The sequence below is a fragment of the Tachysurus fulvidraco genome, chromosome 1 (genome assembly GCF_022655615.1).
Source record: "Tachysurus fulvidraco isolate hzauxx_2018 chromosome 1, HZAU_PFXX_2.0, whole genome shotgun sequence".
NCBI lineage: Eukaryota > Metazoa > Chordata > Actinopteri > Siluriformes > Bagridae > Tachysurus > Tachysurus fulvidraco.
Window position 1 is genome coordinate 20,773,367 of NC_062518.1, and position 72,089 is coordinate 20,845,455.

Consider the following 72,089-nt stretch of genomic DNA (forward strand, 5'->3'; position numbering starts at 1 on the left):
CCACAATTTATGGTATGATTTAGATTTTTTTTTTTTTTGTACCTACTTAAGCTAAATTGGACAAAATGAGAGAATTCATTAAACATCTAGTTCATGACACAGATTATGACATGAAAAACAGATTTTTTGAGTTTTATATATTTTAATTTTTTAAACTTTTTAAAAATTTTTAAACTTTTGTTCCCTTTTCATTCATTGTATACATTTTCATTCATTGTATACGTTGCTAATGTTCAGATATACTGTTTTATTCATTTTCTTCACAGTAATTTTAAAAACAATTAAACAAACAAACAAAAAAATTATTTATTAATTAATGCCCACCAAACAGGATCAAGATCGAATTAATCTGCTGTAAAGCAGAAGGTAAAAACCAACCGAGACAAACAACTGGCACAGTTGTGCTGAAGGCTGTTTTCTTCACTCAAAGCTCAACAGAGCCAAGAGGAGAAATGTTTTTTTCTTTCTTGTGTGTGTGTGTGTGTGTGTGTGTGTGTGTGTGTGTGTGTGTGTGTGTGTGTGTGTGTGTGTGTGTGTGTGTGTGTGTGTGTTGTAGCCCTAATGGTTTAGCAAGTTCTCAGCATTTGGATGGAGCTACACACATAAGATGCTTCCGAGGCAGAAAATGAATAATACATTCCAAATATGAAAGTGTGTAGAGTTCCAAAGGAAAAACATGAGATCACATCACGTAACACAAATAAGTAGCAGGTGCTGTGTGTGCACCCTCTGCTGTTCAGAAAGGGCGTCCTCGTTCCTTACAGGGTACGGAGTAGCGTAGCGTAGTAATAGAGGCAAAGTGATGAGAAAGGTTCCTAAGGAGATGAGAACCTCTCCTGTCCTCACCACGGTAGGTTTAAATTCTTTCCCGAAACATCCAGTACAGGTAATGCAAAATTTTAAATGGGGCATTGAATTAATCACACAGCTACTTTACAGGGACAAATCCAGGTTGGAAGGTTAGTTTGTTAGAAATTCAACAAGAAGATCTGGGTATTAGATGAGAAAATTATAGTTCTAGACACGCTAGTGTCACTTGTAACAGAAACGGGGCTTGCGGGACTTTAGGTGTTTTGCAAATACACTGTCTTTTATAAGGCACAAAACAAATAGGTTTGTTCTTATTTCGGAGAAAGAGTTTCAAGCACACACACACACACACACACACACACACACACACACACACACACACACACACACACACACACACACACACACACACAATTTCACAGATTTTTCTATGAGTCGGTTTCCGTGTCCCCAAATGCCAGGATTCTCCCAGTAAAGTGAACCGATCTGGAAAGAAAAGGTCAACTCCGAGCTGTCTGAGCCCCACAGGAAGCACAGGAACATTTATCTACATCATTATGCTCATTTAGGTTCTGTCATTTGGTTAAAATCGTTTGCAGACGTTGCCAAAAAATGCTTTCTCTCTCTCTCTCTCTCTCTCTCTCTCTCTCTCTCTCTCTCTCTCTCTCTCTCTCGTTCTCTCTCTCTCGTTCTTTCTCTCTCTCTCTCTGGCTGTGTGCGTGTGTGTTACTGATTAGATAAACAAATCCAAATGTACTTGAAAACCAGGAAAATATCTCAAAGAAAATAAATTCTGGGCCTGGGAAACTTTGTTTAAAGCCATGAGATTCTCACTCAAGAAAATGAGTTACAGGTTAAATGTGCGGGACATTTCAGATCACGATGCGTGTATATAAAGATATAAAGACATTGCAAAACAAACAAATAAACAAATAAACAAACTTTCTTGAGTTTTTTTTTAAATAAGGCATTGCTTTAGCAGAATAAATAAGAACTTGAGTATCTGCCCCAGATGCACATCTGGACCTTAAAACACAGCACAACACTGTACTTAAAAGGAAAGAAAGAAAGAAAGAAAGAAAGAAAGAAAGAAAGAAAGAAAGAAAGAAAGAAAGAAAGAAAGAAAGAAAGAAAAGAGGGTGGAAAAACTCCTAGAAATGTCCAAACAGGTTTGTACGCTCACATGATTATTAAAAAGCCTGAAATCCTAATTCCATCATTCCAAACTCTATTTTGCTCTCACGCGCACTTGCATCAAACGATCGCACGCGCGTGTCTCTTACCTTCATTATCAGGATAGTTCCTCGCGCACCGACCCGGTCCGGGGCAGGAAAAGAAAAGCAGCAGGAAAATGAGGAACGGGTAAATCCGACAAAGTGCCATGCTCAGGCTGCGCGCATCAGGGAGCGCCCTGCATCCCTGATCTTCCTTCCTCTAGCTCACACACATACACACACACACACACACACATATAGACACACATACATACACACACACACCCGCGCGCGCGCACACACACCCAAACACACCCCTCGCGCACTCTCTGGTTGTGGCTGCTGAGAGCTGCTTCTGCTGCTGCTGAGCGGAATGAGAAGGCGCGCGAGCGGAGCGGGAGGCGGAGCCAAGGAAAAGTGGAAAGGGGGCGTGTCAATCAGCCGCGCGCTGTCAGGAGAACTGACGGAGGAAACCAATAAGACCGGGAAGCGCTCGTGCGGCTTTAATTCACCTATAACACCTGAAAGCGTTAATTAGTTTTGCTGGCACTGTAAATTACCTTCCATCACACCATAACCTCTGGTGCAATACACAAAAGTCCTCATTTATAACACCTAGTGGTTAAGGTGTAGGACTACTGACCAGAAGGACATGAGTTCGAATTCCAGGTCCACCAAGCTGCCAGCACTTGGGCACTTGGGTTAAGGTGTTGGACTACTGACCAGAAGGTCATGAGTCTAGTGGTTAAGGTGTTGGACTACTGACCAGAAGGTCATGAGTTCAAATCCCAGGTCCACCAAGCTGCCAGCACAAACAAAGGCTCTTAATTAACACTCAATTGCTCAGTTGTATAACCTGAAATAATTTGTAAATCACTCTGGATAAGATTGTCTGCTTAAATGCCAGAAATGTAAATGTAATTACCTCCACCGGGGCAGGTATCACGCTGTAGCAGGAAGTGTATCATGTTGGCCCATGCTAAAATAAAATAAAAGTAGTTTTAAGATCTATTTTTTTTCTTAAGCAAAAGACCAGTATTAATGGATGACATTGTATCTCTGATATGTTTAGAATGATTTCTATTGTTAGATATATTACGAAAGGGAAAGAGGAGTGGACAATGTCCATACATCAGAAAATCAGGGAACATTGTTCGGGTTAGGGTTAGGTGTTTTGTGTGGTGTTTAAAATTCAGTTAGGTTAGAAAGTCAGCTGGAACTCATAGCTCTTTGGTGCGATGGAAAGCATACCTGTTATGTAGAACGCAGATGCACGAAGGAACATTTAAAAACGGAAGCGTGTTAAGAAACTTCAACTGCTGGTTCGACTCGTCATAAGATAACTGGGAGAAAGTGAATTAGCGGGGGATAAATAAAGCAAAAAACAAACAAAAACACAAATTCATTCATAAATTAATTTCTATATTATTATTTATTTCAAATTCTATAAATGGAATTTACTATTTTTTAGTAAATTTTACTTTATTTCTAATTTATTAAACACTTTCTATAACATTTCTACATAGTAAATCTGAATATTATTAGATATTTTGTCATCCAAGTTTTCTTTTGGTAACTTTGATAAACAGGGAGAAGGGAAAACTTTTTTTAATGTAAAATTTGAATGTAACATTATGAAATCATTTTTGAAAAAAAAAAAATGTTTCCGATTTTAGCGCTGAAAAAAACTTACCGAATATATAACTAATCAATTAATGAGCTCCGAATAATATGAAAAGAGACAGACAGCTAATAATCACAACCCATCAATATCCAACTGAATGAGTTGCAGCTCAGTCGAACTAAAAAAATGTATAGATTTATAAATGCTAATAAATTCTGTTGATATTTTTTTCAAAACTGAAAGCTAATGTTGAAATTATACACGTATAAAATGATGTTCGTGAAATTTCCACCAGACAGAACATATCAGCTCCAAGATTACCTTATTGTCATTGAGTTACTGAGATTTAAACCAAGATTTAAAAAAAATTGTTGTATAGGTTTAAATGTACAATGTTTTATTGAACAAGAAAACTAAATATCTACAATTTTAGCGATCCTCAGGGCAAAATCTCTCACTTGGATGCATTGCTCTCAATGATAATTCTTCATATGAGGAATAATGACGAGTACATAATGCACAATGTACTAAACTAATAAGGAAACTTTTTTTTTTCATTATGTATTATTGACACTTGCATAGTGATAATTAAATTACGATCGAATACGGATCCACTTAAAGTACTTCCCTTATGGTCCTCCTTATAGTGTGTCTGTTTCCCCTCTACAACAAATACAAGTTTTGTCTGTTTTAGCTTTATTAATTCTAAATGTCTACCTACTCATTAAAAACAGTGTTGTTCAGGACTTCCATCCGAACGCTGAGCAGAATCAAAGTAACCTTATAGTTGCTGTGGCAATTAATTTTTACCCTGGAGTACTTTCACTTGGCATCTTTATTTCCTCCAGACTATTAGCAACTCAAGCAAATATATACGCTTATTTAGCAAAGATGCACTTCCTCAGCTTGGGATTTGCTAAAGTGTCTAGTTAAAGTAGAGATTCAGAGTAGATGCAAGCTGCACACATGCTGGTGACCTAATTTGCCGAGTGAGTGGGAGAAAAAAAAATTGACCAAAAAAAAAAAAGGTTGCTTTGCATTATTTGATGATATATTTCATACATCAATGCCTAAACCCGAGCAGAATGTTTTACACTCCTAATACGTCCGTTTCTTATTTTGTTATCATTTGTTTCTTATTAATGCTTTAAACACGCAGATAGATTCCATTGACCCAATTCGGTCCCCGTTAGCTCTTCCTTAGGGAAAGAGGAAGGGGAAAAAAAGAGGCAGAAGAAACTTGTAATATAAGAACATAATCATGGAATTCTTAGGCATCACTGTTAGAAAACAGCAAGGAGCTTTAAACACAGAGTATGATCTTTTGTGCTAATTATGTAGATGGCCATTAGAGGAGGATATTGAGCTGCTTTAATGTAAAGTAGAGTTTCATCATGATTGGTGCAGGGGCTTGATATTTCAGACACACACACACACACACACACACACACACACACACACACACACACACACACACACACACACACACACACACACACACACATAAGCGTGTTCTCTTTGGAAAATGCTAGAACATGACCATCAGCACTGGATGGTTGACCCCTTCTTTCACCATTTTTTGAAAAGGAACTGAACCCTGGTCACCTTCTTTTCCCCCCTCCGAGGCATAAAAGGTCAGTTCAGTTTCTTCAGCTCTGACACTGGGCCAAATCCTACAGATTCTCCTCTGTGAAGCCACAGGAGTCACGAGAAACCAAAGCAACCCGACGCAACCTTGAAGAACAACGTCAGATAAGATTGCTGACATGCTTTCAGATGTATTCTGCTGCACTATATATGTATATATATATATATATATATATATATATATATATATATATATATATATATAAACTCCTTTCGAAAGAGACCGCTAAGCCCTTCCTTTCCCCTTCCCTTCCCTTCCCTTTTTTTTTTTCCAGAGCCACTCGTTCATGTGCTAATGTCTTCATATTGGCAGGCATCTTGCCTGGTTCTAGCTTTAAAATTTGAAAAAAAAAAAAAAGAACAGAAAGGAAAAGAAAAGCGAAGCCGTGAAAGGAGCTGTTATTTTACAGTGCTTTTTCGGTGATTGGAACATCTCTATGACGTTTAGATTATAAAGTTTTAATGAGCGTTGCTTTTGTATGATGCTAACACGCTAAGAATGCTTGAAAAAGGCAGGAAGAGGAGGAGGAGGTGACGTTAGGGCAGATTGAAAGAAAAGTGAAAGAGAGGAAGTAGGGTAAAAAAGACTAAATAATAACGTACTCTGCATTTCTAGTATCGGATATTTTTTCCTCTTCCTGTTTCTTCTTCTTTGTCTCTTTTGCTTGAATCTTTTTTGTTTCCGTTTTTGACAGTTTTCTGCCTTTCCTTCTCTCTTTCTTTCTTTTTTTAGTACTCATGCTGTTATAGCTCGACCTGCCCGAGTCTCCTCTTGCACTTTGATAACAGTGTACACCCTTTTAAACCACTGTTCTCTCTCTATGTATGTGTGTGTGTGTGTGTGTGAGATCCTGATACGCTTCTACTACCGTGGTTCCTCTCGCCCCCGGACCTGCCTTATTCATCCTGATAGAATACTTCTGCTGGGAGCTTTCTGCTCTTGTGACTCTATTTCTTCTACCAAACATGAACAGATTTAAACACTCTGCTGCGGTTCATTTCACCTCTGGAAAGATCTCAACTTACGATCTGCTGCTGTAAACATGAAGACTACGTCCTAGTCTATTAGCACCAAAGAACTGTATACTGTATATTATATTCATTCATTCATTTTCTACCGCTTATCCGAACTACCTCGGGTCACGGGGAGCCTGTGCCTATCTCAGGCTCATCGGGCATCAAGGCAGGATACACCCTGGACGGAGTGCCAACCCATCGCAGGGCAAACACACTCTCACACTCACACAATAAGGACAATTTTCCAGAGATGCCAATCAACCTACCATGCATGTCTTTGGACCGGGGGAGGAAACCGGAGTACCCGGAGGAAACCCCCGAGGCACGGGGAGAACATGCAAACTCCACACACACAAGGCGGAGGCGGGAATCGAACCCACAACCCTGGAGGTGTGAGGCAAACGTGCTAACCATTAAGCCATCGTGCCCCCTATATATTATATTGGTATAAGAAATATAATATATATAAGGAACTCATCTTTTACAGCTTATAAACACCAGTATTTTATTAATTCAGTCAGAAAACATGGCTACGGTTGGAAGAATTAGCTGACGGAGCGCTCACAATGTCTAATGGACGCTTCAATAAATGAATGGCGTCGTATTGAAACGTAAATGATCGATGTACCAAAATGCAAATATTAAATAGATTTTAAAGGATTCTCTAGTACGTCATATTTTGCTAGTTACTGGAAGTAAAATTCCATGTTATAAATGTAATGTTATAAATGTAAATGTTATAAAATGTTATAAATGTAAATTTCAGCATGTAATATATTAAACTTCGATTTAACATCGAAAAAAATATTCGCATTAATCAAACTATTTCAGACAAAGGGTACAAATGTATTTTTGTTCCTCTTAAAATTCAATTTTTTTTTGTGAAGTTTTCATTTTTACGAATACAGAATGTTAACATTTCCGATTTCCAACGAAAGCTCTATTTCTAGATTTTTTTTTTTACTTATACAGAAATCTAGGCTGTTATATTGTTGTTTGGAGGAGCTCTACATTCAGGTACAAGGAGAAGTGCTTTAGCTTGATGTAATCTCTTTACGCAAATGTCCTTCGACACCTCGTCGCTTCTGCCAGTGTGTCTAGTTTCAATTACCGTCCGCTGCTCTGTTTCTTAGAAAAGTACGGTGTCAGGAAACGACTGAGTTCTGAGAAACTGTGCACTTCAGGGCGTGTTAACACTTTCGCACGTCTGTTTAGTATCACTTTTAATATCTGTGAGGTACACCTTCATCTCCTGTATCAACACACAGGATATTTGCACTTGTGTCAGTGTTTACGTCAATAGCCCTAGCAATAGCTCTGTAGCTTTAGTGAAACAAGGTCGAGTTCAGGAAAGCGCCGTAATTTCCTGTGCGGTTAGTGGTCTCTGTCTACAATGCCACTTGTCCCAGGGACAAGATGCATCTCAGCGCTTTTGACAGTCTTGCTTTTTGGTTATTTTTTGCTTTTAATAGACTGTTCTGGAAGATATAAATCTTGGCGACAGCGGAGAGTAGGTAGATAGGAAAGTAGGGATAATTCAATGTTGTCACATAAACATTCTCTTAATATATGAAATATATCCATTTTGGTTCTGGTATTTATTAAAAATAATACATTTTCGTCTCTGTTAATAAGCTGTTAACAATCCGTTAATAATCTTAGTTAAAGCTTTATTAAGGAAAAGAATGTTTCGACAAATAGACCAAAATTATTTATTTATTTGTTTGTTTGTTTGTTTATTTATAATTGTCCAACCAAAAATAACATTTCAAAGGAGAATGTTGTAAGACATGAATTATTAAGTTAGTTTGTTGAAAAAAATCCTGATTTAATATAATTGAACAATCGGATAGCATGCGTTAAACTTACGTTAGTTTAGAGCTAGCGACATTCTGACAAGACTGATGTTTTATTTCGCAGTTGTCATTGTATTGTTGACAAAGGAGCCATTCCAAAAATACAAACAAACAAAAAACCTAGCTAACCTTATGATAGAATCTTTATCATGTTTTCTATACAGCTTATAAAGCAGACCCTGTATTGTATTTTTTACCAATCGGAGGTCATCTGGACAGTGACTAGCTTGTCCGTCATAATTTTTTAATTATATTTATGTAATTTGTTGTGATGAATATACTGAAGACTCGTCTTCTTTGAAAAAAAGGTTGATATCGATGTCAAAGTCCATAGTCCAATGATGCTAAAGGTATTAAAAGATAACATGTCAGTCAGCTAGACCATCGTTAACATGGAAATGTATGCAACATTCATACATTATTCATTCATCCCTTCTTGCTAGTGGACTCTGATTCCTGGATTCTACTACTACCAGGAAGAAATCACCTTTCGTCCATCCAGTCAGGAAGGAAACGTAACCAAGCTTGGCTTCCTCCCTAGATAGTCATTATGGTGTCTGTATGGTAATGGCGAAGTATAGCTAGCATCAGTAATGTAATAACGAAGCAAGACGCTGAACTCTTTCACATCAGGGTTCATTTACACCTATTACTCTCACTAAAGTGAACGCAAGAAGGCTAGGAAACCTGCTGCTTTCTTTCTCTCTCTCTCTCTCTCTCTCTCTCTCTCTCTCTCTCTCTTTCTCTCTCTCTCTCACTCATTCTCACTTTCTCTATACTCGATCTCAGCACTCAACCAGCTGATGGAGAGACAGAAGAAGAAGAAGCCGATGTGCGATTTGTCACAGTTTTCCATCCCTAATGGACGTGCCGCACGCACTAAGCAAATTAGCCTCACGCATTACGCCTCAGGCTCCAGACAGAGAGAGATAAAGATGCCTCGCGTAATGGCTACCAGCACTTCTTTCTAATGGCATGATGGATGCCAAAACTAACACGTTTACCTAACTTCCCTCGGAGGTGCCTTTCCACAGCCAGACGGCTGAACGCCTGCTAGATTTCCCTAAATGAGTGTTATGATCCATCAACATGCACCTTTAAGCGCTATTATGGAGACACTTTCACTTAGTAGGGCCTAGACCTGAGGAAAACAATCCCGTTATTGCCAACAATGTGGTTAAATTTGGCCTCACAGCAGAACCTTGTTCTTTTTGAAAAAGAATATTGTGTGGAGCTTTGAAACTATACATATATTCACCAGAGGATGAAAGAAGAAAACACAACACCACTGTATCTTAAAGTGGGTGTGGTCTAAACCAAAAGGGGTGTGGATAAAGACACATTGTTTTGTTTCTACCTACCCACAATGTTTTATACTGTAGCTATTTTTCTTCTGTTCAATTTCCACAAATACTGTAAAAATAATAAACAAACTAGTAGCTAAATTTAAACTCACCCCTGACCAGGCAGTTACTAAGGATGAGTGAATAAAAGCTGTAAATGCATCTTAATGTTAAAGCTTAATGTGAAATACAGTCTTTCTCTTTTGTCATCTAAGCTTCATATATTCTGTCTTGCATCCACCAGGATTTCAGTCCTGATGTTTCCGTCTTTATATTTATGTCAGTATTTCAAACACGTTGTAGGTTTATTTTTCGAACGATGCAGTTACACTCGAGGATGCTTTATATATTTGTTGAATATTTAATATGACGTTGTTAGGATCCTGGAAATGACACCTATTTAAAATGATTCACTGCCTCAAATCAATATCCTACTTGTGTTCACTGGATCTTAGAGTAAAGTCATGTGTTTTAGAGTTTCGTGATTCGTTTTGGCAGATAAGGGCTTCAAATTCGGGAAATGGGGTTAGCAGAGATAGAGGTGTAGAGCCATTAGGGCTCAGTGTGAGTGAGTGAAGCTCCCCTACATTATCAAACCCTTAATTAGATCAGAGCAAGGTCTGATGTAGCACCTCAACTATTCTATTCTCTTTCTCTTTCTCTCTCTCTCGGTAGGTGTCTGCTCACTACATTTGCTCCCTAATTTATAAACACATCCATCTTGCTGCATGCTTATTGCATTATCTGTGGCAGCAGGACTGATCATCATAACCGTCACACGCCTCTTGTTTTATGAAGTTCTGCATACATGGGAATAAAAATAAAGAATAGAAAATAATACCAAAAACCTTAATAAGAGTTATGCTGAAATGATCAAAATAGTTTTATTCCATTGATTAAATGGATAACGCAACACTGTGTTCAGTGTATTCATGTGTTACCATTTAAATAAAACGCACACAAAAAAAGTAGAAATCATATACATACATACGTTGTCATATATGCATATATTCAAATATTTTGTGAAATAATTTGAAAATCAATATGCTTAACAAGAAGATAAAAGAGAAAGTCATACAAGTGATCTCATGCTCAGGGAAAAAAAAAAAAAGAAAAAAAAAAAAACGCCTTTTGTTTAGCCCTAGGTTAACTGGGCGATACCTAATCCTGACCTGACTGGAGAGAAAGTATTCCAAGACCTCTTGGATCTCCTGCAGTGCCTACAGGACACAATTATGTCCAATGTTTCCAAACACACTGGGGCCTCTCTTTTAAAGGAGCCGCCTTTGATTCGGACCCCGTTTGACCCTTTGAAGTCTGGCAAGAGGGAGCGAAAACGACAGATTTTTAAATAAAAGTATTTTAAAGTGGGTGTGGCCAAAACCAAAAGGGGTGTGGGTAGAGACACTTTTTTTTTTTTTAATGTTTTATAGCTTTTTCAGTTGTTCAATTTCCACAAATAATAATAATAATCAACAAACTAGTAGCTAAATTCAAACTCACCCCTGACCAGGCAGTTACTAAGGATGAGTGAATAAAAGCTGTAAATGCATCTTAATGTTAAAGCTTAATGTGAAATACAGTCTTTCTCTTGTCATGTATTCTGTCTTGCATCCATCAGTATTTATTTCATTTTTTTAAACACATTGTGGGTTTATTTTTCGAATTATGCAGTTACTCTCTTTGATGAATGTTTAATATGATGTTATTAGGATCCTGGAAATGACACCTATTAAAAAGATTTTTTTTTATTTCTCCAATTCACACTATTTTTGTTTGTACCTACCTACAACATTGACTAATTAATTTGCTTGCATTCTATTTACCAAAACAGAAATAAAGTACTAACAAAATTTAATCTCAAACCTAACCAGGCAGTAACTCAGGATGAAAAAATAAAAATAATAAAAACTTCTAAAAAAAAAAAAATCTAACCAATCACTGTTATGTAAGTTAAAACCTCCCACTCATGTGACTTCTACCAAGATTGTGAAGGATCACTCTGACCTGGCAGTTACTAAGGATGAACGCTGTAACCGCATCTTCATGTTGAAGCTAATAAATATGAACATTCTTTGTACCTCACGGTTCTTAAGCTAACCAATCATCTCTGGTTTTACACAAAGTTCTGCACAAAACATTCACACATTTTTTTTAGCAGATGAACACAACCCTTGAAAAGATTCTGTACCAGAGCCAATAAAGACAGGAACAAAACCCGAACCTAGCTATTTTTATTTTGAATTTTCTGTAAGGATTCATCTGAAAGTCGCTAATCGGCCCAAAGTCTAATAAAACAGAGTCTGGTAACACTACATGTAACTGTTGTCGCTAGTTAATCATGCTTATCAGTGAGCTTATGAGGAAGGAGGGATTTTTATGGCAACAATTGCAAAATTTGGGACAAAATATCTAGCTTGAATTTACAAAAAGGTACCAAAGATATTTCTTGATCCTAAGAGGCAAGATTTCTATTAAGCTGTTTGAGCTCTGACAGATTTTTCCAGTAAAAGAAAAAACAAAAACAAAAACGTGCCCCAGCTGTTTTAGCTATTCTGCATTTCCTCTAGCGATATGCAGTCGTGATTGAAAATGCAAATCTGCTCGTAGCATGAATAGTAAGCTAAAATGAAAGAAGCAGATTTCTTTCTACACGGGTTAAATCTCTCAGCATGTATGACCAATGAAACCTTGAGCAACCTTACAGACACTTTATTGATCGCACGTCTTTCAGTCTTCATGGTTTCCGCTGCATGTTTAAGGATGACTGATCCTAAGAGCTGCACTGGTTCTGTTCTCGAAAATGGTGTATATTTGGAAAGAAAGATCTCTTGACAGAAAATGTCACCATATCAGTGATAAAGTGCTTGTTTAAGTTAAGAAAAGAGTTAATCATTAGCTATCTTTGCATTAAAGTTTTCCCACAGATAATCTACAGAAAATTGATCTTGTTATGTCGCTTTGTAGAAGCTAAACATTCTGTTTTCCTATTTAAGCGTAGACAAAAATTTATCAAGAGTAACTCCTCCTAGGGCTTTCGAGCCACATGAACCAAATTCGGATATGTTGTAGAGCCTGGTCTGAAGTTTGTTGCCAAACTCACCAAACTCGGCCAGCCCCTTTAAGGTGATACTCTGAACAAAGGTTTAAATTGGAGTATCGACTGGCCTTTTGGTTGTCCCGCAGCGCCGCCCCCAATATATGCAAAATCAAAAAAACTTTTACAACATGGACATGTGGCATATCAAAACACTCAGCCCAAGGAGTGGAATTGCGTCACAGGTTTTCGGATGACGTCACATGCTCGTCTCCACTTCCCTCCAAATGTTTTGGCACCCTAGCGCTCCACTAGATTTCACAAGTTTTATGTCCACTTGCCTCCAAAAGTAACACTGACCCTTATGTCCACTCGCCTCCAAAAAGCAAATACTTGCCTCGTCAAAGCCAACATCAAAGTTTGTTGCGACAAACTTTATAAATCTAGTTTAACTTGTATTCATCTGATTTCACAGTCATTGCATCTCACACCTAAAAGCTAACTTTGTCTTGTCCAAACTATAAACATTTGCTATTGTGGCTCAGACCTAATCTTATTGCAGCCTTCAGTGTCCTGAAGCTTGTGACCAAAGCCTAAGACTAGATGATGCTAAAATTCTTAATCCTATCTCCGAAGGATGCCACTCTCATTGACCAAAGCAGGACAGATTGACCCTAACACTAACCCTAGGACTAGGTAACTATTCATCCAAGAATAGTCAATTATTTATTATGTACGTACTGTATATGTCTGTATTTCAAAAGCAGGATCCGGTTTCATCGCTTTTGTGATACAAACAAAAACCTGAATAAATGATCTGGGGGAAACAGTGTTATTGAGCAGTCAGAGAATTTTGAGGAGAGAGGAGTGTAGGATGTCAGGTAGGAAAATAGAGAGAAACCGACTTAACAGGTGGTTTAAGGTCCCATGTGGTTGACCACTCAGATATCTTGATAAGGGAATGAAAAAGAAGAAGGAATGGAATCTGGGGATTAGGGGGTAAAAGAACCCCACAAAGCTTTACAGATCAGTGGATGGGAAAAGGTCTGGGTATTGATTTTTCAAGAGGTGCTATTGTGGCATATGGAAACAAGGTAGGTATTTTTGTGGTTTGTGATAGCAAAGATGACCTTCTTTGGCTCCTATGAGATGAGGTGACTGGCTCGGTAGGCTTGGAAAGCAGAGCATGGAGCTTGGCACTATCAAACACAAAAAAAAAGAGTCGAGGTGGACCCTGTACTGAATTTAATAAAGAATCAAAAATGGAGAACGAGCATTTGTGATATAAGACAGGATTTGCAAGCCTCATTTGTACAGAGTTGCTTGCTCAGTGTGCAATTAAATATGTTTGTTGTCATCTTGATATCCAGCTCAGATGGACAGAATAATGACTAATACCATTGTGTTGCTTTAAAACACACACACACACACACACACACACACACACACACACACACACACACACACACACACACACACACACACACACACACACATGCGTAGCTGGAGATCAGTTAATGTTTATACACCTTGCTGCAATTGTGATGGATTCATATGCTTGATGATTACCGGTGCTAAAAGTCACTTCATAGATACTTTGTTAACACACTGGATATCAAATGTAGTACTTCAGCTTCTTAAAGGTCAAAGTTTTAAATTACTAGTAGTATGAAATGTCTAGACAGGATAGGTCTAACAAACTTTTCAGAATCTTTGTATAAATCTCATACGCCTCTTCTTAGAAGGGTCCTGAATTTGTTAGCGAATTTAATAAAACAAGCAGCATCATTAAGACAAAGAAGCCTTCAAGCCAGGGCAAAATTCTGAAAAAAAAAATCTAATAGCTATTCAGGGATTGAGGCTAAGTGTAATGCTCAACATGACGCTCCCAACAACATGCTTCACAGCGAAGTCAATTCCAGGATGTGGTTCAAGAAATTGTGGAAATGTTCAAGGGGAATCAATAATTATGCAACATTCCATTTTGATTCCATTATCCAGGGCTTCATAAGAACGTGAGAATTGGTTAGCTGTAGATTAGACAACTGTTTGATGATAATAAACATGGTTTGTACTTTGAAGTCCTATGAGAATGCACTGGAATGTTTCATAAAAAAAAGTTTCCAGCTGTCAGCAAAGACAAGATTTCTTTAGCTTATTGAGCCTTCTGTTTGCACGCATCGGTTGCATGCATTTAATGAATGTTGCTTATCCAATTCTATGTCCATCACTCTTAAGAACAGATGTGGTTTTTAGGCAGTGAGCCATTTATTACACATTAGTGACACTAGCAAGTTGGTGGCATGGTAGTACGTTTAGGGTATCATGCTTTCAGCATTGTTTTTATGACTCATTCCTACTCAGACCGTTCATTCATTTCATCAAAATGTATTGCAAAATACAGCCTGAACGCCATGTGAGCAAATGCTCAATTTACCAGAGCAGACAGGACGTGGTATTGATTAGGAGAGGGGAAAATCCATTATCCTGGGCTATTCTTAATCCCTTCTCCGAAGGATGCCACTCTCATTGACCAAAGCAGGACAGATTGACTAGAGGAAGTAAAGTCATGCAAAAGAAATTTCCAGAGCTAGCTCCATACCCTGGCTGAAAGTAAGAGGTCATCATAAATGATCACAGAAGGATGCCCTATCAATAAGAAGCTTAGTTTCATTTATCCTCATTTGACAGGACGTCTTCAACACCACCACCACCCTGACATCTCACTCTCACTCATTTTCTACCGCTTATCTGAACTAACTCAGGTCACGGGGAGCCTGTGCCTATCCCAGGCGTCATCGGGCATCAAGGCAGGATACACCCTGGACGGAGTGCCAACCCATCACAGGGCACACACACACTCTCATTCACTCACGCACTCTCATTCACTACGGACAATTTTCCAGAGATGCCAATCAACCTACCATGCATGTCTTTGGACCGGGGGAGGAAACCGGAGTACCCGGAGGAAACCCCGAGGCACGGGGAGAACATGCAAACTCCGCACACACAAGGCGGAGGCGGGAATCGAACCCCGACCCTGGAGGTGTGAGGCGAATGTGCTACCCACTAAGCCACCGTGCCCCCCACCCTGACATATTTTACAAAATTATTTTGCCCCTAATTTGGAATGGAATGTCTGGACTTTGCCAGAGTTTGACATTTAAAATGGCAGTGAATTAGAGAGGCAGTTTGTACTTAGACACTTTAATTATGTTAATAACCTGAGCCCCAGGAGTAACCTTACGCTCCAAAAACCCAGTAGAGTGGTATAATGAAAGACACACTCCAAATAAATGTAGCTTCTAAATGAACAGGGAGTTATGATATCTTGTCATAATAGGACTGCCATTATGAAATGCAGACTTTTGAGGAAATATGATTTAGGAAAGCACCCACACCAATTGTCCTAGAATCAGGGTTACTCTCAAACACTGTAAGTAAACATCAAATATGGGAAACTGGCAGACTTTAACATCAAATTGTCACCCAAATGAGGATGAGGTTCCCCTTTGAGTCTGGTTCCTCTCAAGGTTTCTTTCTTTACCATCCAAGTTGGTTTTTCCTCACCACAGTCACCTGAGTCACCTCAGGCTTGCTCATTGGGGATACATACAAATACATTTTAATATATATTATAACATTTTGTTGTATGTTTATGTTCTGTAAAGCTGCTTTGGAACAAAGTCCATCGTTAAAAGCGCTATAGAAATAAATTTGAATTTGAATCAAGAAGGTGCAGTTCGTGCAGTTTATAAATGCATACTGTTACCTTATTTTTCTGTAATAATGTAATACAAACTCTAGTACATTAAAGGTGCGGCGCACGATGTTTGAAAGCCAATGTTGACATTTGAAATCACCAAAACAAACATGTCCCTAACTCAAATGGGCGTCACCCCTGTTTTGGTAGCTCCGCCCACACATACATACGCAACCCAGGCAACTATTATGGTGGAACCTGCTGGGGCAGCTGGCTGAGGGGATATTTTTATCAATAAATGATAAATTTGTTGATGAGTAATATTATCAATGAGTATTATTATGAATATTATCAATGAGTAATGCTATGGTAATAAAGGTCAAATGTGTTTTTGTAGTACTGTGTGTTGTACCGTTAAAGGTTTAGCTCCATTTCACGCGGAAGACAACGTTCAACACCTAGAACCCGAGACAGAGGTAAAGGCAGGTATCTGCCATGTCAATGTTTCAATTGCTTTCTGCTAATGTCAGACATGTGCACTGAACACTCTCTCCACAGCATATTGACAAGACACGCCCCTTTCTGTTCATTGGCAGTTTTCTGAAGCATTTTCCAAACATTGTGTACCCCACCTTTAATTCTAGTAAAATTCTGCCATGTACTGTGTTGTGAACATCTATCCTTCATAGCCATATGTGGGTATTCTCCCAAATTTGGAAGTACAGGAAATTTGTACAGGAAGTCACTGTCTTTGGAACTAATAGGCCCAAACCTGTAATATGAACTGGAATTCAGCACCCAAGTTTTCATCGGTGCCTGACCCGGCTAATGCTCTTGTGATTAAATTTCCACAGTCCCACTCCAAAATGTAGTAGAAAGCTTTCCCAGAAGAGTGGAGATCATTATAACAACAAAGCCAGGGACTAAATCTGAAATCAGATGTTCAACAAGCTCATATAAATATCTATTCTTCTCGTTTCTTACATGTGAAAGACATTTCACACCTTTCATCCAGGTGTAAGGTTGCCTCGGCAGGTGCCAAGACCTCCATATGGATTACCGAGAAGGAACAAAGGCCAGTTCGCTCAGCATACAGCTCACGTCCTCGATCTGGAGCCTCCATGCAAATGAGATTGGCCTTTTCGCTAATCATAAGTCCCATTAGTAGCCGAGCTCGCCATTATTATTGCATTTGCGCATTACTTTCGGCAGCTGCCCGAGTGCAAACTGGGTCTCCTGGCTCTCTCCTGTCAATCAAATTTGACCTATTCTGATAGGACTTTTGACCCTGGAGCTGGATTTGGGCTTAGATATTTTGAGAAAAATGCCTGTTCCATTAACATGGCTCAAAAAAATTATGTGAAAATACCAGACACAACTGTAGAGTTAAATCGTATGGATGAATTGTTGTACTAGAGAAATGTCATTAGTCATTGGGCTGCTGCAGCTATTCGACTGTCCTTGTCTGATGCAGGTGGTTCACTGAATGTAATCTGCCAGTGTCACACATTATCGATTCCCTCACAGCTTCTCTGGCTAAGAAGAGAGCTCACTATGATATCTCTGTTCATATGCAGTAAATGTATATAGTTTGTTACTGAAAACATTCTGATATGAATAATATGGTATGTTTTTTTCCCTCAGTGATAAATCACTTTTTATTATGTAAGAGATCATTAACGATTCCTGGAATATACTGATTACAGATACAGATGCACAGGCCAGGAGGGGGCGATCTGATACAACCTTGACTATTTGCAACGACTGACTAGTGTGAAATTGCTTTTCAAGTCAGCCATAAAATGACATTGTGAGCACTTATCCTATAAATAACATGCGATTACCGACCATTAATGGGCAGAAGACATGGTTCTTGATCAAAGCTCAAGAGTGACTGAGTTGGAATCAGATTCTGGAAGCTGATTCTCAAATTAGGTTCATGAAGAGTAATGACTATGTAAGATAAGCAAAGACCAGGAATACGCATGACATCCCAGATCTCCTGTCATCTTCTTGTTTTTAACCCATTAAACACTGTAGTGGTATCATATTTTGTTAACCAAGCCACAGACCCCTAACTCTTATTTATATGTATTTCGTGCTCTGTTTGTTTTGACTTGTGCACCTCCATCTCCTGGAGCAGAAGCGGGATTGGGAGCTGAGCTGCTCAGGTCTTTCTTATCAATAATGTGTTATATTATCATATTTCACAGACGAGCAGGCAAGAAAAGGTAATTACCAGCTCTGTGCTATTAAGCCTGGTTTTTATTTTCCTCGTTTTCGCCTGGCCAGCTCGGGTAGAGGGCGGTCGGCATTTATTTCCCTTCTGGAGATTTATGAATGGCCTAGCCTCGCTCAGCCAAGCCATAAAAAAATAGAAAAGAAAAAAGAAATTGCAGAAGGGGGCAATGGCATCGTGTGTCAGAGCACGCACGAGACAGAATTACTGCCGAAGCCAGTAAACATTCATGCGTTTCTGTGGGAAAATTTAACAGAGGTGACAGAAAGGAATAATAACTTCACGGCCTTTTTAGTTCATGGAAAAAATACAGCCAAGGTTTTCGCTCACCCGTGGATTATAGAGTTCTGTACATGAAAAGTGGTAAGATCTTGACACGGGAATAGATATCGTGTAAATCAGTGAAACTATATTTTTTATAGGCCCATTTGTTCTAAATCTAAATGAAAGTAATTTTCTTACTTACTTATCGAAGCCAGTGCTGAGTTTGTTTGCTTATCTGGGGGAGGGGTTTTTGCGAATGGTGCTTGGACCCCACACATTGCTTCTTGCAGCCTAATTATTATTTTTAGTAGAATTAGTAGTGGGTGTAGTAGTATTTTATCTCATTTTCTTTTCTTTTCTTTTCTTTTATTGTATGCTGGGTTTTACAATGTGTTCTATAGCTAAAAAAACAAAACAACAACAACAACAAAAAAAAACACCCACCAGCAACAACAATGGGGTCGATATTGCAGGATACGAGGCCAGAGTATTGATTACCGTTTCCTGCAATGTTGCCTCCAATCACAAACTTTATTAAGAATCTAATCTCGATCTGCCATGGAATTAGTGACCTGGCTGATGTGAAGGAAAGATTCCTAACGAACAAAAATCAAAGCCTCTTGTGCTGCGCAGTCTGACTTTTCCATGCTGCTTTAGCGCTGACGCTCTGGGTTTGGCAAAGTATCATGCTTCAGAAGCTTGGAAGGATTCCTTAGTATAATAACATTCAAAAATATGTTTATTTAATAACAAATGTTTATTTAATTTTAAGAGATCATCATGTTAATCAGAGCGAATTCACTGTTCCGTAGACGCGATGAGACTTGCTAAGATTTACAATTAACTACATTGTGACATCATTATCACTGAATCTAGCTAGTTTTTTTTTAAATAATAATAATAATAATAATAATAATAATAATAATAATTTCTAATAATATCTAGAGTTACTATGTTGAAAAGATATTTCCAAAATGTTGTACATTTTTAGGCTATTCATCCATCTATTCTTTGAACCAATTACACTCATATGCAGGATCACATGGAACCTGAAACCTGTCCCATGGGACTCAAAACAGGGGACACCCTGGACAGGCCGTCTCACATACACACCCATTATGGACAATGTAGAGATGCCAGTCAGGTCTTTGGACTGGGGTAGGAAACCAGAGTACCTGGAAGCACAGTGAGAATCGCTGGAAATCTCAGTGTGGATGTGGGAATCAGACCCACAACCCCGGCGGTAGGTGAGCTTAAGAGGACTGTGTAAACTGCCACAGTTGACACAATCTTTAGCTGGTAGCATCCACAGAGGTCTTCTGCATAATCAGACCTCATAAAATTTATACAGGGCCCCTGTATAATAAGACGATGTATGAGATTAGTAGTGCCAGGAGCGAAAGGGCAGGATGATGGTTCTTCCTTTGGCTCATTGTGCCCCCTTGTGGTAAAGAAACTCCTCTGCGACTAAAAACAATAGTGATATAAGATAACATATATTTCCAATATATTTCCTTTAATGAGATACACTGAGACATGACACAAAATGAAGCATAAATATTGTAATCCTTGTAATAAATAGCATAGCGTATATACATCATTGTAAATCATAAAGTAAATTTATGTTACAGCATTATTGCACATCAGAGCAATGTTTCAACAGAGATAGTCTTGGACAACATAAATCTGGGATTGATAGAATTATGTCCAGTTCAGATACTCTTAAGAATCTTCAAAGATATAAGATTATATATATATGTTACTTCTTGGCATCTCTATAATGGCACCCGAGTGGTAGAACGAGCTTTCCTTGGCTATCTTTACTAAGCACCCAAATGAGAACAAAATAATAAAAACATGGCAAATTAAAATTCACTCCTAATAGTCCTAATAGTAAGTTTTAGGTTTTATTCTTCAACCCTGGCCTTAAAGGCTACAAAGCATTTCATAATGACATCTGACAAATTTTGTACAGTTTGAAACCTAGCATGAACATCACTGTGGAATATAGATCATGCCCAACCATCCTAGTGGTACCAATCTGACACAGAATGAGTCAAAGTGGAAAGAAAGTGCATAGATGGTAGTGGGTGAAGAATAACCGCAAGGATTTTCTCACGACGTTTGCGGTCATCTTCAAGTGCAAAAGATTCTTAATCTTTAAATTAACAGCATTGTGGTCAACCTTCTATACATCCTGGGTTCATCTGTACTCTCCTCAGTCCTTGCTTACGTTTCTTTTTCAAACGTCTGACCGTCCATGGAATGCTCTTGTTCTTGTATTTGTCTAGCTTGTGGGTCACATTTTTTGGGCAGCTTGGTCTCCCTTGTATAACATTCATTGTGGATTTTTTCTGGACTTGTCTTTTTGTCGTTGATGTTCTTTTAGGTGTTTTCATGGTCACTCTGGAGTCTTGCTTTGTTGTAATGTATGCTGTTGGTTTCCATGTGGTTGATGTTCCTTCAGGAGTTTTCGTGGTCACTCTGGTTTCTTGCTTTGTTGTAATGTATGCTGTTGGTTTCCATGTGGTTGATGTTCCTTCAGGTGTTGTCGTGGTCACTCTGGTTTCTTGCTTTGTTGTAATGTATGCTGTTGGTTTCCATGTGGTTGATGTTCCTTTAGATGTAGTCATGGTCATGGAAGTCAACTTTCTTTCAGGTGTAACTGTCGGCCTTTCCATAATGGTTGTACTTTGCTTCGTTGATGTCCAGTGTTGTGGTATTCTGGTAATCCTAGGCAATTTTTTGGTCGAGGCTGTATGAGTGATGGATGTTTCTTTAGGTGTTGTCGTGGTCACTGGGCTTTCTGTGGTCATGGTCGTGGTCATGTCAGTCGTCTTGATGTCCGTTATCAATGGTGTACTGTCCATTACAGTCGTCAACTTCATTGTCTTCTTCATTGTTGTAATTTGCGTTGTTGTCTGTTGTCCACTTGTCTTCCCAAGTGGCTGTTTGGCCAAAAACCTATGGGTGTATGTTGTTGGCTTCCATGTGCTTGATGTGACTTTGGGTGTTGTCATGGTCACTGTGCTTTCTGTAGTTATTCCAGGTGAAGATATTCTTTTAGTGGTATCTTTCGCGCTTGGTTGTATTGTGGTTCTATCCAGAATCGTTATGATACGCTTGGCCCAAGGATCCTTTGGATCAGAGCATATGGTTATGCCGTTGATTAAAAGGAATCTGTAAAATAACATTTTAGTGGTTAGAGATCGCTTTTAATAGTAACATAGCAAAGTGCCTTCATAGTCATTTAAATATTCATATATGAAAAAAGATGAATGAGTTTTACCTTACAGCGCTGACGGGGCATAGTGCGTTGTTTTGATGCACGTAACTCAAAATCTCTGTAACTTTGGCCTTGTCTTTGCCGGTTTTCGTACAACATTCTGCTGGCCGTCCAATTCCTGCTGGAAAAAAATATATATTTCATTTGAAGCATAATTATTGGTAAATGTATGAAAAAAGAATTCATCATTTCTATCACATTACTATTGAAAGTTGCAATATTACACACTTTCTCTCTCTAAAACCACTATACACTTTCTACATCACACAGCGTAAAGGAAACTGAGGCTCAGACCACAGTGCTCACTGTTGAACTAAATGTTAAAAGAGAAACGCATAAAAAACTCACTCGCAAAAACACCAACGATACACAGCATGACCAAAAGACTGCTGAGAAAGTAATTCAGCTTCATCTTCTCCTCTTGCACTGTCTTACACTTACTGTAGAAACTTCTTTAGATCCAGAAAAGTACATAATGAAGAGAGGGAGGTCTCTCAACCCACTAGCCTTGCAGCCCCCACCCTCATTGTCACCTAGACCCACTTACCCCGGAATAAATGAGTGTTCAGTGGAAACTAACGTTTATAATCTTGCTATGAGAAAGACCCTCGAAATGGAATATTAGGGGTGATTTATTGTATTTAGTCATCTAAATTTGAATGAAAACTAGGTGCTATTGTCATGATTAAATATGATTTATACTATGACATTCTATTTAACTCCTAGTAAAATCCCTAAGCAAGGGTATAAGTTGAAATACTAGATTAAAATCAATATTTAAATCAATCCATTGAATATGGTTCACAATAAAGGTTTTTTCTTCGAATTATTCTTATTTTATTGTCTTTCAAAGTGTCTTGCTTACAAGTTGCTTGTTGGTGAGATTATCATTCTGTACTTTCAGTTCGAATGATAGTCATATATATATATATATATATATATATATATATATATATATATATATATATATATATATATATATATATATATATATATAATACGCAGTTCTGTGGCTGGACAAACCATGTTGATAAATGAAATAAGAGGATAAAAGAGTGACCCGATCGAGCGGACGTGTTGGGGGTCTTGAAATGCTTTTCTTTTCACCACAGAAATCGACGTTTCTAGGGCTGCTGAATGTCACACCCCAATTAAAGCAGCCATATCCAAAAACCTCTGGCACAATCAACAACACCAAGCATAAATACAGTGAGATTAGATTTGTTTTTTTCTCATTCTAGTGTTACATTTATGCATTGATCTGCCTCTACATGATTGGATGACGTTCTAATTGCCTACATGATTGGATACTAATTGCTAGATACATTCTAATTGGATACCTAATATCTAATGACCTTCTTTTATTGTATGGTACTTTACATTTTCTAATTTTAATCTAAAAGTTCAACAGTGTAGTAATTTTAACAGTGTCTATTTTTTTTATTTTTATGGAAGCTTACACACTACAATAGCTGTATGTAGTAAAACCTGTAGTATGATGTTACTTGTATCTGGAAACTCCAGCCGCATGTTTAAGCTACAATTCACGCCTACAACATGAGTGCTATGTTCCACCTCAATGCTAAGACAATGAGGCTGAAGCTTGATACATTATGGCTTTTTTAAATAACTAATAAAGATGTAATTTAATGAAGAAGACAAACAAATAAACAAGTTCAACAATGTCATATGTAAGGGCGGAAAACTGGAAAGCTGATATAATGTAATTTCCCAAACTGACTTTTTGCTGAAACACAGGGAAATATTACTAAACAATAACAAGGTGTTATTTTATTTAGCAAACACACAAGAATAAATGGATGTCCACATACGCAAAGAAAGTAAACCACAGTGACTAGCGTCTGCACTTATCTTAAACGGAAGCCACATTATGGTTGCAAGCAGCATTGTAGCCCCTAGCAAGACACTTATCTGGAAACTGAAGGTGATGGTTTTTTTCCCCCTAGCATGGTTACTAGGCAGCATTTTCACCTCACAGGGACATGAAATTTAATTTAATTCAATGAAATCGTATAGCGCATTAAACGATTCATATTGTTTCAAAGCAGCTTTAGAGAAGTACAGTATAGAAACAGAATGAAAATCTCTATTTTATTATCTCTTAATCTGATTCAATCTCAGTTCATTTCTTATCTGTTGAACTTGGTTTGGAAATGAATTGGCTTTAAGAAACAAATGTGAATATAGAGGAAATTCCCTGAATAATGAATTTATGTAAAGGTGAAGCAGCCAAAGAAAGTACATTAGCCCCCAAGTAATTGAGGGTTAAGGGCCTTGCTCAAGGAGCCAGCAGTGGAAGCTTGGCAGACATGGGATTCAAACTCACAACCAATCAGTAGACCAACACCTTAAGCACTAAGATACCACAACAAAAAATGACTAGGTATATTTACTAAGTGTTGTTACACATTTGGTTTGATTTGTTACACAGTGTGTAACTACATTAGTAACATTCATGCTAGTCAGGCTATGCAAACATTAGCATGCCTATAAATGTAGCTAATCGAAATGTAGATTTTTCTGTAGAACTTTATATATGCTCACATCACTAGGGTTTATAACTTTCTTTTTTTCTTTGTTCCACTTTATTCCATGTTTCTTTACTTCATATTATTAGTCATGACCATGGTTGACATTCAGATTTTGCTAGTTTTGAAAGCATGTCATTTTCTGTGGGTATCTTCGAAGGTTAATTTAATTTTCATAAAATTAGTACTTAGTACAAATTAGAGATTTGTTTTGATTTAGTTCTGAATTAACTAAGCTAATTAATGCTTTGGTCAGCATGGTCTTTACCAATACACATCCATGGCCAGTAGGATGTTCATGTTCATATACTGTAGGTACAGGTTCATTTTGAGCAGCACTGGACAAGATCCATGGAGTGTTTTTGACTACCAGTTGGATATCCACACTAATGGAACCCAATTTGCTTCTTAAAATGACAGAGTACAATCCAATAAATCCTATTCTAGTTTGAAAGGAAAGCATTATAACAATAAAGGTACCTAAATATAAAGTTTTGTAATCTTAGAACAAAAGTGAATCCTTGAGGATACGCAGAGAAAAGTACATGATATCAAAATCTGAATTTGGTCAATCACAACGGACTCTTATTATGAACCATTTAAAGTGGATTTATTTACATATTTATTTTAGTCTTGTATTTTGGATAACGGAGTTAAATATTATGGGGCTAAACCATATTTAATCATAATAGCACCTAGTTTCATTATTAAAAATGTCTACGTTACATGTACATCACCCCTAATGTTCCACTTCAAGGGTCTTTCTCAGAGCAGAATTGTAAATGTTGGTGTTCAAGGTACACTCATTAATTCCTGTGCCTGAGTGTGGTGTAAGTGAGTCTAGGGTAAGGGGTGGGGTGTGTGGGGGGTGTATGTGGTGTTGGTTATTGGGTTGAGAGCCCTCCCTCTTTTTATCATATATATTTCTGTATACTTTTTGGTCTAAAGAAGTTTCTAGAGTAAATGTAAGAAAGTGCAAGAGAAGAAGATGAAGCTGAATTACTTTCTCAGCAGTCTTTTGGTCATGCTGTGTATCTTTGGTGTTTTTGCGAGTGAGTTTTTAATGCGTTTCTCTTTTAACATTTAGTTCAACAGTGAGCACTGTCGTTTGAGCCTCAGTTTTCTTTACACTGTGTGACGTAGAGAGTATATAGTATTTTTAGAGTGATTAATGTGTAATATTGCAACTTTCAATAGTAATGTGATAGAAATGATGAATTCTTTTTTCATACATTTACCAATAATTATGCTTCAAATGAAATATATATTATATATTATAATATATATATATATTATATACAGCAGAATGTTGTACGAAAACCGGCAAAGACAAGGCCAAAGTTACAGAGATTTTGAGTTACGTGCATCAAAACAACGCACTATGCCCCGTCAGCGCTGTAAGGTAAAACTCATTCATCTTTTTTCATATATGAATATTTAAATGACTATGAAGGCACTTTGCTATGTTACTATTAAAAGCGATCTCTAACCACTAAAATGTTATTTTACAGATTCCTTTTAATCAACGGCATAACCATATGCTCTGATCCAAAGGATCCTTGGGCCAAGCGTATCATAACGATTCTGGATAGAACCACAATACAACCAAGCGCGAAAGATACCACTAAAAGAATATCTTCACCTGGAATAACTACAGAAAGCACAGTGACCATGACAACACCCAAAGTCACATCAAGCACATGGAAGCCAACAACATACACCCATAGGTTTTTGGCCAAACAGCCACTTGGGAAGACAAGTGGACAACAGACAACAACGCAAATTACAACAATGAAGAAGACAATGAAGTTGACGACTGTAATGGACAGTACACCATTGATAACGGACATCAAGACGACTGACATGACCACGACCATGACCACAGAAAGCCCAGTGACCACGACAACACCTAAAGAAACATCCATCACTCATACAGCCTCGACCAAAAAATTGCCTAGGATTACCAGAATACCACAACACTGGACATCAACGAAGCAAAGTACAACCATTATGGAAAGGCCGACAGTTACACCTGAAAGAAAGTTGACTTCCATGACCATGACTACATCTAAAGGAACATCAACCACATGGAAACCAACAGCATACATTACAACAAAGCAAGAAACCAGAGTGACCATGAAAACACCTAAAGATACATCAGCTCTCGACTGGACTGAACATTTTTGTCTTCAGTCAGATACACAAGAAACATGGTACTGTTACGATGGTTAGCTTAAATATATTTGTTATTTTCTATTCACATGGTTTTGTATCTTTACTGAAAACTATGTACATTTGTAAATGCACAATATGCTCAACATGGCATGAAGGTATAGGATATAATAACAATCAGAAAAACCCTCATTACTCCAGTAGCATTTTTACTTACAGACGTAATGTCTAGAAAGGAGACACACCATACATCAATTATACATCACTGATGACAGGCTCTTCTTAAAAAATCAACACACTTTCACAGAACACCAAAAAACAGACTCTAATGAGGACAGGAAGCAGATGACATCACTAGTACGTCCAAATGGAAGCCGATGACTGGACAGAACTTTTTTGTCACTGGACTTAAATACAAGAAACATGATATTAGTACTTCTATTACTCTGATTACGCAGAACTTAATACATTTTTCTTAGTAGTTTGTGGAATATTGATATATTTGTTTTTCTACTTGTAAGAATAGTATTTTTGTGCATCAGCCTTAGAAAATAAAACATGACCTATATTAATCTTACTGACAGTATCAATATTGCTACGGTTAACACATTGTGATGAATAATATGTGGTTAACAAACAGACATGACAGGTATGTAGTACGCAAACCTTTGTGTCGTATTTTCATTAGCTGCCCTTGCAATTTTATGGTAAAATAAACATAAGGACTCACTAAAATTTTGTGGCAATTCACTGGCTTCATGTGTTGCATCATTCGGGCTCTAGGAAGCATCTTCACATGTAATGGTGGAGGAAGACTGAAAATGGCTTCCCTGTAAATGTCACTTATGCTATCAATCGAACATGCTCGAAGTTTCCTGGACATATGAGCAGTAAACGATGATTTAACAGTAAACATTTTTTTACAACCTGTCACAGGACACACCTCAGGTCTTCCCTCACTATATGCTCTTTTAAGTAGTGCAAAAGTTCTTTAACTGTGTGAAACTGACGGTCACACAACGACATGGCACATTTCAAATCTGAAACAAAGGTTCTGGGAGCAACAGAGGGTTCAGACTCATTGTGATGCCGATAGAAATGAGCTTTAAAAGCCGCGTAAATGCAAAATGTCCGCTTACAAAATGTCATCACTAACACACTTAAAGAAACAATGGGGTTCGTTCCTATGAACTCTACAATGCAGCACATAACCCCTCGACGTGTCTAGTAGATTGCTGCAAAATCGACAGGTAATCATTTTTTAATCATACGAAAAAATAACGTTGTTTCCACTCTCCTCGGGAGGCGCCACAATTCAGCATTAAAGGAAAAAAATGAATGATTTGATCGTTACATATAAAACCCCCAATCTAAGTCGACATATTTATTATGAGTTTTCTAAGAAAAATATTGAGTGACTTCCTCTAATCTTGTCTTGTCGTTATTGTAGCGTTTTGTACCAGTCATTTTAGATTTCATGTCCCAGGCACCCTAAATTTCAACATCTACTCCTCAATTAACCGATGAGCAACCCAGTTTTACACCCACACCTGGCTCCCAAATGTCTGGAGTCTCCACAAAGACCAGATAACCCCATGTGGCTCATTGGGGCCTGCAAACAGAACTCTCTCACACACACACACACACACACACACACACACACACACACACACACACACACACACACACACACACAGCACAATGAGACATTCCGTTTACTAATAAAACCCAAGATAAGGTACTCTAAGGTTCTCATTCTTATAACCCTTTTTGTAATGTGTTTCTTCTTTTAAGGCTTGCCTGACTTAAAATTATTTGCTCCTTAATTTCCTGACAAGGGTGTATTTTATTCATGTGTCAGAAAACAACATTGTATTTTAAAATCCGTTATACTCTATCATCATATCTTACTGATCATGGCATGTTAATATATATCTGTTCTAATGCCGTATGACCCTTTAAGGTCTGATGTCAGAATGTATACGAAGCTATCGTTTTCTTTTTACTTTCCTAATGAAAGTGCATCTTGTTTATGTTTCATTTTTGTTTCTTTGCCTTTATCTTTGCCTTGATTAATGATCTATGTATGTAATGTACCGCTGCCTTCATACCGTCATTACCCTTCATGTTTAGTATCCAAATGACCACAAAATTATCGGTTACTCATTTTTCAAGCACTGGTGTATTTTATTTGAGCACGAAAGGCGCCATACCGTCTTAATACACCCTGGATAAAACTTTAAAGTCATCTAAAAGTTTGATAGCTAAACCACGCCCACAGACACCTGAAACAAAGGGAGTTTTTCCCTTCAAAATACTGACCAAAGTATTGGTCATCTTCCCAAAGATGGGTGGAGTTCGTGACCTTTAAATTGTCAGAAACACCACTAATCCGTGGTCAGACTTTCGGATCAGCTTCAAGACGACTCCATCTTCCTTCAACGAAGTTCCAGCAAGCTTCACTTCCAAGAACGACAACTGCTCTGATCTTCAGGAGAACTTGGAAGAACGTCTGACCCCACCCTAACTGACTTTTCAGAGATTTCTCTGTTGCATCCGGACTCTTGTGCAGTAAGCCAATGCAAGTAACCGTTTCCTCTACCAACCAATTTAGATGCGTAATTTTAAGTAGGAATCTTTCATTGAATCTTAAGGTGAATTTAAGTTTCTGTGACGATTTCCCAGTTAGGGTGTGATTAATTTTGAAGTTTAAGCTTGCCATTCCTTTCCTTCCTTTCTCTAGTTTCTTCTTTCCAGTCTCTTCCTCCCTTTCCCCAATTTTAATTTCTTTTGTTTTATTTTATTTTCATTTCCGTTTTCCCTATTTCTTTTGTTTGATTGTGTAGTTAGTTTTATGTTGTGTTTGTCTCATTCATTAAATGTCATAATTTTGAGCCACAGGTGATTTGTCTCTGAGTATCGCTCACAAATTAAGGTACCTGCAATATCTGGTCTGAACTACATGCTCTATTAAGTTAATTTAATTTAAATTACGGTATACAGTAAAAGAAGAGCGAATCTTTCTTGGCCGGGAAGATACCGCCTTCATAGAATTAATAAAGGTTACACGGCCTATTCGCCGGACGAACAGACCAAATAAGCGTAACGTTAATTTCAACTTAGGTTAAAATATTTGGAAGTCACTATAACACGTTTTAGTTGCTTATAAATATTTACCTTGCTTCGCGAGCCAAAATCGCTACATTATTTTCTATAAATCAGCAATGTTCCTATCTTTTAAGCTTAGTTTGCAATTGGAAAAAGGTTCAAATCCCCTTTGTTATATTTGCTGTTCCTAGTTTCGGGTGTGTGAGTGTATTTATACAGATTGTTCAATGTTCATTTTTGTCACAACATTTTGCTACTACAAAGTTTCTACAGTAACTATAAGACAGTGCAAGAGGAGAAGATGAAGCTGAATTACTTTCTCGGCAGTCTTTTGGTCATGCTGTGTATCTTTGGTGTATTTTCAAGTGAGTTTTTAATGCGTTTCTCTTTCAACATTTAGTTTAACAGAGAGCACTGTGGTCTGAGCCTCAGTTTCCTTTACGCTGTGTGATGTAGAGAGTGTTTAGTGTTTTAGAGTGAGTAAGTGTGTAATATTGCAATTTTCAAGGGTAATTATTTTTTCATACATTTACCAAAAATTATTCTTTAAATTAAATATATATATTTTTTCAGCACCACTTGGACAGCCAGTACAATGCCAAATCAGAGCTGTAAGGTAAAACTCATTCATCTTTTTTCATATTTGTATATTTAAATGACTATGAAGAACATTGCGATGTGACTATTAAAAGCGATCACTAACCACTAAAGTGTTATGCTACAGATTCCTTTTAATCAACGGCAGGACCATATGCTCTGATCCAGAGTATCCTTGGGCCAAGCGTGCCATAAGGATTCTGGATAGTAGAACAAATATAAACCCCTCAAATTCTCCAAGATAAATCAGCTCTTGACTGGACTGAACATTTTTGTCAGCAGTCAGATACACAAGAAACATGGTACTGTTGCAATGCATAGCTTAGATATATTTGTTATTTTCCATGGTTGTGTATCTTTACTGAAAACTATGTACATTATAATTAAAAGTATTATACATTAAATGCACAATATGCTCTGATACACATGATGTTTTGGGCTAAACATGGCACGAAGGTATAGGAATATAATAACAATCCAACAAGAAAACCCCTCATTACTCCAGTAGCATTTGTACTTACAGACATGTCATGTGATGTATGTCTACATCACTGATGAAAGGCACTTCTTAGAAAATCAACACACTTTCACAGAACACCCAAAACAGACTGTAATGAGGACAGGAAGCAGATGACATCAGTAGTACATCCAAATGGAAGCCCATGACTGGGCAGAACTTTGTTGTCACTGAATGATTCTTCAAATGTTCTTTTGTTTAATGTATATATATTAATCTGGATCTAAAGTGGTTATAAAATATCAGTAATTAGAATATTATATTAGAATATAATTAGAATAGTTTGCTTAAGACACATTAAAAAAATAATATCACAAAAAAAATAGTCATTTTACACAATAGAACATTTAATGTAAAAAAAAAATTCTATTTTAAAAATGAAAGTGCTGAATCCTTAAACAAATACTGCTTTGAATGCTGCAAAATTCAGTTACCACTAGAAAAGGGTTGAATTGTTTTTTTTACCATGCTTTACAAATTGGTGTGAAAACTATTAAGCATTTGTGAAATACGAATGATTAAACCCCATGTTTTTCCAATGCACAACACAATACCTCCACGAAGACTACAAATTATTCAAGGACTCACGTTGGCAGGTAATGCTGATTTGTCAACAAGAATAGCTAAATGTTTTAATGATCATTATGCAAAATCACATACATTGGGCTTTGTATGTAGAAAACAGTAGCTGTTTCCTTTCTTGTTGACGGTGTAGTGCTCAATCGTTGGTTTGATCTTCAACCACTTGATCGCATTGATATTGCACTGACTTTGTTCTTTCTGTTTGTTTTTGGTTCCCAATGGGTTTGTGCATCGGCAAGACAAGAAGAAATGCATCAAGGCATTTCTGTTTCTTTTCTGAAGTGCAACATGCCAACTCAATGCAGCTTCCTCTCTTTATAATGTTGACGCTCCCTGCGTGTGGTTTTCTTCTTCTAAGTGTAAAAATAGCACCAACCATTTTCACAGGTGGCAAGCTGACGTTCTTCTGTAGAACATTTGATCAGACCTTCTTGCAGAGAGTGACTTACATAACTGTTTCAAATATGTTGATTGTTGTTACGAATACCATCAAGTTCATCACCAAAACTTAATTCGATCAACAAAAACCTGATCAATTTATTAAATATTTTAAAATCAGTGCTCATAAAAGTGCTTTTTGTAAAAAGTCTTCAGGGTCTTCAGCTTTCATTTGGTAGAGCCAGTGACTCAGATGTTCAGGCATACGAGAGAAGTTCATTCGACTACCGAGAAGAGCCTTGACTCATGTCTTCCTTGTATCTGAATGGACATAGGGTTGAGTCATAAGCGACTGAATAAATATTTGACCTGCATTGGTGGAAAGAAGCAATTCTAACTAATCTGCCCACATCCTGGTCCTGTCTTAAACATTGAGACAAAAGGGTCACACTTCTCTGCCCCTTTTTCACATAGGGGTATACAACTCTTCTTCCACCTCTAACATCCACAGCTCCTGATATCTTCAATATCCAACAAACCAAACAGTAGAAGAGGCTTAAGAAAATTCCAGAAAGACCACTTACTTCCATGGTAGAATATGTCTTTAGAAAAGATATTGACACTCATGACTCATGACTCCACTAGTAGAACAGACATCCATGTCAACCAAGAGGTCTGGATAGCATCCAAGAGTTGCATGAGTTTTGCACACTTATTTTATATTTATAAATAAATACTACTAAAAGGGGTCTAAAGTACCCCTTACCGATTTGTTCCTTTTTTGGCTATACATTATTATTAGAGTTTTGGCATTTTGTATTACTTAAACAAGGAAATGTGGTACAACTTTTTTGTGGACAAAAACAACTAGAGGATAATCCACATGCCTTTTTATAATAATTATTTCGTGATGTGACATGACATACAGCTAAGTATGGTGACCCATACTCAGAATTTGTTCTCTGCATTTAACTCATCCAACGTGCACACACACAGCAGTGAACACACACACAGCAGTGAACACACACACGGAGCAGTGGGCAGCCATTTATGCTGCGGTTCCCGGGGAGCAGTCGGGGGGGTTCGGTGCCTTGCTCAAGGGCACCCCAGTCGTGGTATTGCCGGCCCAAGACTCGAATCCACAACCTTAGGGTTAGGAGTCAAACTCTTTAAACATTAGGCCACAACTTCCCCTAATAAACCTTTTGTATCAACTAAATGACTTGAAAACTGGAGGCTCCATTGTTTAGGATATTTAAATCATTACTAGCTTCATTTAAAGGGAATTAAACAAGTAATGATGAAATTACAACTCAGTACTCATCAAGCTGATAGCACGGGCTCTTGAACAGCTATTTCTTCTCTCCAAATTTGTTAGTGCTAATGTTCTATTTTCGCCAGCAAGACCAAAAAGAGTATGGTAATTCCTTAAAAGAAAAGTCTAAAGATAACTACAATGCCAGACCCAAAAACAACAACAACAATGTCAGAAATAGCAAATGTCTTCACGGAGAGGAATTAGACCCAAATTCAGGAAAAACTTAAAAGGGGTTGAAAAAACATCAAAGTCTACAAACACTAGGAACACAGAAACAACTAAACAAGAACAGAGATAGAATTATTCATTCATTATCTATTTCTCGGGTCACGGGGAACGTTAGGCGTTCATCTCAGGCGTCATCGCGCATCGAGGCAGGATACACCCTGGACGGAATGCCAACCCATTGCAGGGCACACACACACTCTCATTCACTCACACACTCACACACACTACGGACAATTTTCCAGGGATGCCAAACAACCTACCATGCATGTCTTTGGACCGGGGGAGGAAACCGTAGTACCCGGAGGAAATCCCCGAGGCACGGGGAGAACATGCAAACTCCACACACACAAGGTGGAGGCATGAATCGAAACCCCAACCCTGGAGGTGTGAGGCAAACGTGCTAGACACTAAGCCACCGTGCCCCCAGAGATAGAATTACTAAGACAAAATACAGAAACAAAAACAATAACAAATCGAAGACCGCAAACGAAAGACAAGGATTCGAGGGATGTGGTAGCCTAATGGCTAAGGTGTTAAGGTACTTTAGGTACTGACCGGAATGTCATGAGTTCGAATCTCAGGTCCATCAAGCTGCCACTGCTGGTCCACTGAGCAAGGTCCTTAACCCTTAATTGTAAGTAACTCTGGATAAGGGTGTCTTCTAAATGCCATAAATGTAAATGGATTCAGCCAAAACCAGATGCAAGACCACAGGATTAAATAGGGAAGGTAATTGGAAAGACATAAGGGACCGGTTTGCAGAGGCGGGAACGGATTAAGGATAAGGAGGCAAACACGATACACAAAACAAAAACAAAGAATCAGATAAGCAAAAAACCTGCCAGAATGTACCCCTAGTGTCCTGGCAGGGAATAGTCCAAGCCATTCCTCATATACAATGCATATGATAGGATATGCTATAAATATCAAGTGCTATATAATAAGCTATATACTATTTACTATATACTAGACTCCCATTCCACTTCATTTCATTATCTTTATTACAATTCTAGTTTTTTTTATTCATTATCGATTTTTTTTTTAAAGATTTTTTTTTTCTTATCGTCAGCATTTTTAATCATTTTCCTAATGTTAAGAGCTTGTGCATAAAAGTCAGTGGTCTAGACGCTATTGACCAAGTCTCAAATGCTTCTGCTCAATAATTTGAATGGAGAGGATTTAAGCAGGTGCATAATCTAACTCTGAATAAACAGAACTTTCCCTTTGGGGTAAATATTGACATAATACTGTATCATTTTTCAGATCTTTAGATGGACCCAGACACAACAAGAAGAAAACTTCTAATTTGTTGTTATCATGTACTACTTTGAACAAGTGTTTTTTTTTAAAATAAATGTCTGCACAGCAAAGTATATGGCGAGGTGCGATACCTTTCGTCGGAGAGGCCTACACCACCCCAAACCATGCCCCCCACTCCCAGCGAAAGGTATATTCCACCTCCTCGTGAAAAGAAAGTGTTACCCGACTTCTGATCTCCTACAGTACACATGCTCTGACAGAGGAAGACATGGTGTGACATTTACAAAAGAGAACAAATCCAAGCTAACATATCTACACACCATCTTGTCTAACGCGATTTTTTTTTTGTATATTTCAAACACAAAGGGCAAGCGATGCATGCTTATAGATCCTCTGAGCTAGTTCTGCAGGCATGAACCACATTGAACGGTGTGTGCAAGTTTTCTAAGAGAGGAAATACAATTAGGTCACATTTCACACTGTAGACCACTACCACGTGTTTATGTGTGTGCTAATCTCTTTTAAGGGCTAATGCTATATTCTTTCCCATTTAAAATACAACTGAATCCAAGCATGCTTGCATAAAGTAAGCCACAATGACCTTGAATATCCAGTCTCAAGGTCAAGTCTTCATCTTCAGACTCACATCAGATAAGGATAAGAGTTTCTCCTGCTGGATACAGAGAATATTTCTTAGAGGAAAACCTGAATCGTATTAGAACTCTGCTTGTATTTTATTTTCATATATTTAAATAATGTCATGTTTTTAGAAAGTTACCGGAAAATTACAGAGGTTGCTTTGGGATTTTTAAAATCCTGTCACAAGATGGAGGTAGGGCAGTTTTGTTAAAGAATTAGCAAAGAGGTCAAAAACACCAGTTAACGCTCTAGAAAGAAGGTACAGGCCCTGCTAGATAAACTAGGTTAGACAAACCAACAACAACAACAACAACGACAGCCATGTTTGTAGGCTGCAATGCATAATGGGAGTTGGAGTTCCTGGATTTAAATAAAAAAAAAACGTTTGTTAAAATTAAAACATTTTCTCATATAACAGATAAAAAATACATAATTTTCATGCTATGCTAATGATGTGTTAAAAAAATAGCATACTATTTACAGCAGTAATGTTAAATGTTAGTTTGGTGGTCTACATTTTTTACATACTGTGAATTACAGGTAAGGTTTTGGACTACATTGGGCCAAGTAAGACAAAAAAAAATCGTGAAAATGTCCCCTAGAATTCCAAATATTGACCTGAATAAGAAATAGATCCCATGAAAACATCCTGTAGAAGTGGTCCTTCAGGATTTTTGTCTTTTAATGTAAGACACGTCTTATTGGAATCTTATAGATATGATATAAATTCAGATTAGAATCCTGTAGAGGTTTTATTATGTATTGGATGCTGCGGTTGTAAAAGATTATAAATCACAGAGTCGTTTACAGTAGTTACAGTTGTGTTACCTACATTTGTAAGGTCATCTAAATGACACCTGCTCGACGCAGTCGAAAGCACAAGATTTTGTGTGTGTGTGTGTGTGTTGGTGTGTTCGTGAGTGGGGGATGTAAAAAACGCAAACCACTATAGTGACAGGGGAAACTTTTAGTCACTTAGTCACAAAGCAAAACCTACGTCTTTGACTTTACAGCTCGTGCACAAGACATGTGAAACGTCTTTTCTTCCTTTTCTTTGTATACGCTCCTACTGTATTTCCTGTCTCAGCGATATATGATAGAGACTGCTTAGATAACTATATTATATTATATTATATTATATTATATTATATTATATTATATTATATTATATTATTATAATAAATGTTTAATTTTTGTTTTATAAAATACCCTTTTAATTCAAATTGTTGTTCTTGCATAGTTGTGTATAGTGAACTGCTTAACCCTAACAGACAGTAGCTATAGTTTCATACTATAGAGCAACATTTCACAAATTAAGGGGGAAAAACCCAATAAGTTGGTTACACAAGTGCTGAGTACTACAGCGTTCATTCGGTTTTTCACGACTGCGGTCAAAAGCATACATGCAGATGCTGCTGGTTGAACAACTATAGATAACCCACACATTTCTTTTTCCTTGCATTTAAATAGCACTTCAAACTAATTGTGTGCAACACGGTCCATTTTCCACTTACCAAGACCTCCTCCATAGGATGACTGATGACTGTGGGGTCTTTAAGTCTGATTCCACATCTGGAGGACATTTTTAACCCTTATGACTAGTTTGTAAAATGAAAAAACTCCATGAAAGCATTAAATGGGTCAACACAACCCAAGCACAGATATCTTACATTTAATTCTATTTGTGTAATATCTGCTTGAAAGTAAAAACCGTATATGATCACACCATTGACAATATCGATGAATTTGGAAATTTGGCTCTTCGGTAAATTTCCCGTTACTGGAAGCGTCCAAAAGATGTGTTAAAAAAGACATTTTTTCAAGACCTAGAATGGACTCATGAAAAATACTAATATATCATGCTTGAAATAAATATTGAGATGTTTAATGGTGAAAGTGATTCTATTAAATTCTACTCTATTAAAATGTATTCAGTATACTGTACATCTATATTAATTTCTAGACTTTTGTTTTTAGTATGACATCCTTTTAGCCTTTTAAAATACGTCTCAGAGTGCAGGTATGAAACAGGAAATAGCAGCGTAGAGGAGTTTAGTATGAATTTCAAAGTCAGTCATACAGGTCAAAATATACAAGGGCATAAGTCATCACTTTAGGCAGGAAATATGATGCAAGCAAGGTATTTCTTTGCTGTTTGTTAGGTTGATATTCTAGTTTCATTTACAAGTATCCATCAGTGATGTCATCACTGTAATGGTGATGATTTGCTGGATATTTATACTCACGTAAACACCCGAATTAGACCATATGAAACGGAAAATGGAGACTTTAGGTCAATCTTGGAACGAGAGTATTTGCTTGAGTTAAGTGTCTTCAACACGGATGAAGCTCATTTGATCGTTATGAAATTATATAAATATAGTGTAAAAAAAGGTCTTAGCACTTTTTCATCAGTTCATATGATATATAAAGTCACAGTTACAAAATTTGTAGCCATGTTTGTTTGTTTTTTATATATCTGATGGCCAGAATGTCATAATTCTTGTCCATACTTTGTTGAAGTCATGAAATTTTACCTCATAACCTTGGTATATTAATCTTTGGCTGGACGTATATAATAAAGTAAAGACACATAGATATATTCGAGAAAGTAAACTTTTAGTTTTATTTCTTTTCCTTTTTTTCCATTTTACAATCAATTTTTACGAAGCATGAAAACTTATTTTTGAGAAGACGTAGTAAAAGAAGACGTGTGATTGGACACCGGTTGCTTGGTCGTCTTTTGTGTCTCCTTCTTGCCTTTGTTCTTTCCTTTCCTTTTTTTCTTTATGATCTTAATTCGCTTCCTACGACCACGCTGTGGTTTGGAAGGTTTTGCTCTGTGCTTCCTGGATGACATGCCCACTCGTGCAGGCACTTGAGGCCATCTACTGGTCAAAGGCAACATGGTTGTCTCAGTGTTTTCCTGTAAAGCACCTGATCCCAGTCCTGAACTGTGGTTTGGCACCTTTTCTGCTGCCTCATCAACTTTACGCATGGCTTTTTTTGTCCAGTGTAAGTCAGGGTTAGAGCAGAGGGATTTCCCATTATCAAGGATGAACCTGTGCACAAAAAAAAAAAAAAGTTAAATCCAAGATTGTTTACATAAGGAACTATCAACAACCACCACTTCCTGTAGAGATTTGAGCAGTTGCTCTATGCATGCTAAATGCTGGAATTGCTAAATAACTAGTAAGTAACTAAAAATTATTTGTTTCCTCTGTATCACAAATACCTTTGTATTGGCTTTAAGCTAGATGCCCTGGGTTGGCTCCCTGCCTAGGAACTGGACCTGGGCCATGGCAATAAGAGAGAACAGAATGCTGCCGCTGGACCACCAGGGGACACTACTACTATTACTACTAATACTACTACTACTATTATTACTAATTCTATTACTATTACTACAATACTACTACTGCTACTACTACTACTACTAATAATAATAAATGCTAATAAACAATTATGGCCACAAGCAGCGACCTGTGGTGTCCAAGCGTCCAATCCCCAGTCCCCTCATTACTACTACTACTACTACTACTATTACTACTACTACTACTACTACTACTACTACTACTACTACTACTAATATTAATAATAATAATAATAATAAGAAGAAGAAGAATATGGCCAAAACCAGTGACCTGTTTCCATAGAGCCCCTGGCCCTCTTACCAATAATGGTGCTATTACTACTACTATTACTTATAATAATAATAATAATAATAATAATAATAATAATAATAATAATAATAATAATAATAATAATAATAATGGGCTCAAGCAATGACATGTGGGGTCCAGGCACTCTTCTTGAATGGACATTGGTCCCCGTACAACTACAAATATTGTTACTACTACTACTACTACTACTACTACTACTACTACTACTAATAATAATAATAATAATATTATAGTCATAAACAGTGACCTGCAGGTTTCAAGCATCTTCTCAAGTGGGCTAATACAATCGTAATTAATAAAATAAATAACATAAAATAGAAATAGCAGCAAATAGAAGGCTGGGTTTTCCTGTATATGGGTTATTTTACTTAAATAAAGTGAATATGTGTATGCTTAAGAATACATGTATAATAATAATAATAATAATAATAATAATAATAATAATAATAATAATAATAATAATAATAATAACAACAACATATAGTGACCTGTGGAGTCCAAGCAACCTTTACAAACAATGCCCTTTTACTCCACTCTGTAGCAATAATGCAATATTTCCCATTTATTATTACTTTATACAAAGCTGGACATTTCAGTAAGCTGTTTTGGAGTCCAGCGGCATCCATCACTGGACATCAAACACACTTTCACACACTCAGTTACATTCATTCATTATCCGAACTTCTCGGGTCACGGGGAACCTGTGCCTATCTCAGGCGTCAGCGGGCATCAAGGCAGGATACACCCTGGAAGGAGTGCCAACCCATCGCAGGGCACACACACACTCTCATTCACTCACGCAATCTATGGACAATTTTCCAGAGATGCCAATCAACCTACCATGCATGTCTTTGGACCGGTGGAGGAAACCGAGTACCCAGAGGAAACCCCCGAGGCACGGGAAGAACATGCAAACTCCACACACACAAGGCGGAGGCGGGAATCGAACCCCCAAACCTGGAGGTGTGAGGTGAACGTGCTAACCACTAAGCCACCGTGCCCCCTCCACTCATTTACATTTAGGATTCATTTAGAATCACCAGTTCAACAAAAGGCATGCTATTGGGAGGTGAAAGAAACCCTGAGAACCTCCGGAGAACCCAGAGGAATCTCTCATGGACACAAGGAGAAGCTCAACACTGACATTAACCTGGAGCTGTGAGGTGGTATCGCTACCTGCCATACAACTGTAATAATTAGTAATACTAATAAATACATGCTAAAGCTGCAATTGTACACCTTTTAATAACTTATATAACAAGTCTAAATTTTACATGTATGTAAACATTGCCAAAAGACTTTGTTTGTACATATAAGATATAGGGTCACTTACACAATTGCTTCGACTGGACACATTCCACTATCCTGAGGCCAGTAGCTCACAATACTTGAAACACTGACTTTTTGAGGATTTATAGTGAGGCAACAATTTCTTGGAGCGCCATTTCCTGTGGATCAAAGATGATGGTTAAATATGACATCATAATAGGAATTTAACATGAATATTTTTCTTATTTGCTATAAAAATGAAGATAGCAAAGACCACACACAGATGCAAATGAAAAGAACAGCAAAGTTTTGCAGTTTCAACCTACCGAGGCTACATATAACAACTTGACCTTACAAATCTAGGCCACCACACAAAGTACATCAAAAGTGTGTACTGACACAAATAAAACTTACTCAAAGCAAAGACGCTGGTGAACACTGTGGAGGTGCAGAAGAAAAAGAGCGTAAGAGGCATTTTCGCCGTCTTCTGAGACTTACGACCCTGCAGCATTTAGTCTTATAATGGTGGGAGGTCCTATATATCTTTCCATCAAACTACATGAATTACATGATGAAAGGAAATTATGAGTCTGACAACACAACAGGAAGTGGACTCAAAGATGCAGTAGGTTCATACCCCTGTCCCATGAACATCCTTTCATCCTGACCCCAAAAACAGTCTCTGTAATTTAGTTCAAAATGTTTATCTAATGCTATAACTGAGAACCTTATAAAGATCTGGAATAATAATAGGAACATCAATTAAATGGTATTTTAATCCAATTTAATCAGCGTTATTTAAGTTCTAACACTTAATTGGGATTTAAACTGTTTTACAACTGGAAGGCGCAAAATATTGTTGTTAAGGTTAATTAAGAAAAAAAGCACCTTTATTTTTGGTTACATAACTATTCACCACAGGATTTGCATATCTGAATCTAGACTGTTTTTGCCCATGTTACTTTGCACAAGTTATAACAGATAGGATGGAAATCACTCGTGAACAGATATTCTTGAGCTTCTTCACAGCTTCCTAAGATTCTCAAAATGAGATTCTCGAAGTACTCTAGTACATTCACCAGTTTTGGTTTCAAAACACTCCAGTGGTTAGCAGGTTGTTGTCCTGTTCAAAGTTGAACCTCTGCCCAAGTCTCGATCTATTGTTGATTGTAATCGGTTTTCTAGGAATACCCAGTAAATCTCATACCCAACTTGTTCTGAATCAAGGACAGTTTCCCTGGCACTGACAGATTCTACCACCATCATGCTTCACTGTATGGATGATGTTCTTAGAGTGATGAGCAGTGTTGGGTATCTGCCAAGCAAAGCAATTTGTGAAATAGTCAAACAATTCAGACCATCAGTTCCTTCAGAGTAACCCTTGGGTCAATACCCATATCGGGTATGTGTGTGGCTTGCAGTCCTCTTACTGTCCTTTTGTGTAGATTCAAGGTTGTAAAACTAGGTTCTAGTTCTAGGTTGTAAAACAATAAAGGGGGAGAAAATATATGTAAAACATATATAAAGCATTCAATTCTTTATAAACTATTTATAGTCCTACCATCCAATGCCACCAAAAAGAGGAAGAATTCCCTTTTGAGTCTTATTCCTCACAAGGTTTCTGCTTCGTGTGATCTCAGGGAGTTTTTATTGCAACTATACAGTACATCTAGATTACTGTATACCCGTTTTGAAGCTGCATTGGTTAAGAAAGGTACAAATCATAACTTGACGAGACTTTAAAATACTATGTATTATCAAATAAGCAGTGGTACTTAAGAACAGTATCAACTAGCTGTATAGGTGAGTAAACAAGATTTCTCTGTACTTGATGGTGATCCTGGAATATTCCATGGATTTGTCTATAGTATGTCCCAAAACTTGGGAACTTGTAGAACAGTATACAGTTACCCATGGTTATTCAGTTTGGAAATAAATTACGACTTCCCCTAACTATTCTTACTGTTCATTGTTGATTTTATATGTTGAAATAAAAGATTCTGTCTAGGGATAGTATCTCCAAATCCTTGTCAAGGAGCTCCCTCATCTCTTGTGGATGGTCTGTAATCACATCCTATTGTTTTAGAAGGATGATCTGGAAGCACTTAGTCACAAATTCCTCAGGAAATGCATAGATAGTACATTATAGAACATTTCTGAGGCGTACTAGGATTAGCCGTTGGATGTCACTGAGGATGAAGTCTGTCCAAAGATTAAATATCAAGATTTTGGCCAGTTTCTGACGTGATATAACCTTGCATCAAAATTCGATACCTTCCATGACACATTTTGAAAAATCATTTGGTGGGGAGGTTTAATCAAACTTGTCTTTTAAGCCTATTTCCAGCCTCCCTTATATGCTTCATCTTGGCCTATATTTAGTACCATCACTCTGGTCCTCTAATTTTCTCCACTTGTTGATGATGGACCCATGGTTCTTTCTGATTTCTCTCTCCTGATTGATACATTTTGAATGTGATTGGTTCATTGGTAAAGATTGGTACATACATGATCAAACAAGCTTATGGATGTTTTTTTTCACCCTTAATATCACATTAAAGGAAAAAAAAAAAAACGATCTGAAACACCTTGGTTACCTTCTACATTACAAGCCAATAAGTGTAACAAGGGTGTGTTACCTTTTTCTAGCCATGGCAATTGTCATTTTCTTATTTATAAATAATTAAGATCAATCACCTTTTGCACACACTAAAAGTTTTTTCCCACCCAGAGTAGCACTGCTAAGCGGAATATACCGGTCTGGTCTCTGTAACCACATGAGAGAAAATAGGACACTTACCTCTTACTGGAGTAGGTGACAGCACTGGGGAAAAGGGTTGTGTAATCGACTAACTATTTTTTTTTTAACCACAAGGGTCTTTTTGTTTCTTGTTTACCCTTTAAAGCTAATGACTGCTAAGCGGATATTAGCTATTTTATTATACTTCACGAAAAGTCTTAAACAGATAGATACATAAAGCAATTAGATGTTTATAAATGTTTCTATTTTTATGTTTACTTGGTTTCTGAGGGCTACATGTTCCTAATATATCCATTGTCTCCACTTTTAAAATAGAAAAGAGGACGAAGTTACTTTCTTGTTCCTGTGTAAAATTCCAAGCATTTTAGATATTAATTTTTACAAGAAATTAAGGAAATGAAATTAATATTTATAACTGTGAGATCGTAATGAATAGACAGATCAAGAACTTTCCATAGCATCTGAAAATAGATTTAATTTTTTTTTGGAAATGTAGAAATTGTATTTTTGGTCAATTCTGGTGTCAAGAACATGTGTTAATTTTAGTTTGATTATTTAGTTTTTTTCTCATGACAGCATTAAGCTATTTTAGACACGTAAACTATTCACCGTATCAAATCCTGAAGAATTACATTATATTATAATACTATTATAATAACATTATATTACAAAAATCTACCAGTAATATTTATAGGTTTGATGACTTCGGATAGAATTTGAATGTTACTCAGACAGCTTCCTGTTCAGAAATTGAAAAATCAAACTTTATTGTCAGTTGATAAATTACCAAGATTGGAAAAGATGAAAATTTGACATAGTATATATCCTTCACAAAGAATACAAAAGAATGAAGAATACAAAGTCGCCACTTAATGCTACTTAACGCTACTCAAAATTGATAATCAAATGTTTGAACACAGTGATGTTCAGTACAAGTGAGACTTTGATTAAATATAAGATAACGTTTTGTTATTATTATTGGGGGTTGTGATATTCCCTTGTAGGGTGCCTTTGTTGTTCAAAAAGGCCATGGTTTTAACTGCCCAAAGTGTAGACGGGTCCAAGCAGATTGTGAGGTCATTGTTTGTGACAAATCTAAAAAGAAAAAGAAAACAACTGTCGTTGGTGGAAATGAAGCACAAAATTATCCAGTCGCTTTAATTACAAAGAAAGTTGTAAAGATTAGTGTCTGTGTGTTAAAAAAATAAATATATTGTCTTACCTCACAGCCTTCACTGGACATAAGGGTTTGTCTTGTAGGCTGTAGCCTTTGAGCAACTCTTTCCGTACTTTGATGTCACAGAGTTTTAAACAGCAAGACACTGGAAATGCTTCAGAACCTACAGGAAAAAATAAACATGTAAACACAAATATTGGCATTTTTAAAAAATTAATTTATTTGCAAAACAAGCAAAGCTATAAACATCATAAAGATGCATTAAATTGGGATCATGATCGTTACCTTGTTTTGGAGGCACAGTGAGCAAAAGTAGCAGAAGCAAGGCAGCTGATACCATCTTCATCTTGCCAGCTGAGGGTATCTTCACTGGTATGAACGTCTCGTGACAAGCTACCAGTTTATATTCACAGGAACAAATAAGATGATCTACAGCATCTACAGCACCACCGTCACAATTTTGATCGATATCATCTTATACTTAATTTGTGGGCATAAAATCACCCAGCGATCATATCAGCATCTTCATGATATGTTTGGTTTCCTGGTTTTCTAGGTCATGGTGCAATGTTCTCTTTTCCTAACCACAAAGATGGAGGCCATTCTATTGGCAGTTGTGTATAGAAGACTCATAGTGAGAAGTCTACGGTTTTCTACAAATAGATCCTTTTCCAGACTTTGGCACGAAAGTTAAAGTTAAATTGTTCTTCATGGTGCTCCTGGATTGTATAGTAATTACTGCATAACAAGTCATTCACAGGCACGTATAAGAAGGATACAAAACATGAACCTGGTGACGTTGTCCATGGTATGGTTGTTAGTATCAGACTAGATTCAGAAACTGCTGACACTACAGTCTTTTAAAGGTTACACAGAATGCTGTGCAAAACAAAACACCCATCAAGCATCAGTTCTGGGGGGTGATGGTGAGCTGAAAACAATCTCCACATAAACCTCCTGTTTATGGCTACCTAAACGAAAATCTTTCCACAAATATCCAAAAAATAGTGAACATTTCATCATCAAGGAATTGATTGATTTCTCAACTAGGTCACAACCCTTTGCCCCTACTTTCCCCTCACTCAACCACAGAAGTCAGACCCTTCATTGAGAATCATGCTGGGTAAAATAATACCACTTCTTGGTGGTTAAGGGGAAAGTACACAACCATGTGCATGTCTGTGTTTGTGGGTTGGTCTTGTTTGTTAAGACTATTACAACCAATTAAATTAACGTTAATGTACTGATTTTACCAATGAACATCTGAATGATTCAGTGGAGAACTGGGTAAAAGTGTTGTGGTCAGATGAGACCAAAATCGAGCTCTTTGGCATCAACTCAACTCACCATGTTGCCTATAACCCCAAGAACACCATCAAGACCATCAAACATGGAGGTGGAAACATAATGATTTTGGGGTATTTTTCTGCTAAGAGGGCAGGACAACTTCACTATCATGAAATCTTGCGTGATAACCTACTTCCCTCAGCGAGGGCATTAAAAATGGGTTGTGAATGAGTAGTCCAGCATGACAATGGCCCTAAACTCATAGCCAAGGCAACAAAGGAGTTGCTCAAGAAGAAGCACATTACGGTCCTGGAATGGCCTAGCCTAGTCTTTAGACCTTAATTTCATAGAAAATCTGTGGGGGGAGCTAAAGGTGCATGGAGTTTCCAAATGTCAGCCTCGAAACCTTAAAGACTTGAAGAGGATCTGCAAAGAGGAAGTTGACAAAATCCCTCCTGTCATGTATGCAAACCTGGTGGCCAACTTCAATAAACGTCTGACCAAATATCAAATACTGTGGTCACTCGTTAAAATGCAAATCAATTTATAACTTTTTTGAAATGCATTTTTCTGGATTTTTTGTTGTTATTCTGTCTCTCACTGTTAAAATAAACCTACCATTAAAATTATAGACTGATCATTTTTTTTGTCAGTGGGCAAACTACAGTACACAATACAACACTACAGCACAAATGTAACCTAATTACACATACATAACATTACAAACTTAGCCTTATCACACTACACTAAACTGCACTACAATTTTAACCTACTTACTGTACACTTACAGTACACAACACTACACACACTACAATTAGCCTATTCAAATTACAGTACACGGGGGCATGGTGGCTTAGTGGTTGGCATGTTCGCCTCACACCTCCAGGGTTGGGGGTTCGATTCCCGCCTCCGCCTCGTGTGTGTGGAGTTTGCATGTTCTCCCCGTACCTCAGGGTTTTCCTCCGGGTACTCCGGTTTCCTCCCCCAGTCCAAAGACATGCATGGTGGTGCGTGAGTGAATGAGAGTGTGTGTGTGTGCCCTGCGATGGGTTCGCACTCCGTCCAGGGTGTATCCTTCCTTGATGCCTGCTGACACCTAAGATAGGCACAGGCTCCCTGTGACCCGAGAACTCAGATAAGCGGTAGAAAATGAATGAATGAATGAATGAATGAATGAATGAATGAAATTACAGTACACAACACTACACTTTGACCTTATTGCATTTACACTAAATTACAATGTTAGCCTTATTACACTAACACCACACAACACTACAATTTTAACCTACTTACACCTACGGTACACAACACTACACTACACTGTTAACATAATTACAATTACACTACACAACACTACAGTACACTACACCTTTTAGCATTATTAGACTGACACTACACAACAATACAGCACAAGTGTAACCTAATTACACTTGTTTCTTTACAATTGTAGCTTATTGCACTACACTACACAACACTTCATTACACTACCCTACAACTTAATTGTAATTACAACTAATTACACTTACACTACATTACACAATACTACAGATTTGAGCATTAACAGTACAACACAAGTGTAACCTAGTTTCACTTACACTACATTATATACACTACACTACAATTTTAGCCTGATTACATTTGCACTACACTACACACTATACTTTTAGCCGTATTACACTACAGTACACTACAATTTAAGCCTCGTTACACTTACAGTATACTACCCTAAATCACAACTTTAACCTAATTACACTTAGGGCTGGGGGCAGTCGTGGCCTAATGGTTAGAGAGTCGGTTGTTGAATGGTTGGGGGTTCCAGTCTCGGGCCGGCCACGACTGAGGTGCCCTTGAGCAAGGCACCGAAATCCCCCCAACTGCTCCCTGGGCGCCGCAGCATAAATGGCTGCCCACTGTTCCGGGTGTGTGTTCACGGTGTGTGTTCATTGCTGTCTGTGTGCACTTTAAATTAGTTAAATGCAGAGAACGAATTCTGAGTATGGGTCACCGTACTTAGCCGTACAGTATGTCACATCACTGTTTACACTATACACCGCAATTTTCGAACTTATTACACTTACACTACACTACACTACACTATCATTCTAACCTAATTACACTTACACTACACTACCCTACATCACAATTGTAACCTAATTACACTTTTGCTATGCTACCCTAGCGCACACTTTTAGCCTAATTCCAATTACAGTACACTATACAGACTACACTACATATTTAACCTTATTACACTACACTGCACTACAGCTTTAGCCTTATTACACATCACAACACTACATAAAACAACACTAAACTTTGCTACCTGGCAATTTGTGCCTTAATGCACTTATGCTACACAACACAACACAATTTTACACTACAAAGTACTTCACTTCATTACCCCGCACCACAAAAGTTAGCCTTATTATGCAACACTTACTCTACACTACATTAAATTACACTACACACTACAATAGTTGCCTTATCACATTGTCACACTGTTACTGTAAATGTGGAAAAGGAAGCATGTAGGCTTGAGAAATGTCTTTCGCTCTGTGGTTTCACTGTACTCAAAGCTAGTGGTTGGATGAAGTTTTCGGATCGACCACAGTTCCATAGGTTTTCACAAAACCACTTTAAATCAAAACCTAACCATCGATTCGGTGGAGTGTGAAGTCAGGAATTAAACACAAAGTGGTGCGCTGCTATGGGAAACTTATCAACAAACGGTAGATTTTTTGGTAGCTGCTCCCAGACTGTGGAATGCGGTGCCTGTTAGTATTAGATTCTACTATTAGATTACTACTATATACCTTTTTGAATTAGCATATGATCCAGGATGAAATATATTGTACTATATTGTGTGTTTGTGTTTTTCTATGTTTTTTATGTATTTTATTTTTTTTTGGCATTGATGTAAAAGCAAAGTCAACTGGTGTTGTGTGTAGTGCTATAGAAATAAATTGACATTGACAAATGTGAGAAACCCTAATATTGATCATTTTATCTTACATTTAGGTTATAGAAATTTGAGTTTTATTTGCTAATCACAATTATATACACTATTAGCAGACATACATATATTTAAAACGTTATTTAAAAAAATATATATATAAGGTTAAACCAGAAGCATATTGTGGTCACTGTATGCTGTCAAGCCTGAATGTTAAAAAGAAATTCATGTTTTACATGTTTACTAATTATCCATTCATAGCTATGTTTAATCTTGTGGATCTTCCTTGAAACAAGTAGAGTACATGTACAGTATAAAAATTGCTCTTGTTTAATTTACCAGACTCTTGTATTTTTCTCTGGTAAAATGGAAAACAATTGAAACCATACAGCTTAACCCTTGTATGATGTTCAGGTCTTTGGGACCCATATTCATAAACATCAATAGTTTTGAAAAATGTGTGTCATGACGCGGGGTAAGGAAGCGGACCTAAACGCAGGATAGCAAAACAAACAGGCTTTTAAAACAAAGGGAACACGATACAGGACATGGACTGAAGACAGGACAGGACAACAGTAGATTCCGCGATGCACAAGGCAACGCAGCACAGTAAATAGACACGGTGATCACAATAGGAAACAGGTGTGTAGACAGGGAGGAGCAGACGAAGGTGGGGCAGACATGTGACGAAGAACGTAAACAGATGCACGTGGCCAAAGTCCGGGCTGAGTCATGACAATTCCATTTTATTAAAAAACAACAAAAAAGAATAGCACTTTAATGTGATGTAATAAAGGTAAAGGGCAAATATTAACCAACTATGCTGTTTATATTGCTTGTAATCGGGATGAAGTAAACATCTGTAGAGTATTTTAACATCAAATTTTTGAATGGGTTGAATGAAAAACCCAAAAATGCAGCGGGTCCACCAGACCCACGAACACTGGCTGAGTAACAAATATACGAACACCATACAAGGGTTAAAACATGAAGACGTTTCTGGGGGGTCGGGGGGTGGGCGATACTTCCTGATACAAAACGCTGACACTGGAGACTCCTTCTGCAAATGTCAACGTATCAACAATGTTAATTTATTTAAGCTCGTTTTATATATGTTTTCAGTTCTAAATTGTTCTTGCAAATTTGATATTTTAGTATTATAATCAGCTGTTTTCAGGAAAATAATATAAATTTGAAATATTTTCACAACGACAACTGAAAACTGACGATTCCCACGGTTCATAATGAAGTGCAACATCTAAAAAGTAAAGTTCCATAACTCCCACTGACCGCATAATACAACCTTACTCATGTAGTGCTTTAATCTAAATATATACCTGATACACACCACACAAAATGTGCTAAACGTGACACAGGCCGCGTGGGTTCACCAAAATCAATCGCTCCGAGCTTAAAGCGAGAGGGGAACAGAAAGTGGAAGCTTTCGCCCCAACCACACTTCTTCCTGTGACTTTTATGCCTCCGAAGTCCAAGCTTTTTATTTTTTTTTCAGATTTACAGCGAACAATAAAACATAGATTATTTTGACAGCAAATAATGTACAACAGATGCAATTCCTTTGAGTCAAATACTGTATGTCAATCTGTCGTTAAAGATCATCACAAATGTCCTTGTGAACGTTATGCACCATTATATGATTTCCAGCGCCCTCTAGCTCAAGATCACATGAAGCTCTTGTCACTGTTTGAAGTTCAAAGAGAAGCATAATTGTTCGGCGTTAAGCAAGGCAACTGTGCATGATTATGAAACGCTTGAGGTCTGGTTTCTCTAGAAACTATGTAACAAGGTTTTTAATTTTAACACAAATCTACACCCTGTGAGAATTTAGTATTTATACGATTGTATTAATCACAGTATTTTTTTTTTTTTTTTTTTAACCCTAGCTGAAATGACACTTGTTGTGGCAACCAGTTGCTACCAACATTTTTTTTTTCACAGAACATTCTAGCTTCTCTGTTTGATGGTAATTCTTAAAATAGCAGCTGATCACACTGAATTCCCTTCCTTTTTTAATGAATAAACTCATGACTTAAATGGAGTCATGCCATATTCATTGTTTAGCCTGTTAAATGTTAACCATACATAGAAATACCCAATAATTCCATTTCCAACAGATTCTAGACAATAATGTGGAAATGTAATGTAGCTGAAATGTAGACAAAGGTTTTAGTTGGATAGGTGTACCCAATCGTGTATCTTAAATGTTCTCAATGTGCATTCGAGGTATGTTTCAGTCCCACACAAACACATAACAAATGGAGTGATGAAGTGAATGTAGGGGCTGAGAGAGATTCAGGTCATACAGTATGTCTCATTTTATTAAACACAAGGTGTACATACTGTAATTGTAGAAGAAGTAATATATATGATCTAATATATCCTCTATATTTTTTACCAAAATAATTTGTTCCCTTTCCTGATCAGGACCTGTCATGGCAAAAGGCTTAAATGCCTCTCAGATGTGTCACCAGAAATACACACAAAAAGCAATGGCAAAAATATACAGCTTTTTGAGTGACCTACATTTTTTCAGCTGAGCATTAAGGGCCTCACTAAAGGGCCCAATGGTGCCAGCTTGCTGGACCGGGGATTCAAACTCACAACATTCTGATCAGTAGTCTAACACCGGAACCACTAATCTACCATGTCTCAACTGTCAATTCTATCCAGATTACAGATACTGGGATCCAACCCTGGAGGGTCGGGGGTTGAGTTTTGGGACAAGTACATGGTAACTGGGCTACCTAAGTAAGTAATTTGATTCAATGACTTTGATTCAATGACTTCAATGTCCAAGGCCATAGTTCTTGGAATGCTCCATTGATCTAAAGGGGTATTGGATTTAGCTTATTTTGGATGAAGACCCTGGGGAAGATCCATGACCTGATGGAATATGAGGCAACATTGTATAAATACAGTATATAAAAATATGAAGTGTGAGATTCACTTTGGACATCATATTAGTCAGACTGCAGAGTCAGGATTCCAGTGTGATTTGCTTTGTCATACCATCAATGGAATTTCTAAGAATTTGTCAACAGCATGTGACAAGAAATCACCAACTCAGTGATCAGTAAAGTTCTACTTATCACGAGATCCGATAACCATACTCTGTAATCCAGCAATCTAACCAGACATTGGTAGTTTGTCAAGATGTGGAGTGACATACACACACCTACACACACAGCACATTAGACTAAATTCTGTCTCAGATTTAAAAACTCTCTTGTTCTCTGTCACTGTACTACAGGTATTTGTGAACAGAAATCCTAGGACAATTGTGCAAATACAGGGCCATGAGATACCAGGAGCTTTGTTGTCTGATGCAACCTTATGGAAATATTTTGGCCACATAAGAAACTGCAGTTATCAATATAAATGTGATCATATGCTAGCTATAAGGATATAAGCTTCTGTACTTCAGTTTCTCCCTTAGTCCAAAGTCATGTAGGCTGATTAGTACAGTACCTAAAAAAATTGCCAGTGTGTAAATAAGTGTATAAGTGTGATTGTTCCCTGTGATGCATTGGTAAAGTGTCCAGGATGTCCCTCACATTGTGCCCGGAATACTCATATAGCCAGCAGGTTGCCTGAAGCTCTGCACAGGATAAGCAGTATGTCAACATGAATAATGGGCTGCATAGAGTTTTGTAGCTCTAAAATGTCCATAATGTGTAATTGTGTGTGCGAGTGTGCTCTGCTATGGATTGTTACCCCATTCAGGGTCTCCCCTGACTTGTTCCACTGCTCCTGAGTCCCCTGACGGAGGCTCAATATTCGCTTGATCCATTGTAATACAAGCAGTATAAAAAGTGGATATGTATGCATTTGTAAGTGTGGGATATTTCTTGACAAATATTGCAGGGTAGATTTGTATATTTTTATATAACAGTATCTTAATTCTGTATGCAGGTTGGATATCAGGACTAATTATTACTAATTGTGTTTACCAATGCAGCAGGCCTGTGATGTTATCTCTCTTAAACACAATATGTGAGTTTTGAACTTGGAGGGTTTTTTTTTTTCATCTTTTCTCCTCTGGTCTGACTCTCCAGCAGTTTAGGTATCATTCATACACTGATAATCTTTGTTAAAATTTTTGAATCAGTTTTTGTCTGTGATATAGGGACCGGGTTGGACAGTTCTTATACCATGAATGTTTAACCCAAAGTATTTTGTAAGTTGTGATCTCAGGGCCCACAGACCTCCAGTGGTAGATTCTGAGGTTTATATATCATGGAAAAGGTGTAGTGTAGGCATGAAGGATTCGCCATTAAATAAATAAATAAATAAGCCACCTTGAACTTCCTGTAAGTGGGGCAGAAAATGGAAGCTTTAATTTCAACCAAATCCCAGAGGTGTCCTTCAGGGATTAGATTAATGAAATCTCTCAGCAAAGTACATGGGAGATCCTCTGTATCTGTAGCAAAAAAAAAAAGAACATAAACAGAGCGCTCTGTTTTTAGAGTGGAATTCGTGGTAGGGTCTAAAAGACTACCTTAAAGACATTGTAAAACAGCAATGGATAAATATGAAATACAAAACATTTTTTCCCCTTGTTGATCAGGACTTTGTCATCTCAAAGGGGCTTATTAAATGCCTTGGATTTAAGTCTTAGAATGTCATAAGCAGTATTCGGACGGGACTAGTTTTACGTGGGGACGTGGGGGGTAAAGTAATTATTACCAGAGCTTCTCGGTGATTTTAGTCCCGTCCAAATGCGCCATCTCGGTAATCATTACGGACAATGTCAGTAAAGATTACGGCGACTTTTACCTTCTGTAAAAAGGTCCGTAAAAATGACCTCAGGTAATACTAATCCCGTCCGAATAGACCCGCTGTAAATATGTACGGTAAAATTCCGTCATTTCCTGTTTAAAAGTTGTTTTTGGCGCGTTTTGCAAGCATGGAGGCGCTTGAAACAGGATGCAACGTCATATGCACATTACGACAAGGAGGTTACTGTGGTGCATAAAGCGAGTTACCCCTCCCACTTCTGCTAGTTTTACTGAGATGTCTTGTCCCGTCCGAATTGGCCAATTAATATTACAGACGTCCTGAGATAAAATTGCATTACTCCACGTCCCCACGTAAAACTAGTCCCGTCCGAATAGTGCTATAGACAAGCAGCAATGGCGAAAAATTTAAAGAATGGTTGAAAAAAGGATACTGAGACACACCCCATGAGGCAGGCCTAGGGGTCTGCAGAGAAGCACCTGATGTTTGGGCTTCCTACATACCTTGATTCAATGATTCTGCTGACTTTGAAGTGGTTGGAATGAAAAAAATTAAAGTCCTCCAAGGCAAAGGCCAAGATTCTCTCCTGGAAAAGAACGTAATGCTCCATTCAAGTGAGGGGGAAAGAATGGGAAAGAATTCATGAACCTGAATGAAGATCTGAGGAAACATCGTGTACCTGTTGGAATTTGTGACCGGGGATCAAGTAGTCTAGGGTGATCTATGCCTGTTGTTACCCTAAGTCTAACCAGGAAAAATGGAAGGAAAATGTATGAATGAATGTATTTCTAGAAATGGAAAACGAAACATTCACTATGTCCTTAGTTCTCTTCTCACATTTGTCAATGACCACTTCTCTTTCTCTTAGAGCCAGAGCTCTGACTGTGCAAAATCTTGTATGTCTTTAAATAAACAGGAATTTTAGACGGAAGTTTGCCAGAGTGTGTTGCCAATGAAATGATATGATTTGATCATTTGTCATAAAGCTAAGCAAATGTTTTTTTTTTTTTTTTTTGCTTGGTAGCTGCTAACCTTTCAAATTTCTCTTACGTCAATATTAGACAACTCCCTTTGTACCTGTTTGAGAAGTGGATGGAAGTGGATCTTCTTTGTTTGAACAGAGCGTTATCATGATTACATTTAAGATGTCAAGTGGAAGTGTTTCTGGGGGATTTTTAATGTTACGTAACAGCCCATGACTGTTGTCTATGGAAAAAAAATTTTTAATAATGGCGGTAGCTGGTTACCTAATCACCAATGTTGAGAAGGAAGTACTGTACAATCTTTTTCTCAGCCTTCAACACTAACCATCAACTAGGCCATGTCTGACTGATGAAGCTCCAATGTCAGTGTCAGGAGCTTGGACAGTCTCTTGCCACACCATCAGAGATATTTTCTCATTGTCCACCCTATTGATTCTATGTGTTCTATGCCCTTTTCTGTCCCATGATCTCGCCCTCTTACCTGTTCCTTGGTTACATTGATTGGTTGCCTTTTGTATGCCTTGTTCTTTTTCTTTTTGTGAGCCATTGTTGTCATGTGCGAGCCATAAGATGTTGCCATGTCCAGGTTATGTTTTGTTTATTAGACAAGGGACATGATTGGTTCCCGGCGCGAGATCTGAGCTGATTGGATGCGCATCATCGCATCCTCTCCCAGCTTCTTCCCTTGTTGTATCTCGCCACTCTCGTTCACACTGTCAACTGTGTCTCGCGTATTGTGTTCGAAATTAACTTTTCGTTAAGCCCTTACAATGCCTCCTAAGTGCCGTGCTCCTGCAAAAGATTCCTCTAGTGAGCCGAAGAGGAAGATGATGACCATCAGTGAAAAGGTCAAATTTTGGGCCAATCCTACTTCACGGATTTTCACCAATCGCGAGGGGTTCCGGTCCCCATTAACCGCAATAAACGAGGGACCACTGTATATCTCTTACTTATATCTATAAATAAATCTGTAATTGATATATTTTTTCACATAAACCAGAGGTGATGATGGCAATGATGTCAAAACCTTCAGTGTATTTCATCTAATGCATAGATACAGTATATACGTATTTTGTCCATGGTAGGATATATTCATCTCTTATTTGCGAAGGAATAATAACACATTGTAGGGTTAGGGTTAGGGTTACTCTTTAGGTTTCCATGTTTTCTTGCTAGCTCCAGATTGATGACTAGACTCTCTATAGACAACTTAAGTTTTACCTCATCAACCTTGTCAAGCCTCACATTGTGCCCAGACATGTTGCACTGGAAGAAATTAGGCGCCTTATGGTTCCAGAAAAAGGAATTAAGTCTATTGTGTGCTTCCAAATTTGTGGCAAGGGTTTGGACAAAAATCACAAGTGATGGTCAGGTGATCATATACTGTAGCATATTTCAAGTTCTCCTTTATTTCTCTGAAGATCAGTTTAGCTACAGAATGTCTTCATACATTTAAGCTTCTCGCTGTGATTCTCTCTATTAGTCAGCAGTCTGTCTCATTCACATTTCCACTTAATAAGCAAAAATTCAAATCTCATCATAGTTTCACAACACCGAGTGTTGAAGTAAAATAAATCAAGATTTTACTCATACACATTTCTGGGATCTCCTGGTCATTTTATTCTTTAGAAATGGAAGAACTTTGCTCTTAGTGGAGCCTGTAGGATGTTACATGTGGGTGTGTGAACTGTCTGGACGATTTGCAGATTAGCAAAAGCAAGTTTAATATTCTAGTAAGATTATCTTCTACTAATGCTGACCAGAGGGAACCAAGGAGCTCTGCTAATTTCTCCCTTCCTTCAATGTTGTTGCTACACCAATTTATTTCAAATTCATAGTGGTTTTAGCAGTAAATATTCTTGCAAAATGACCAAAAATGTCTTAACCTACACTTCTATCTCACTATAATAAGCAAACCGGAGGGAAGAGTGCTGAGGTAAAACTCCCCGAGAAAGAAGAAGGAAGGAACTTTAAGAGGAAATTACACTGAAACAGGAACATGTCCTTGGCTAACCCGGGCAACACTGGGCAAGCCAGGGAAAATCACTAGTCAGTTTTTGATTGATATATATAACACAGTGACATGGATAAATGAATTGACACAAAAGTTGCAAGTATAACGTGTCCATGATTAGCTGTGGTACAATTTTATGTCATACTTCATTTAAGCCTTTGTTCTCACCCATAACATTATCATTATGATGACCTCGAATTTGAAAAGACACAGGAGCTGGAATCTTATTAGCAAGTAGTAACAAATGACTTGTGCTCTTATCTCAAACATATCCTTTCTCTTACACATTGTCTGAGCAATCTTAAAATCACACAATTAAGATACCAGCTCTGTTTTTTTTTTCTTGTTTAGTCTAAATTTTATTAGAACGAAATTAACAAAGGGGCAAAGATTTATGGTAACATGGTGGAGGCAGGATTTTTATGTGAATTATAATAATGGTGAATGTGGACCAAATTGTCAATCAGTTTTAATGATTTTCACACAAAAGACAAAAAGAATAGATGAATTCTTTTTTTCTTTGTTTCATATCCAACTTGCATGCAGAAGTAAGATACTCTTGCATAAAATATCCCAAAAAATATCCAAAGCTATCATGGTTTCCTTGACAAGAAATATCCCATACTTAGAAATGTTTCCCATTATCTTTACATATAAATTTTCTGTATTGCTTGTCTTACGCAGGGTCATGGTGCCTATCTCACTGGTTTCAGGGGCAAGGGGATGAGGCAGGGGACACCCTGGACTGTGTGCTAATCCATAGCAGGACACACACACTCACAGACTATAGACAACTTAGAAATGCAAACTCTTAAACTGAATAGCACATTATTAATGTTAACATACTGTTTAGCCTACACAAGGAACCTGAAGGGTCTATCGGTGACACAGGGCACAAGGTGAAGGACACTCTGGACAGGGTGCCAACGCATTTTAGGGCACAATCACACTAATTTAAACACTTTAGAGGACAATTTGAGAAGGCATTCAGGCTGCAAGAAAAGGAAAAGAAACTGTAGAATCCGGAAGAACCCACAAAGCACAGAAAAAACCACCAACCCAACCAACTGACATGATGTGCTTGTTAAATCATGTAAACCTCTAGCTCGAACACTGTTCAGCAGGTATTGACGGTTTATATGGAGTACAAGATTTACAAGCTGTAATAAAAGAAATAATAATATATATGGACATTTATGTCAATTTGACACATGCCAATTTTCATCCCTATGAAGATGGTTCATGTTGGTGATTCACACTTGTCATGAATGGTTTTTAGTTTCCATTTGAAAGGAACCAGACATGACTAAATGCCCACTTCTTTTTTTCTGTAAGCACAGAGGTCAGATGGTTTGTAAATGGTCTGATGAATAAACCTTCACTTGTGTGAAAGACACCAGAGATGACCATGTGATCAGCTATGAGATCCAGTATCCGGTCATTGTCATTTACATACACTGCTTTGTAAATCATTCTTCATCCACATGAGGCTGAGGCATTGCCATATATTGGTAAAGCATTATTGCACACATCCTTTCTTTGTTCTGTTCTCATACCATGACTCTACTTTAGACAATTGGAAATGCCGCTGAGACAGTGTTCAAGCCATCATGCTTTCTGCTCATGATTTATCACAAACTAACCCTAACCCTAACCCTAACTCAGTTTTATTTGTTATAATTTAATTTTTATTTTAAGGGACATGGAATGAAATAAAAATACGGGCAAAAGTAAGACGACAAGGATTATTAAAAAAAAAAAAAAATCACCTGGTCTCAGGATGATAAGTACATGATAATGTAAGCGAATGTAGGCGAAAAATTATATAATGTCGATGAACTTCGCTTGCATCACTTGCATGCTAAGTCTTCAAAACGTTAGCTATTTTTTTTAATTGTTTATGCTATAAACATCTGGGCTAAACATCCTGTGACATGGATTAGTCAGACAAGCAAAACAAAGCCACCAAGGGCTATTCTGAATATTATGCTACCAACACCATGCTTCACTATAGGATATTCTATGGATGATAAGAAGTGTTGTAACCTAGTGAGCCAGCATTAATGTATTCAATGTTAGAGATTTAAGCACTTATGTACGTCACTCTGGATAAAGGCGTCTGAAAAAATGCTGTTGATGTAAACGTGTTGGGTTTAGACAGATCGTAGGTCAAAACATTTCAGTCTCATCGCAAGTTGAGCAAACAAGTCGCAAGTCAGCTGGTCTATGGAAATCTTAAGGAATCTGTAAAGCATATAAAGAAGTTAATGTAATGTAATGTTAATGTACATAATGTATGTTTCAAGTGAGGCAGCTGAACATGACGGTTCTAATAATCTACTGCATTTGTAGCAATCGCTAATTCAAAGGGATTTGTATGGCAGACGCTCCACAAAGTGAGCATTATGGAGCATTATCTCCACGGTGTCAGCACTTTGTAACAGTGAATGACTTCATCCTGGGGAAGTTTTCAAGACAGGAGAAGTTTGTACTTTCCTTTTACTTTTCAAAAATCTTTTTACCATTGAGAAAGAGAAGACCATTTTTAGCTGGTCTAATATAAAGTATACGAAACCAGAATTGTCTCGGGGACTTTCCACAATATTTGGCCTTTTAGTAAAGTTGCGTGGAAATGTTTTAATAAAATGTGGAAAAATAAATAAATAAAACATTCCGGATGGATTTCATTTATTTATCTATCTATCTATCTATCTATCTATCTATCTATCTATCTATCTATCTATCTATCTATCTATCTATCTATCTAATAAAATCAATACTGATTCTCAGAGAATCTGTACCGGATCATCTTTACCCATTGTCCTACAGAAAGGTACCAAAGAGCTTTAATGCTAAGCACAATTACCAAACAATAATTACTTCTTTTTGAAACACAATATTGCTCAGAAATCTTTGTCGTAGTCTTTTCGACATTGTCACAAAGATCACTTTACAGAAAAGAAGTAAAACGAAGGCAGTATAAAGTCTGTGAGCTTGACCTTGCACCATTAAATGTAGTTTTATTCCTCATTTTACAGACTACGGTTTCATCAGCAACATTTCAGCAAACCAATCATTCATTAAAAGGAAGGAAGATGCTACTGACTCAATCGGACTGGTGTTTCCTAAGAGAAGGCAGGAGACTGTCACATTTTACATGATGACCAAGAAAACCTTTTTCTTTTCTTTCAAAGTAAGAAAAGTGCTGTGGATAAGATTTGAGTTTTTACAAAGAGAAAGATTTCTGTGAAAGGATTTCCCAAAGGGGTTGAACTCATCATGCTTAGTCATGTGTATGGTCACTTCCCTTTTTTTTTTACTATTTAAGTACATAGCATGAAGTTCCACATCACTCACACGTTCAATCCGCTCTGCTTTTGTTGAGGACACATTGAGCTTTGAACCAAGAAATAACTGCAACATGAATTTCAGCCAGAAGATGCGAAGCCTCGCTGTCCTCACCATCTTTGTCTGTATTGCTAATACAGTAGCAAGTGAGTGATACTATTCGATTATTGAATATGATTCATAATATAGTGTAGTGCTGTAGACGGTATGATTGATTCATATGTTTAATTTTTTTTAATTCCTTTTTTTTTTCTCAGGTGAGAAAGAATCTGTGTGCTGCAAGGAGGTTTCCAGCAAAAAAATCACCTCGCTCATTACAGGATTCAAAATTCAAGCACCAAGACCTCCCTGTGTCAAAGCAGTCATGTAAGCCATTTTCATTAAGGCTTAAACGGACATACTATAAATATTGTTTTTTTTTTGCTATTCTTCTTATTGTGACTTATCGTTCCTGAAACTTGTCTCTCGCAGATTTTTCACACCCGAAGGTGCCGTATGCAGCCACTGGAAAGAGAACTGGGTTAAGAAGAAGGTCATAGAGCTCAGGAAACTTCAGGCCATTGAGTGAGTTCTTCAGTGCTTAATACTAATGCTTATTTCTGCATGCTTTTTTTTTATCCAAAATTGTTTGTTAATTGTTCATTTTTTTATGATCTTTCTCACAGAAGCCTGCAGATGAGCGCGACGACAACCACACCCCAGACGGCTAACTCCACTTACAGCTCCAATAGCACTTTAAACTCTTGAATAATATTTGGATTGAGAAATATATGATTTAATTTATTTTTTATTTGGTCGGTTTGGTTCTTTCATGAATTAGTTATTTATTTAAATTTATCCATTTAGAATAACCAATTGTATTTATTTGTTAGTTGTTGTTGTTGTTTTTTTTTTTTTAGCTCAAATGTAATTTTGTGACAAATTTAGTTATACTGCTTTAATTTATCGGTTTTAAAAATGTTGACGTTTATGTATAATTATTGGAATGGCAGTGTCAGATTTTCACTTCACTGCTAAACGAGGCAATGTTTGCTCATAAATAAAGAGTCTTATATTCCACAAATTGTGTTATTATTGTTACTTTTATTATTATTAACAATATTTATTATTATAGTTATTACTTAAATGACTAAGAGTTGCCAATTTGAATTTGAAGACAGATGAAGACAGATGCAAGTGAATGACATGGAAAACATACAAGAAACATGACGTGTTAAAAAACGCTGGTCATTAGATCACAATGTGACCTGCCAAAGCTGATGAGAAACATAGACCTGACCCTTGACATCTGCCATTTTTTATGGTGCTGTGCTTAAAGAGGAGATTTAAACAAGTCATTTCAGAAAGATTGGATTTACGACTTGAGTGCACATGAACACCAGCGCAAAGTCTTAATTAAGAGTGGATTTTCTCCGAGCTCAGACTTGTGAGCGTGTTAGTAGGAAAACATGCTGGAACCAAAAGATGCAACATCTAGCTGATTGCAAATTGGTTGAAATCAAATGTTTACTCGTCTCAGAAACTGAATTCAGTAGTTATCATGCGTTTGGGCAATAAGTAAGTAAGTAAGTAAGTAAGTAAGTAAGTAAATAAATAAATAAATAAATAAATAAATAAACTACATGATGGTGTTCTCTTATGGTAAGCTTTATTTATTTATTTATATACATTATTTATTCATTTTGAGTGCCAAATATACAATATCTTTTAGAATTATTCTCAAAAAGTTTTACCTTGGACTCGCCAGCCCATAATACTTCAAGAATGTCTAAAGATTTGGGGGTTCGATTCCCACCTTGTCTGTTTCTGGGATTTCCTCCTAGTATTCCAGTTTCCTCCCTAATTTAAAAAATATGTTGATCTGGGAATCTAATTTATTCATAGCATGTGAATGTGTATGCTGTTGTTCTATGAGATAAACCAACAGTCTATAGAGCATGTCCTTATGCCCCGTGTCCCCTGCCTTGTGCCCTGTGTCCCCTGGGATTAAAGTTGAGGTAATGGATGGATGGACAAAATGATGTCTTTCGGTTTGGTCTTGCTAACGAGTGATGCAATGCTAATCAACTCTGTAATCTGCCCAAGGCCACAGTTTTTCCTCGACATTGTACCTCATGTTCTCTTGAGCACTGCATCCTCCTCTATTTCTATTGTGCGATTACCTTTGCAAAGATGTCCCAGTTTTCTATAAACAGATATCACAGTGAGAAATCAACCACATTTTCTCCAACAACCACATGTAAATATTTATCTTGCTATCTGCTATACCAACTTCACACACACACGCTCTAGCGCATGTTAACCGCATTAAACACCCACAGATGGAGCAGATTTGTTAGAACTTTGGAAAGTTTAGCATTATGTAGGCAAGTATGCAGACAGCATGCAGGCTTTTCCAAATCTTATTGTCTGGCATGCATGACACTTACAAACCCGATTCCAAAAAAGTTAGGACACCGTGCAAATTGTGAATAAAAACAGAATGCAATGATGCAGAAGTTTGAAATGTCAATATTTTATTCGGAATACAACATAGATGACATATCAAATGTTCAAACTGAGAAAATGTATCATTTTAAGGGAAAAATAAGTTGATTTTAAATTTCATGGCATCAACACATCTCAAAAAAGTTGGGACAAGGCCATGTTTACCATTGTGTGGCATCCCGTCTTCTTTTTATAACAGTCTGCAAACGTCTGGGGACTGAGGAGACAAGTTGCTTTAAGTTTAGGAATAGGAATGTTGTCCCATTCTTGTCTAATACAAACTTCTAGTTGGTCTTCTTTGTTGCATCTCTCTCTTTATGATGTGCCAAATGTTTTCTATGGGTGAAAGATCTGGACTGCAGGGTTAGGGTTAGGGTTAGGGTCAGTAATTGGCCATTTCCGTACCCGGATCCTTCTTCTACGCAGCCATGATGTTATAATTGATGCAGTATGTGGTCTGGCATTGTCATGTTTGAAAATGCAAGGTCTTCCCTGAAAGAAACGACATCTTGATGGGAGCATATGTTCTTCTAGAACTTTGATATACTTTTCAGCATTGATGGTGGCTTTCCAGATGCGTAAGCTGCCCATGCCACATGCACTCATGCAACCCCATACCATCAGAGATGCAGTCCTTGTCCTTGTCCTCTTTAGTCCGGATGAGATGGCATCCCAGTTTTAAAAAGAAATTCAAATTTTGATTCGTCTGACCACAGAACAGTTTTCCACATTGCCACAGTCCATTTTAAATGAGCCTTGGCCCAGAGAAAACGGCTGTGCTTCTGGATCATGTTTAGATATGGCTTCTTTTTTGACCTGTAGAGATTTAGCCAGCAACGGCGAATGGCACTGTGGATTGTGTTCACCGACAATGTTTTCTAGAAGTATTCCTGAGCCCATGTTGTGATTTCCATTACAGAAGCGTTCCTGTATGTTATGCAGTGCCGTTTAAAGGCCCGAAGATCATGGGCATCCAGTATGGTTTTCCGGCCTTGACCCATATGCACAGAGATTGTTCCAGATTCTCTGAATCATTAGATTATATTATGCACTGTAGATGATGATAACTTTAAACTCTTTGCAATTTTTCTTTGAGAAACTCAGCATTGGGGGAATTGGTGATCCGCTGCCCATCTTTACTTCTGAGAGACACTGCCACTATGAGAGGCTCTTTTTATACCCAATCATGTTGCCAATTGACCTAATAATTAGCAAATTGGTCCTACAGCTGTTCCTTATATGTACATTTAACTTTTCTGGCCTCTTATTGTTACCTGTCCCAACTTTTTTGGAATGTGTAGCTCTCATAAAATCCAAAATGATCCAATATTTGGCATGACATTTCAAAATGTCTCACATTCAACATTTGATAGGTTATCTATATTCTATTGTGAATAAAATTTAAGCTTATGAGATTTGTAAATTATCGCATTCCTTTTTTTATTCACAATTTGTACGGTGTCCCGACTCTTTTGGAATCGGGTTTGTAAATCACATGCAGTTAAAGAGAGCGTTATAGCAGAGATCTCTGGAATTACAGGGAAAGAGAAGTGAGAGAAAACAACAACGTTTTTATGAATGAAAGACACCAAACGGCAAATCATCTGACCAAAGCCACATGTCAAAACTTTCCATTTTCCAGTAAAAGCCCTCTTTAGGGAACTTTTCTAGTAATTAAAACACAAGGTTGCATCACTTCGACAGCAATCGCTGACGGATCGAGAAAAAACTTCTCTATGACAAATTTAGGAGGGTGAACTCATCCGGAGGCACTGGTTTTGAGTTCCTTTTTCTATAGTATTTAAGATGATCACAAAGCAGGAAAAAATCCAGAACTCTCGCCTTCCTTTAGACCTTGCGCTCCTACCGGATTACCGTGCTTCTAAAGACGACTACTCCTCAGCCACAAGATGCGAAGTCTTGCCGTTGCCGTTTTCTTCTTCTGCATTGCCATCGCTCTAGCCAGTAAGTATTTCTCAAGCTGTTCCGGAACAGCCTAGCGATATACTGTACACTGGTTCAAACCTTATATACTTTTCCTTTTAGCCCAGAGAGAGTCTGTATGCTGCAGGGAAGTATCCACCAGCAAAATCACCGTTCCTATAACAGGATTCATGGTTCATCGAGCACGTCCGCCGTGTGTCAAAGCAGTCATGTAAGTACCCCTAAAAATTGTATGTTTTGTTAGTGTACGGAATTGTCTTGTGCATATCGACTCACCTTTGGTTCAATTCGTCTTCTTGCAGCTTTTTCACATCCGAAGGTGCCATATGCAGCCACTGGAGAGAGAGCTGGGTCATGCAGAAGGTCACAGAGCTCAGGAAACTTCAGGCCAGCGAGTAAGTCATTATAAAAAGCTTATAGATATACAGAAGTAATTGACCATATAAAAATACAAAATTTTTTAATATAGATATACATTTTTTGTACATTAGATCGACGTTCGTTATGAAGCTTTTGTAACTTCTGCTTCTGCAGAAAAAAAAGATAAAACACTCACACTTTATTTTCTGATTCTTTTTTTTCTTCCTCCTAGGAAAAACAGGAAGATGAACTCAACCACAACTGCACCACAGACGGCTGGATCCGCCTCAGTGAAACTTTAAGAAGATCTCTACATCAACTTTGCACTATTAGTTGCATGATTTCTTCCCACTGTGTCTTCACATGACTTGTTGTTTATCCCTTATTTATTTGTTAATATTTATTGCCTTCACTAAATAATATATAAAAGATGATTTCATTCCATTTTCATTATTAATATGAAAATAAAAAATCTGTTACACAAATATTTTGACACTAGAATTTTGACTCCAGAAGTGAAAAATACTTTAGCATGAAATAAAATGTATTAAGAATAACATTAAGTGTAATAAATCTGTTTAAAAAAAAAATCGTACCAAAGTCGTCTGTGTACTTTTTTCTACATGGTGAGTAAACAAATCGTGGAGGAACAACAAATATTTACATTACATTTACATTTACAACATTTGGCAGACGCCCTTATCCAGAGCGACGTACATGAGTGCTTAAATCTCTAATACTGAATACATTAATGCTGGTTCACAAGGTTACATACTTAAGATACCATGAGTTTAAAACATTTGTTCAAAGTTACAATGAAAAAAGTGTCAAAGGGTTTTTTTTTTTTGTTTTTTTTTTAAATGCAAAGGATAACGAAAGAAGTGCTAGTTGAAGTGCTTTCTGAATAAGTAGGTCTTCAACCGCCGCTTGAAAATAGCCAGTGACTCAGCTGTCCGGACCTCTATGGGAAGTTCATTCAGTCTTGTAGTATACTTGCCTCTTACCCTGAGAGATGGTGGAACCAGTTGAGCAGTGCTGGTAGATCGGAGGTTGCGGGGTGCAGTGCGAGGAATGATGAGGGCTTTGAGGTAAGAGGGAGCTGGTCCATTTTTGGCTTTGTAGGCCAGCATCAGTGTTTTGAATCGGATGCATGCAGCTACCGGAAGCCAGTGGAGGGATCGCAGCAGCGGGGTGGTATGTGAGAACTTTGGCAGGTTGAAAACAAGCCGGGCAGCTGCCTTTTGGATCATTTGCAGAGGACGGATTGCGAACTATCTGTAACTATGGCAAACTATCTGTAATTAAGCAAAATATATTTGATGTGATTGGTACAATCATTCCTATATATTTTAAAGCACTGGTATTGTTCTGAGAAGAACTGATAACTGAGATCTAGATTACTGACATTCTCACTTCTTGTATTAGCTAGCATACAGTATGATGCTAGCACATTATGCTAGAAATCTCCTATTTTCTAGTCTGCAAAACTCAGGATGTTGGGACAGGGCTTAGGATCTATAGGATTTAAGAATTATGTTTGGTTAAATTAAGTTTTGTAACCCAATAACGGAAGCCAAATTGTAGTTTAAACGATAGGAAAAGTTAAACTGAATAGCAGCTTTGACCCATTTTGTCAAACATTAATGAATAGAAACACATTCATAAGGTGAAGAAACACAATGTTCTGAATGGAACACTGGGAACGTGGGAGCCCAAAAATGTCTATATTACAGCTTACTGCATTGCCTCAAAACACTGATGCATATGTATCGATACACAGCTATCTCTGTTGAATAACCTCATTACCACACACTCTCCGATCCTCCCTTCAATCTTCCTTAATGGATGCATCATTCTTCTTTTTAATGGTTCTGCCAATACTGTATCAGCTTACGCAAGTCTAAGTGGTCTGAGAGTCATCATTATAATTGACCAAGGAAAATAATGCTAAGTTCTTCTAAACTCTCTTACCAGAAACAGATATAGTAGTAAGATTTGCAAGGGCAGAAGACCATGTCACACTCTGCCAACATGACTGTTTTAATGTCACCCAATCTTCTGTAAAGGCTTTTGGAGCATAGCTGTGAGGATCAGCCATAAGAGCAGTATTGAGGTCAGGCACTGCTGTGAGGCACTGCACTTCAGTTCACCCCAAATGTCTTCTGTGAAGTTTAGGTCAGGGGTCTGTACAGGCCACTTCTATTCTGTTAACAGTTAGACCTTACCAAGATTTTTTTTTACAGAAACATGCTGGAAACATTTTTTTGTAAAACCTGCTTACAGCTGGTTACCAGTTCCAGGGAGTAGTAACCAGCTGCAGCTTACTGTAACCAAGCTAATTATGTTTCCTTACTATGGTACTGTAACTTAGACAACCATCCCAGGTTCCTCCACGGTTGTCTAAAGCACTATTCGGACGGGATTAGTTTTACGTGGGGACGTGGGGGTAAAGTAATTATTACCAGTGCTTCTCAGTGATTTTAGTCCCGTCCGAATGTGCCGAAAATGTCAGTAAAGATTACGCCGACTTTTACCTTCTGTAAAAAGGTCCAGAAAAATTACCCCAGGTAATACTGATCCCGTCCGAATAGACCCGCTGTAAATATGTACGGTAAAATTCCGTCATTTCCAAGTAGTTTTTGGCACGTTTTGCAAGCATGGAGGTGCCAAGTTGTCTGTTTGCGCACGTGATAACAGGAAGCATCCATATTTTTAGTAACTCACTGTTGGCTTAGCACATGGTGAGTGGATGAGAAACCTCCAAAGACAGATCCATAAAAACTGACCTGAAGATGGAGACAGATGCTTCCAAAATTGTTAAAGTAAGTTATTTTTAATTAGTTGCTGTGATCGACTCATAAAAAAGTAAGCAACTTTACTGAATACATACATTAAATACTATACCCATATTATAGTAATTCAGTGACCTGCATTTAAACTAGTTTGGGGGAAAAGGTTTGGGAAAAAACACATACTTTATGGGTGTCATAGCCAGGGGTACACAAGCATGTGCTATATTAGAAATTTAGTTTAAATGTACATAACTACTTTTCTCACCTTTGTGCCAGAACAGAAAAGAGTCTTGCTGTAGACCTCCCTCTTACCCTGAGAGATGGTGGGACCAGTGGAGCAGTGCTGGTAGCTCTGAGGGAGAGAGAATTAGTGCAAGGAGTGATGAGGGCTTTGAGGTAAGAGGGAGCTGGTCCATTTTTGGCTTTGTAGGCAAGCACCAGTGTTTTGAATCTGATGTGTGCAGCTACCGGAAGCCAGTAGAGGAGCGCAGCAGTGGGGTGGTGTGTGAGAACTTAGGTTGAAAACAAGTCATGCAGCTGCATTTTGGATCATTTTCAGAAGACAAATTGCGTTCATAGATAGCAGTGAGTTGCACTAGTCCAGCCTTGAAATGACAAGAGACTAAACAAGTACCTGGGCAACCTGTGGGGACGAAAATGGCCGAATCCTTCTGATGTTCTACAGAAGAAATCAACATGTGCATGTCACATTTGCAACAAAGGAGGAAAAGGACAGTCGATTGTCCGTGGTTACTCCAAGGTTATGAGCCATGGCCGAAAGGGGAGATCAGATCGTTGTGGGGATGACCAGCAGTTCAGTTCTGCTGGGATTAGATTAGATTAGATTAGATTAGATTCAACTTTATTGTCATTGTGCAAGGTACATGTACAGAGCCAATGAAATGCAGTTAGCATCTAACCAGAAGTGCTTGGATGGCTTATTTACAAGTGGCGGTGTAATAAATAAGGGTATGAGGTTATACAGAAGGTGTAGTAATATGTACATATAACTGAATAAGGGTATATATAGTGTGGTTTTTGGGTGGTGCAAGGATGCATGATTTTAAAGTGGTGCAAAATTGTGCAAAACACAGAAGAAAAGTGACAGTGCAGTGGTGATTAAGGGTATATATAGTGTGGTTTTTGGGTGGTGCAAGGATGCATGATTTTAAAGTGGTGCAAAATTGTGCAAAACACAGAAGAAAAGTGACAGTGCAGTGGTGATTGTTAACACCATATCAGCTGTTCAGTGCAGAAACAGCCACGGGAAAGAACTAATGAGCTGTCATCCATGATATTAAGATTAAAAATCTTGATTTTATATTAGGTATATCTTATTGTATATTGGTCTATAGATGAATACCATAGACATAGATAGATGAGGACGATACAGATTCCTACAGTGTCTTCTAAACCAGGCAAGGACGATATGTGTTTATCTGATTTAATCAGTGTTTATTGTGAATGGTTAAAGATACAATTCAGTAAATTAAAAGGCAATATTATAGATAGATAGATAGATAGATAGATAGATAGATAGATAGATAGATAGATAGATAGATAGATGTTTTTTTTATTATAGCAAACTATTTCCTCAGATATTCATTTTATTTTGTAATTTGACAGCATCATATTGACAATACAAGTCTATACCGTGAAAAATGTAAAAACATTTGAAAAGGTTATCCTTTGAGATTATCGCATCAGTTTATCAATTATCTGCATAATATCTAAACAGCATATAAAAGTCTTATCAAATAGGCTTTTAGAAAGAAGACATAGACGCTTGAAGAGAAGTTCACGCGCTCGTGTTGGTATTCCAAGCCGGGGTATGGTTGACCTGGTTAGGAAGGTGCTTTGACATTTTTTTCATTTTAGTGCTGCAAAGAAATCAACAAGTTAGCGTCGCTCTGGGCAGGAAGTGCGTCCTGTTTACTTAAAACAGTTGACAGAGTGTAGTCAACTAAAGCCTTGTAAAACTGTGATGCTTTCTATATACAGTAGTAGAAGCTCAGTAAAGTCTGTTACCTCAGACGTTCCAAAACTTTCTTCACCCACTCATCCTCAGCGCTTGCACACACTTTCTTGTTGCGCTTTGTAAGGAATCTGGAAAAGAGCAAAACAATTATCTGCATATTGTATTAGTAAAGTAATAGAATAGTAATAGATTTGGTTCTATGTACAGTAGCTGCTCTCATACGTAAATGCTTTATAAAGGATGTGTAACCACATTGCATTGTGTGTAAAACTGGCAACAGTTTGTGGTGAGATGACTCACATGATGGCATCGATGCGGCACACCTCGCGGGAACTCTGCTCTGCAAAACCTTTGATCATTTTGAAATCCACCGGTGTGCGAGTGTACTTAATGCAGCATGCATGGTTCAGTGGCCCATCTAGAATTACACACACAAGGACATTATATTATTGTACAAGAACCAAAAAGTTTTTTATTAGTTTTTATTTTTTTTGGAAGAAAAATAACTGATCTAAAAAAATGACAAAAGATTGACATTTAAAAACAATATTATAAAAGCATAATTTAATATTGGAGTTTTATATAGTACATAAAATAGAAATATCTGATAATATCCATTTTTATATTATTATATTTTTAACTTTCACACGAACAGAAAATCACAAAAATGATTAGTGAAAATTTAAAAATTTTTAAAATTTGGCCAAAGAAAAAAAAAAAAAAATGGGTAACCAGAATCAAATTTAACCATTACATTAATTACATTAATGTGTAAAAAATTCGAAGTATTTTTTCGTCTTGTGATTTTCACACACACACAAACAGAATTTGTAATTCAGTCTTTGTTTAGATTGCTCATAATTGATATAATTTAATTGACATATATATATATATATATATATATATATATATATATATATATATATATATATATATATATATATATATATATTTCTTACGTACAGTTTTGCTAAGAAGTTATGAGAGGCCGACATAATTAAGACAATTAATCAATCAAACAGGGTTTAATGCTGAACTACAAAAAATATTTATTAAATATTAAATATTTACAACAACAACAACAATAATAATAATCATCATCATCATCATCATCTGTATATGAAGGATTTCAGTCATATTAGTCATGAAAGTGGATAAAAATGAACCTTAATGAAATTATCACCCTAATTATAAGTTATATAAGTATAATTCAATAAAAATTTGTTTTTTTTTTAAATCTTGTGAGCTTTGTTTTCCGGTCCAATTGTTCCTGAATCAGAGAGCAATGACATACGAGTAAGCGTGATCAATAAATTTAAAAATACTCACAAGCATCTGTTGTCAGACAGAGCATGCAAAGAAGCCAACATCCAGCGAAGACGATGGTCACCGTACCTTTCAGGAACATAATGGCGAGTGGTCTAGAGACATATGTGTTCTGCTGTCTTATATATTCCGCAAAAGGGAGATAACATACCATAAGTTTCTGTTTCCACCCACTTACAAACATAAAATGCACACACACACACACACACACACACACACACACACACACACACACACACACACCAATCAATCAAATGTGGGTATTTTTCAGAGGAAAGTGTGGTGACTGAAATTGGGACAACATCTTGAAGAAAAAGAGGACAGGAAAGCCAAAAAATATTTCCAAGATATGCTTACAATGCAAAAAAAACGAACCGCAGATGTTTTTTTTTTTTTTTTTTGTAGGGGTACGAGACAATCATTAAGTAAGTACATTGTATACAAAAAAAATGTGTATTTTTTAAATTCACTTACTTCAGTTACGGTCTTGTCATGGCCTCGGTTCAAGAACTCTCGAAAGCTAATTTTTTTGATGCCTCCCTCTTTTCCAAGCGTTAAAAAATTCTTCGTCGACTCTTCTTATTCTTACGCTACAGCAATCTTATGTTGTATTACCTAAAAGCCACTTTTTTTCGTTTTTCATTTCGTTAAAGAACAACACGTCTTAGTGTTGCAGGGTTATGTTGAAGTTAGTTAGTTTCTGTTAGCAGCTAATTTTTTTTTCTTTATCGAGCTCTTACTTTTTATTTTTATGCTCTTATTTTCCAGGGAAGTTAGTTAATTAAATTAATCCTGATTCAATATTAAGTGTCTAAACCTTTCTCTGTAAGTGTATACTGTATGACTAGCAAGTCTTGATTAGAAATGACCCGATTTTCAATGATTACCTGATTATAATGCAGTCTGACATTCTAGACATTTTAAAGCAGACTACAGAAGTAGAAGAAGAAGAAGAAGAAGACGAAGAAGGCGTATTCAGATAAACTTAAGTACACTGCTGTAAACATGTTGGTTTTTAGTTTGTGAATGCCTTTTCAAACCAGGTATTAAGGAGTAATGAATAGTCTTAAAGAAAGAAAGAAAGAAAGAAAGAAAGAAAGAAAGAAAGAAAGAAAGAAAGAAAGAAAGAAAGACAGAAAACTTCCCATCACCAATTTTCTGGAATCCCTATGACGTCGCTCAATGGTTCACTTAAGTGGGTTATTTTTACATACAGTAAGGTTAAGAAAAAGGTTTAAGGTTAAGTATACATATCTGCGATGTCACCGCACACTGTGTGTGTATGGAGGGAAATTTGTTATGTAATGTGCGCAGGCCTCATCTTTACCATGACCCATTTAGCGGTAAGAATGATTTTTCCCCCCTCTGATCGAAAAGAGCAAATTAACATGCTGTGCTTCCAAGTGACCTAGAAAAATGTTCTCAATATGAAGAAGCAACGTGAGCCCAGTGTAAATGTGTACAACTCATTTTACCTCAGCTTTAAGTGTTTATTTTTCGTGTGACAACCAGCTTAACGCCGCTGCTGGCGAGAAGATTGCTGGAGGACTGCGTTTGTTAGCGTCAGAACTGCTTTTAGAGAAA

General features: G+C 37.4%; 5 protein-coding genes and 1 long non-coding RNA gene across 9 annotated transcripts in view; 2 read left to right on the forward strand and 4 right to left on the reverse strand.

Moving 5' to 3' along the window:
- epha4b (eph receptor A4b) overlaps positions 1–6,455 on the reverse strand; it is a 93,693-nt gene extending 87,238 nt beyond the window's left edge. Inside the window, exons 1-2 of one of the 3 annotated variants that reach the window (XM_027148623.2) lie at positions 5,899–6,455; positions 2,950–3,003 (exon numbers count right to left, since the gene is read on the reverse strand). In XM_027148623.2, coding sequence (XP_027004424.1) covers positions 2,950–3,003; positions 5,899–5,905 — 61 coding nt within the window. In that variant the 5' untranslated portion in view covers positions 5,906–6,455. Of the gene's footprint in view, positions 1–2,093; positions 2,402–2,949; positions 3,004–5,898 lie in introns of those variants that run through there. The other 2 variants (XM_027148625.2, XM_027148621.2) reach the window with 2 other exon arrangements.
- A 13,796-nt stretch (positions 6,456–20,251) lies between these two features.
- On the reverse strand, positions 20,252–22,545 carry LOC113644030 (mucin-17-like). 2 transcript variants are annotated; one of them, XM_027148521.2, is made up of 3 exons: positions 22,389–22,545; positions 22,044–22,161; positions 20,252–21,934 (listed from the first exon to the last, which is right to left on the reverse strand). In XM_027148521.2, exons 1-3 carry the CDS (start codon positions 22,450–22,452, stop codon positions 20,935–20,937), a joined length of 1,182 nt encoding a protein of 393 aa, XP_027004322.1. In that variant the 5' UTR covers positions 22,453–22,545; the 3' UTR covers positions 20,252–20,934. The 2 variants fall into 2 exon arrangements, with proteins under 2 accessions (XP_027004322.1, XP_027004323.1); XM_027148522.2 differs by having other exon boundaries at positions 22,044–22,158; positions 22,389–22,533.
- A 2,994-nt stretch (positions 22,546–25,539) lies between these two features.
- LOC113644075 (mucin-17-like) lies at positions 25,540–27,732 on the forward strand. The gene is made up of 3 exons (XM_047819132.1): positions 25,540–25,641; positions 25,892–25,991; positions 26,101–27,732. The coding sequence occupies exons 1-3, from the start codon at positions 25,578–25,580 to the stop codon at positions 26,819–26,821; spliced, it is 885 nt and encodes a 294-aa protein (XP_047675088.1). The 5' UTR covers positions 25,540–25,577; the 3' UTR covers positions 26,822–27,732.
- A 2,316-nt stretch (positions 27,733–30,048) lies between these two features.
- LOC113644029 lies at positions 30,049–30,887 on the forward strand. The gene is made up of 3 exons (XR_003440928.2): positions 30,049–30,234; positions 30,443–30,485; positions 30,594–30,887. It is a non-coding gene; the product is annotated as an uncharacterized LOC113644029 (long non-coding RNA).
- A 12,956-nt stretch (positions 30,888–43,843) lies between these two features.
- LOC113644107 (C-C motif chemokine 8-like) lies at positions 43,844–46,405 on the reverse strand. The gene is made up of 3 exons (XM_027148664.2): positions 44,564–46,405; positions 44,324–44,441; positions 43,844–44,196 (listed from the first exon to the last, which is right to left on the reverse strand). Exons 1-3 carry the CDS (start codon positions 44,622–44,624, stop codon positions 44,049–44,051), a joined length of 327 nt encoding a protein of 108 aa, XP_027004465.1. The 5' UTR covers positions 44,625–46,405; the 3' UTR covers positions 43,844–44,048.
- A 22,234-nt stretch (positions 46,406–68,639) lies between these two features.
- ccl20l (C-C motif chemokine 20-like) lies at positions 68,640–70,643 on the reverse strand. Its single transcript, XM_027148556.2, has 4 exons — positions 70,509–70,643; positions 69,480–69,597; positions 69,230–69,307; positions 68,640–69,081 (listed from the first exon to the last, which is right to left on the reverse strand). Exons 1-4 carry the CDS (start codon positions 70,585–70,587, stop codon positions 69,000–69,002), a joined length of 357 nt encoding a protein of 118 aa, XP_027004357.1. The 5' UTR covers positions 70,588–70,643; the 3' UTR covers positions 68,640–68,999.
- Between the last annotated feature and the right edge of the window lie 1,446 nt (positions 70,644–72,089).

Bases quoted from the DNA above. Each gene is read 5' to 3' on its own strand.
- ccl20l (XM_027148556.2), bottom strand. From the start codon at position 70,587: ATGTTCCTGAAAGGTACGGTGACCATCGTCTTCGCTGGATGTTGGCTT. The intron at 69,598-70,508 runs GTGAGTATTTTT...GTGTAATTCTAG, and splicing joins CTGTCTGACAACAGATGCTT to ATGGGCCACTGAACCATGCA. The intron at 69,082-69,229 runs GTAACAGACTTT...ATTTCTTTGCAG, and splicing joins AAAGTTTTGGAACGTCTGAG to CACTAAAATGAAAAAAATGT.
- LOC113644107 (XM_027148664.2), bottom strand. From the start codon at position 44,624: ATGAAGATGGTATCAGCTGCCTTGCTTCTGCTACTTTTGCTCACTGTG. The intron at 44,442-44,563 runs GTAACGATCATG...TTTTTCCTGTAG, and splicing joins CACTGTGCCTCCAAAACAAG to GTTCTGAAGCATTTCCAGTG. The intron at 44,197-44,323 runs GTAAGACAATAT...TTTTCTTTTTAG, and splicing joins TGTCCAGTGAAGGCTGTGAG to ATTTGTCACAAACAATGACC.
- LOC113644030 (XM_027148521.2), bottom strand. From the start codon at position 22,452: ATGAAGCTGAATTACTTTCTCAGCAGTCTTTTGGTCATGCTGTGTATC. The intron at 22,162-22,388 runs GTGAGTTTTTTA...ATTTTTTTCCAG, and splicing joins TATCGTTGGTGTTTTTGCGA to CAGGAATTGGACGGCCAGCA. The intron at 21,935-22,043 runs GTAAAACTCATT...GTTATTTTACAG, and splicing joins TGCCCCGTCAGCGCTGTAAG to ATTCCTTTTAATCAACGGCA.
- LOC113644075 (XM_047819132.1), top strand. From the start codon at position 25,578: ATGAAGCTGAATTACTTTCTCAGCAGTCTTTTGGTCATGCTGTGTATC. The intron at 25,642-25,891 runs GTGAGTTTTTAA...TATTATATACAG, and splicing joins TATCTTTGGTGTTTTTGCGA to CAGAATGTTGTACGAAAACC. The intron at 25,992-26,100 runs GTAAAACTCATT...GTTATTTTACAG, and splicing joins TGCCCCGTCAGCGCTGTAAG to ATTCCTTTTAATCAACGGCA.